At 46.6% G+C, this 71,545-nt stretch overlaps 4 long non-coding RNA genes across 4 annotated transcripts; 1 reads left to right on the top strand and 3 right to left on the bottom strand.

Moving 5' to 3' along the window:
• Positions 1-16,267: 16,267 nt before the first annotated feature.
• On the bottom strand, positions 16,268-18,715 carry LOC132245676 (uncharacterized). The gene is made up of 2 exons (XR_009457379.1): positions 18,657-18,715; positions 16,268-17,164 (listed from the first exon to the last, which is right to left on the bottom strand). It is a non-coding gene; the product is annotated as an uncharacterized LOC132245676 (long non-coding RNA).
• A 14,161-nt stretch (positions 18,716-32,876) lies between these two features.
• LOC132245649 (uncharacterized) lies at positions 32,877-35,487 on the bottom strand. Its single transcript, XR_009457352.1, has 2 exons — positions 35,281-35,487; positions 32,877-33,559 (listed from the first exon to the last, which is right to left on the bottom strand). It is a non-coding gene; the product is annotated as an uncharacterized LOC132245649 (long non-coding RNA).
• A 15,330-nt stretch (positions 35,488-50,817) lies between these two features.
• Positions 50,818-53,344, top strand: LOC132245624 (uncharacterized). Its single transcript, XR_009457336.1, has 2 exons — positions 50,818-50,876; positions 52,472-53,344. It is a non-coding gene; the product is annotated as an uncharacterized LOC132245624 (long non-coding RNA).
• Positions 53,345-60,682: 7,338 nt separating this feature from the next.
• Positions 60,683-63,210, bottom strand: LOC132245643 (uncharacterized). The gene is made up of 2 exons (XR_009457350.1): positions 63,152-63,210; positions 60,683-61,555 (listed from the first exon to the last, which is right to left on the bottom strand). It is a non-coding gene; the product is annotated as an uncharacterized LOC132245643 (long non-coding RNA).
• Positions 63,211-71,545: the final 8,335 nt, after the last annotated feature.

Raw genomic sequence — 71,545 nt, 5'->3', positions numbered from 1 at the left:
ACTTTATCCACGCCAAGCCCAGACACTGGTTTTCATCTTCAGATGTTATAACACAAAGTCTATGTAGAAATGCAAAGAAGCGAGAAAGAAAAAAAAAAACATTCCTGGTTTTCTGGAGGCTCTCGAAGGAGAGGGGCAGGGGAGAGGACAGTGTGGTTATATTCTCCCTAAATATTCTCCTGCTTCACATGCCCCGTGCCGCTGTAAGAGGCTTGTGACCTTCTGGATGGACCCAGGATCTGTCCCGCGTGGCATTTCTTGTGTTCTTACTGAGGTGAAGTGTGTTGAGATGACTGAGCTAATCTGAACACTGCCCAGACTTGGCGTGTGGTAGGAACCATGTTTGGCAAACAGCTTTCCCCCCTCTCACACATCAACACCCCAACAAAGTTTTCTTTTTATTTCAGAAAGGAGAAAAGTCTATCACTTTTTTCTCTTATCCTAGAACTTGATTGCTGTGTTAAGTGATACCACCGGCAGATCTGCCGTATGAAATTTAAAAGACTTTTTTCACAAAAAGGGAGAGGAACCTGGTTCTGGTTTTTCACAGTGCAAATTTAAAACCTCAAAAATGTAATATTCATGACCTAGTCAAGGCTTACAAAGGAGTGAGCTCCGTCTGCATTTTCAGAGACATGCATTTTCTATTGCTACATGCCGGGGTGTCTTCCAGTAGGCAAATAGGAACTTTGTTGTAATGTTACAATTTGCCCCTGTAACTGCTTTAATGACAGTTAATGAGGTGCTTTGATTTCCTAAATCCTGAGAACATTAGAATATGCACTGTGGCTGCTCTCATCTTTATTATCTGTAGAACTAAGAGGTGGCAATTTGAAGGGAAGGGCACACTATTGTCAGTGAGTGACAATGTAAGTTGATAGTCCTTACTGCTACGTGTGCAACAAGCAACTGACAGGGTAAGCCCCATAAGATTATCTTGCAAAATATCAATAATGCTTTGCCTGATTCAATTAGGTTTTGCATTTGGGACTCTGACTTGTGTCATGAACAAGAGAATAATTTTTTGAGAGCCATGCCTATGTTTGTCTTTCATATCACATGTTTTTTTGGGTCGAACTCCTACTGAGTCACCTTCTGAAGTAACCAGTGACCAAGTACATCATGTTGCCATCTTCTTTGTTTTCTTTCTTTGTGCAGAAAGAGGAGAATACTGCTGAGGAAAGAGCAAGTCCAGAAGTTTCTTAGCTGCTAGTGGACATGTCAAGTTCAGTAGACAGTACAAAATGGAAAGCTTTCTTATAAGATGTCCCATGTTGCTCAAATGAAAAATGTCCACCTCTCCTCTGCAGTTGACAGTTCCTAAAAATTAAATCCTCAATGGGAAAGTCCTATTCACGTTAAAGCATGCCATTAGTTCCTCCAGGAACACGAACACTTAATCTCTGCTGGCTTTGGGGGATAGAGTTGAAGTGTCTTGAGTAAAATTTGATTGCATTGGGCTTGTCAGAAGAAGGGATGGGGGAAGTGAAAACCCAGGTACAACCCAGCATCTAACTAAGGAACAACCCAGCATCTGAGTGACCCTTAACACTTTTTGTGTGTGTGTAGGGAGTTCTGGGACACTCCTTCCATTTCCTCCTTCCTTTTAGTGCTTTGGGTCCTTGGCACTATTAAACAGAAAACAAAATTATTTTTTGGAAATCTTCTCTAAGATTTAAATGTCCAAATAGTTAGAAGACAGCTGGTTAGCTCTACCTTTGTGGTAAATGGTGAAACTATTTGCTTCTGTTCTGAATCAAACTCAATGCTATGTTCAAAATGCGGAAAAATTTCCCCCAAAAAGGAAAATTTGAATGTCAGCAAGTTTGACCCTTCCCTCCCAGTGAGAGCTCAGTTAAGTCTTCTCCATAAGATCAGGAATGTAGTTGGTCCAGAAATGTTTTGGATTGAAAAAACTTGAAATGTGCATGTGGATTACCGGGAAGCTGACAACAGATACAAATCAGAAAAAAACAAGAAAAAGAACTATTTCCACTAAAGGTGTGGCATCCACAACAGAACGTTTTGCATCTGATAAACACAAAAGGGTGTTTCTGGTGCACCAGGTAGTTTCAGAAGCTGTATAAAAGGGCTGTCTAACCAGTGCCCTCTACTCGCTTCTCTTGTTTTACTCCCTGTAGAAAAACAGGTAAGTCTGATCCAACTCAATCTCTTTTTAACCATGGGGGTTCTGTGTTAAACAATAATTTGACCTGAGGACTGAATCTTGTGTAACCCGGGCGGTACTCCAAGAGTTAACCCCTCTCCAACTGAAGGGAGCAAAGCAGGTGCACAAGCACTGTGGGAGGTGTAGGGACTCTCCTCCCCCAATAGAGCAGAGATAGACCACCAATGGGGACTTAAGCATATACCTTTTAATGAGGGAACAATACTGGGAACATAACCAGTATAAACCAGGGGGGTATAGTGGACACTACAATGCCCCAAAGGGGCAGGATTCAACAAAGTTTAGACACTTATAATCATAGACATATTCATCCAGTTGACAAAAGACAGGGTTAACCAAACTGTAAAACACAAACAGCAGAAGAAACAATACTGGTTGGTATTACTGGAAATACAAAAGGCACAAAAACCAAAATGTCAAATTACAAGGAATATAGGGCCTAGGAACCTGGGGGGGAGAAAGGGGGAAAACACAATGGTCCATTTCCGCTGCATGAAGAATGTCTTCTTCTTAGTTCACTCACCACAAGGCACCAAACCTAGGACTTGAACTTAGGTCTCCCACATGGTATGCAGAAACTATGCTACATACCCAACAGTGTTGGTAAAGTTTTTAGGTACTAGGGGTCTTGACCTTTTGGAGCATCATGTCAACCGGCTGGCCTCCGATTGGAGGACCTGGAAGCAGAGCTGGGAACTGTCCCAGCTGCCTGCAGAGGCTTCGGGATTGAGAGTATGGTCGGGGATAGAAAGGTAAGAAAAGTTTATTGACATAACAAAAACACAACTACGCGTATAACAATACAAACAATTACAGACAAAAGCAATTCACATCAGCAACTTATCGGCAGCCGCCTCTGATGCCCAATACACAGCAAACTTCTCTTTCCACAAAGTTCAGCAAAGTCAGGCATCCCCAAACAGCGCTGTGCGAAGGGTACCGGGAAGGACCCTGGAATGCAGTCCTTGGGCTCCTCGAGGTCCACAGGCCCACTGATCCAGGCAACAGCTAACTAATCCTTTTCACAGAGCTGTATCTTCCTTCTGAATGGTTTCCAGATATTCCAGCCAATTTAAAGCTTCTGAATGGTTCTGATAACATACAAACACTCAGATTCCTCTTACTTCAACTGTCCTTAGACTGACCAATAGCAGTACAAGCCTTGCATTTCTTTGATAAGGTAATTTTAACTTTGCCACAGGGCCTTACTACTTCAAGGCTTTGCTAAATTGACTAGGCCTTACTTTATACAAGGCCACACTACGTCTTAAACTTTAATTAGGGTTTTAGCAACAACATATAGCTGAATAGCTAAACAAATGCAAAAATAACCCTTAATCTAATCTTCAGAGAGCCTTCAGTAAGCACCTTTATCACACAGGCATAATTTCAGCTGTCACAGGAACGTCTCGGGTCAATGCTCAGATCTTGCTGGGGCTGGGGAGCCTCTCCTGCTGGCCACAGCCTCTCGTAGGGGATCCTGGATCCTAGTGTGGAGCCTCTCCTGCTGGCCACATGCCGTGCTGCTGAGGACCCCAGTGCTGCCTGCAGGTCACACTCCTTCAGACTCTTCTGGGGCAACTGCTCCCACACTGCTGGCTTAGCTCTTGCTAGCTCCTTCCTTGCAGTCCCTCACTGGTCTCTTCTCTCAGTCAGCCACGCTGTCCCTTTTATCCCCCTCCAGGTGACCCAAAGGGCAACTAGGGACATGGAGGGTGATTCTCTGGGGCCTGATTGGTGAGGAAAGGGAATCCCAAGTCCTCCAATCATCTTTTACCCCTTCAAAACCCCTCAGCCAAATCATTACCAGTTTGGTGAGGAAAGGGAATCCCAAATTCTCCAATCATCTTTTGCCCTTTCAAAGCCCCTGGACTAGGTCACTACCAGCCAGCCCATCACACTTGCATATCTACTCTGTGATATTGTAGGACATTAAGGGGTACTAAAGAACTGTAGAAGCTTTCAAAGAAAAGGCAGGAATCTGACAGACACATGGGAGTCTGGGATGCTTGTTATTATTCTTCACTAAAGATTGGGGGTTTGAATCATTGAGATTGACAAACTTCACACCTACCTTTTAGCTTAGTTGTGTACAGAAGAAATTGCACAGTGCATCCTTTCCAACTTTTCTATCTGCTTTCAGAAGCAAGTGCTACTTGGCATTATTGGGGACAGGACAAAAGGTTAACAGCATTGCTCTTGTGATTGATTGGTGTTTTGTGTGTGCGATTGAAAATATCAGCTGCAGCTTTTCAGCTGCTTAGAGTTAGTGAAATTCCTTTGAAACCAGCTGCTAGTTTTGGTGTTTTGGTGCCATAAGAGCCTCTATTTCCATGTATTCGTTAGCAAACTTACTGGCTCATGGGGGTCAATGACTAAGAATTTTACTAACATGTCCTTACCCCAGCTTGCATGACATGTTTTCCAGAATTGATGGAAAGTGGCACTCTTCCCCAAAACAAGGGCTGGCTTCCCCACTTTCAGTAAGTGCTTCAAGGAGAAGGGGGCTGGAAAGGGCCTGGGCAGCAGAGCAGATTAAGGGGACTGGAGCAAGGGACAGAGAAGGAGAGCTGGGACCCAACATGTGACCAGAAGCAGAGGGATTTGGTCATCACATCCCTGATCCATCACTGTTTGTAAGTTGGCTTTTCTACGGCTGTCATTGCAGCCATGAATAAGGCTTGACTCTTACTGCACTGCACGTTCTCCATTGCTCATGGTCTTCCCCTTCTCTTTGTTTGTTTTGCTGCAGAGGGTGGGTGGCAGTCATTAGGGAGCCAACAGGTTTGGCATTTCAAGGGCATTTGGAACACTAATGGCCAACGTTAAGGCGTGGCGATGCTGTGCCATGTCCTGTGCAAGATGTAGGTGTGCCCAGTCAGCAGTGACAATCAAAATCCTGGGTTAGGTCCAGCTTCCCCTTTTCTCAAACAAAGAGATTCAAGTTCCTCCAAACCAAAACAGGCAACATGTTCAGCCATAGAAAAACCTGGGAGAGAGGAAGCAAACCGACATCCCACCGCTCTCCCCAAATTGGGTGATTCCCTGTAGAATTTTGCAGGCAAAGAAAGTGAGAAGATTTTGAAGCTGTTGTTTAGGGCAGGGGCTGAGGGCAAGTGTAGCAAAGATATGAGGTGGAGGAAGGAGAGGAGCAACACAGGCCAAGAAGGAAAGCGGAGGTCAGCATTTTCTTGCGCCATCCCCCACTCTCCAGGTCCCTACCAGATTTCCCTGAGAGTCACACCCAGGTTTTAACCCTTGATTCCATCAGAACTGCAGATGTGTCGTGTTTCCTCTGCTCTGTGATGTGTTTCAGATTCGCCTCCAGCGCAGCAAGACGTTTGACAGCCTGGACATAATTGAAGACCTTTCTTACCAGGGCCAGTCTGACTTTAATTGATCATTGAAGGCAATATCTTTGTAGTTGCTATGACCAATGCAGAAGGCTAGTTTGGTGTGGTTGGGGCTGTTATCCAGGCCCTGATGTCGCCATTAGGAACAGCTCTGTAAGGTGGTGGCCATGCTAAATCCAGTTCAAACATCCACCGCGCTGGGAGGAACAAAGTCATGAAAAGCAAGATACAGATTCACGGCTCATCTGAAGGACATGGCTTGAAGATTTGCTAAGCACTCTGCACCTCCATTGCGAGGGCTCTGCATTGCTTGAAGACTCCCTCCCCCATCCACGTGGTTTCTACACTTTGCTTTCTCACTCTAGGAACTTTGAATTGTCCGTGCTGCCCAGCATGATTGCCTCTTCATGCTCTGTTGTCATATAAAAGAAAGCCTCTGCCTCCCTAGAGCCCACTTGCAATCTACTGCAGATCACTTGACATAGCTGCAGTGGTGTCAAAGCGTTTTGGTGTCCAGAGGAAAGAGATGCTGTTTCACCTTTTGGTTCTAACTAGAAACTTGGCTACAAAGACTGCATCATGCAGAAGCTGCTGATTCTCCTCCTTACCTAGTGCTTTGCGTCATGTGACATTATTCAGAGACAAACATAGTGAATAGATAGATGGAAACAGCATGGTAGTAAAAGTCAGCAGCTGCAAAGAAAGAAGCACACCTTCTACAAATGGGCGTAGAATCCCAGTTATGGCCCTTTTGGCAAACTTTGGGAATATTTTCTCTCTCCTCTGCATCCCTTCCTTGTCTGTATACTTAATTTCTTCTTTTCATTAAGATTACTCTGCAGCATAATATTTGCCTCCTGTGTTTTTCCCCTCCATTCCTTCTTTGCAAATGTGCTGGTGAAATTCCCTCCTGTGCAGGGCCCAGAACCCAGCATGACTCAGTTCCTACTGAAGTGCTACACAGAGATGAAAATCAGCCCAGACACATGTCTGTGTTCTCTGGTCTTTCCTCCAAACCTAGATGAGGTGTTTGGTATTCTTCCTCATATAGAGACCATGCTCCTTCTCAGCCAGGGCTCTCTGACTGATAAGTCTGCACTTTCTACTATCCGGAAACATATTGCCGGTCCTCAAATTTGTCCAGGCCTTTCCTCCTCTACTATTTAAATGACAGAGGACCCTCCAACCTGGTTTGCTCAAAACATGTCCAAGTTAAGACAAATCAATCCTAATTAGAATTCATAGAATCATAGAATTATCAACAAGAAGGGGGGGAAGGGACCTCAGGAGGTCACAACTAGTCCTACCTCCTACTCAAAGCAGGACCACCCCAAGGTAGATTATCGTATCCAAAGCTTTTTCTAGCTGTGTTTTGGAAACCTTTAGGATGGAGCTTCCATCCCTGCTTTGGGGAGCCTGTTCCAGTGTGTTAGTACCCTCCTAGTGAGAAAGTTCTTCCTAAAATCTACCCTAAACTTTCCTTGTTGTAACCTGAGACCATTGCTCCTTGTTCTGTCATCTGCCACCACTGAGAATAGCCTAGCTCCATCCTCTCTCAAACTGCCCTTCATGTACGTGAAGATGGCTATTAAATCTCCTCTCAGTCTTCTCTTCTCTAAACGAAATAAGCCCAGTTCCCTCAGTCTTTCCGAACAAGTCATGTCCTCCAGACCCTGAACCATTTTTGTTGACCTCCTCTGGACTCTCTCCAACTTGTCCACACCCTTTTTGTAGTGGGGGGCCCAAAACTGAACCCAGGACTCCAGATGTGGCTTTGTGGTAGGCCAGTAGGGTGTGATCATGCACTGAGCCACCCACCTCACTGCGCCCGATGAAAACAGTGCTTCAGGTGTGTCCCCAGGGGTGCCTACACCTCCCCAACCCACATACTGGAGCACACCCACAAGCCTGGGGTAACCACTGTCACCACCCAGGATCTGGTCTTTGTTAGGGCTCCGTGCCACCAGGGATACACAGGCCACATAGACCTTGTATCTGGGTGCTGCTTATAGCCCGAAGTATTAACAGTAGCTTCCCTTAGTCAACTGAGCAATGGAGCCAAAAGGCTTACCTAATCCCTCTCAAGCAGGTACAGCAAGGCTTGCTATAATGGACAGCTTTATTGATTGGAGAGTGTAGGCATGGGGAGGGGTACAGGTCAGACAAGTATCAAAACAAAAAAACCTTGAGCAATCAGAAGTGGCTCAGTAGCCTTTTGATATGCTTCTAGACCACATCATCCTCAGTTACAAGCTAAAATCCAAGTAAGTTATTCACAACTACATCCAGAGTCTCACCAAGCTATTTCTCTGGAGGCTGCTTGGCTTGTTGGCTGTGTTGCAAAACTTGTCTTTCCCCTTTCTCTTTGAGAGACCCTCTTATACACCTACTGCAACCCCATCACTGTTACCACCAGAAGCAGCCCTGTGCTTCAAAATGGCATCAGCTGGACCAAGTTAGACGCGTACTCACACGACCTGCAATGGCAGGAACCTGAGACAACAGAGGATCAGGTTCCCCCTCCCACCGGGATTTTTATAGCCCAGCCAGTGAGGTAGGCAGGGCACACAGGGGTGGTGTTGGGCTGTCTGATACAGCAGTGAGGCAGACTAGGGGGTGATTTCTCCATAAACCTCACCAGTGTTCAATAGAGGGGAAGAATCACTTCCCATGTCCTAGTGGCAACACTCTTACCAATACAGCCCAGGATGCTGGTAGCTTTCATGGCAACAAGGGCACACTCCTTGTCATTTTATCCACTGTCACCCTCAGGTCCCTTTCATGCAGAACTGCTGCCCAGCCAGTCAGCCCCCAGCCTGTCCCGTGGGATTGTTCCATCCTATGTGCAGGTCTTTGCACTTGTCCTTGTTAAACTTCATGAGATTCCTTTTCGAGCGATCCTCCAATTTGTCTAGCTCACTCTGTATCCTACCCCTGCCCTCCAGGGTCTCTACTACTCCCCTCAGCTTGCTGTCAGTTGCAAGCTTGCTGAGGGTGCACTGCATCCCATCTTCCAGGTCATTGATGAAGACATTGAACAAAACTGGCCTCAGCCCCAACCCCTGGGACACCCCACTTCACACTGGAGGCCAACTAGATAGCGACCCATTGATTACTACTTGTAGAAGGGTAGAAGGGTATAGAAGGGTTTTAGTATCAACAGAAAAAAAGCTTTGTTATCTTTTGCTTCTAACTGAAGAACTTACTACAAACACTGCATCACTCTTTATTCTCCTCCTTACATGATGCTTACATTATTCTGGGAGAAAAGTAGTAAATAAATAGATGGAAACAGCTTGGTAGTAAAAGTCAGCTGCTCTAAAGAAAGAAGCACACCTTGTAGGAAATGGGTCACACATTGAATCCCGATTGTGGCCCTTTGGAAATCCTTGGGAATATTTGCTCTCTCCCCTGTATCCCTTCTGTGTCTGTATACTAAACTTCTCCTGTGCATTAAAATTACTCTGAAGCAGAATATTTGCCTTCTGCAGTCTTTTTCCCCCTCCATTCCTTATTTGAAAGCTGTTGGTGAAATTCCCTCCTGTGCAGAGCCCAGTGCGCCTCATAACTCAATCCCCTCTCAAGTGTTACACTTAGATGAATATCAGGCTTGGAAGTTGTCTGTTTGCCCTGGGCTTTCCTCCTACCCCAGATGGGGTGCTTGCTATTCTTTCTCTTATAGAGCATCATCGGCAGTGGTGATAGCATTTAGCTTCTTTTCGTCCACACAGAACCTGATGGTCCCATCCTGCTTGTGGACAAGTACTAGAGAGCTGGCCCAAGGACTTACCAAAGGCCTTAATAGCCCCAGCTCTAGCATATCCATGAACTCACGCTTTCTCTCTTTCAGAGCCTTTGCATTGCTAGCTTATGTCATAATATGAATATGCAAGCTAATCTTGCTGCACATGCATTCAGGTCTTTGGAATAAGTACACCCTAAACAGAAATCCTGTTGCATCTGCACCATAAAGTCACTAGCGGCTAACCTATACCTAGAATATCTGTCATGTTCTCCTCCACTCTTCCATTACACCTCCTGACGGATTGAAAGCTACTCACCTAGGATATTCCCTCAGCCATGGGCATGGACCTGAACAAAATAGGAACTCCATGCTACGGTGGGAGCTCCTGGTGCACCCCAGCACCGCTTTATCACCTCCTCATGTGAGGCGGTGCAAGTCCATTGCTGGGGCAAGATCTGGGGGCCATGGGCAGAGCTAAGACACCAGGGAAAGGAAGGATGGAAGACAGCAGTCAGGATGGAGGCTGGGAGAGCTCAACCCGAGACTGACATTCCTGGGAGCAGGGTAAGAGCCCGATCGGGTCCCGAAGACTCCAGGGCACCTGTGCTAAAAGAGAGAAAGAAGAAAACAAGGAGAACGAGAAGAAAAGAAAAAGGAGAGAGAAAAAGAGTAAGGTAAGAGAGGCGGATGCTCCCCGGTTGCTTGTTTGTTTATTTTTGAAAGTGCCGATTGATCACCGTCGGCCGCCAATTAAGCCAGGCGCGGCCATGATAGAAAGAAAAAGAAAATGTGTGAAGCGAGAGAGAGTAAGAGCCCCATCTAGACTGACCAAGGGTTGCGGTGCCCTGGAGCAGACCAGTGAATGTCAACTGGATGTAAGGGCACACACCCATACTCAGTGACTACACGACACACGTCTACCCGTACCAGACAGATTATGGACATGAGACACAGTACTCATTAACTCCAGTCACACATTAATGGGAGTCAAGGTGCTGTAATGTCTTGTAAAATACATGTTCTGTAACCCTAAAAGTGCTCATGCCTTCTGCTTGAGACAATGGTGTAAAATGCCCTGCAGATTTTAATTATGGGATAATTATGGTGAGTCTAAATGAAATTTCTCCCCAGTGCTAAAAGGCTAGGTTTAGCCTTATTAATGGGTAAGGTGCTGAAGTAGGAGAATTACATCCCTTACGGCATTATTCTTCCTCTACAGATCACTCTCCCTTCAGATTCAGGATAGAGTGGTCAACAATAAGTTTAAAGCAGCTGAATTAAAGGCAAACTTGAAGTCTCTACATGTGCATTAATGCACCATAATTACGGCACGTTAATTTTAGCATCTGCACATTATCACCAGCACAACCCCTTTTTGTCTAGATCAAGTGCAGTAGACTAATTCTACTGCGCATTAGCCCATTAGCACAGCTTTTCCTGGGATGTGCTAATGCACAGGAGAATTAATGTATTGTGCATTTAGCATCTCGTGTAGGTGCGCACACTGATGATGCATAAACTTCTTACTATCTGGGAACATAGGGCATAGGGACATCTGGTCACTAAAATCTGTTTCCCGCGATTGCGGGCAAATTTAATAGGAAAATAGGTCTAATGATAAAGGCTCACAGGTGTGAAATAATGGGCACACAAAGCTCCTGATTTATAAATTTGGCAGTTGCTAAATACTCCTGAGGAGCGGTGTCTACAAGAGACATTGATTGCATGGGAGCTCATTACAACTGCGCAGCAGCATCGTGGGGCAGGAAGCGTGATGCAGTAGGAACAAACTACTGTGCACTCAGTGTCACACAAAACCATTTGCTGATGCTACTGCTCAGTAACTCTGGTTTTTACACAGTCATTTAGTACTTATTAATACAAGTACTCATAGACTTCGCAGTAAGAAGTGTGCAGTCAGTGTCTCCTACAGATGCAGCCAGGCTGTATGAAGTCAGGCACTAAAACCTGGAAATGCCCAAAATCAGAGATCCCTGTTGGGAAACTGATGTGCAAGTTGGTGTTTTAGAAACAAGGGACAGGACTCATAAACAGAAACCAAACACAAGAGATATATATGGAGCATAATATTTCATAGGAGTAAGACGTGGAGCACAGAAAGAGAGTCTGAAGTCAGGAAAAGCAAAAGCAAAATACAATCTCAGAAATCAGGGAAAGCCTGCAGACCAGACACTGGACACTTAATTAAGCAAACGAGGACATCACTCCTCTCAGAACCCAGCCCAGGGAAACCATTTTTAAGGTGGCAGGCAACTCTATGTAAGGTGTCTGCTTGCAACCCAGCGCTACCTCACCTCAAAAACAAGTGAGTAGACATTTTAATGAGACTGGAAAACACAGGAGTGTATCAGTGATAGCAGACAACAACAATACTTACAAGAATGACATGACTATTTACACTGATAAGTAAGAAATCAGTGAGAGAGAGAGGGCAGAACAGAAATGAACAGAACGCAGACCCTCGGTTTGGAGTTGTGGACGATGCTGCACGTGACACTGGCACAGACACAGAGCGCCTCACTGAGACAGGCCTTCGGACTGTGCTTACAATGAGAAGGGCACAGGTTCCCCAACCCGCCTACCCAGGATATTTACCCCTCTCCAGGGAACTCCCTCTCCTTCCGTCCAGGCAATGGGTGACACGTTACCAGAAGAGTGCTGCCCACCAGCACCGGTCCTGGTCTACGGCTGCAGTCCCAGAGGGCTCACCAGGGAGTCTTGCTTCTTCTGGGATACACACCCACCTCCAATCACTCCCCGGACATGAGACACTCACCAAACACGCTTCATCTCATCCAGGGTCAGACTCACCAGTTACCTTTCTTAAAATTCAGCACCTGTGCCCTGCTGGGTATAGTGCCCACAAGGCCACATCTGGAATCTTGTGGGGAAAGACTCAGGGACCTGGGCTTATTTCATTTAGAGAAGAGGATGTGCGGGCCGGGAGCAGTCCGAGGCTTTCAGGGGCGCGCGGCGGTCTGTGGCCGGTAGCCCGCAATGGTTGGCCGGGTACTTCTGCACAACGGACTAGAATTAGGCACGGACTCATAGCAGTTGAACAAAGAAAACTTTACTTACACCGTAGATGGTCGTGGTGCAGGCAGAAAAACTTGTTTACGTTGCAGTTACAGACAAACACACGTGGAGTTTGCTAGGCTCCACCGAAGACACACACACGCAGTTTGCTAGGCTCCGCAAAACAAACACAAACAGAGCTCTGGATACTCTTGACAAGCGCGCAAAAATACTGTAGATACGTCTTAAGAATTTAACGAACGAGATGGGAAGAGGTTGGTGGTTGATCAGGCCGCCGAATTCCTCTAATACACACACAAAGTTTCTATTACTCTGCCGCGTGCTCAGAGTCCTCACGAGATGGTTGTGGAGTCCTCTACAACTTGGGCGGAAACTGCTCAAACCTCTTATATGGCTAGCAAGCCAATCGCTAGCCGCCACGTTGGAATAATTTAGAAACAGCCAATAGTGGGAAACACATTTACATACGGATGGTGGGAACTCCTTTGCACCGGGGTTTTCTCTCTGCAGCTGAGAATTGCACCGTGCAAAGAAAGCTCTATGTGGCGGGAAATAATTCTGCAGTGCCGAAGCACACACACAATCATTGGGTGATGACATCCTCCTTTGCTGAAGGCACAGCTGAATTATACCACATGCTCATCACTCGGGTCACCAGTAGCTCTTACAACGGGTTGTTGAACTAAACGGGTAAACACAAAATCAGACAACATAAGAAATTCGTCCTCCAGGGATCAAATTAAATAATAGCCGACACAAATACATACACACATAACCAGGTTCATAACAAAAAATTGAACTATTAGGGCTTCAGTGGGCGTCATGGCGAAGTCGCGTGTCAAGCCTTCACTTCTTCGATGATGTTGTCCTTCTTGGGGCTTCTCTCCGCCACGCACTCTGAATTCCGGATCTGTGAAAAGAATTCTCTTAAAACAGTTATTTCACTAATATTACAAAATTCACATGGCACCGCACGACAAGGCGGTCAATTAAACTCACTATTACTCCTAAAACATATAATACAGGTGTTTGAACACGACTCTACTCTGGACAACCCTCTCTTGTACACTCAACAAGATAAAAGTGTTGTTGATTCGTCATCCCGTTCTTCTAAATAATGAAAACCTAACTCATACGCCAGTTGCCATTGGCCTGCGTCTCCTAAAATCCAAAGTTGCCGCTTATTGAGTCCAGAACACTGTAGGAGGAATCCAAACATGAATCACTCCTCTGGTGTTCTCTATGGCAATGTTGGAAGGTCGGATTCGCGACGTCTTGCATCTTAAGCCTCGATTGAGTATTGATGTTCCCGATTGCTGGATATTCTTGGCTCCATCAGGATACACAGTCGTGACAACTGATGAAGAAGATTACTCAAACTCCATGGACATGAGTCCTAGCCATGAGACTACAGCCTCGTCGGATTCCGTCCCAGATTCTCCACAAAGCTGCTGTAGCTCCACCCAAACATGAGTGCGACAGGTGGCAGCACAAACTGCACCCTGTGCATCAGTCACTGGGTTGATCGTGGCCACAGGATGAGCTGTTACTGCGGGAGTCATTGCTGCTGTTATTGCTTCTGGCAGGAGGGGTGGATGCACTCCTCCGCTCGATGCTCCCTCCCGTCAGGAAGAAGGCTTGGTCACCGGAAGCGATGCTATGTCGGTGGGCGGGGTCACCGGCTGAACTCTCGCGTGTTCTTCCAAAGCTCCACCTTTCTTTTCCGGTTCTTCCACACAGTCTCCCTCTTGCTCGGCGCCCTCTTGGAGTGACGTTTCAAGATTTTCTTTCGCAGCCGCCTCTTTGACTGCTTGAACGGCCAGGAGCAGCTGGGCTTTCAAACTTGCATTTTTGTGCATTAGATCAGTTAGAGTATGAAATGTTGCAGTTAACATTCTCCCCTTGTTGTATTTCGGGGCTACCCTCTCAGCTGTGGCGCGTCTCTTCGTCTCCAGCTCTTTATGGAGCTCGGATGGAAGCTCGCGATTCCTCAATCTAGACACCACCATAAAGGGGGCGAACTGGTTGATCAGCACCGGTTCCTCACTCTCCCGAGCACATCGCGAGCAACGGGCACACTCCTGAGTGAGGGTCAGGTTTACTGCACCTGCCGGGTTGACCCTAGCAAGGGACACAGTCTTCAGGGGCTTAAATAAGACCAGCTCACTATTCATTATACACCCAAATGCCGCGGGGTGAAGATACACCTCCCTCTCTCTTAGGGCTCCGTCTTCGGAAGCTCCCTCTTCTCCCTTCAGCAAAAGGTGTCCGATGATAAACCTTTCACCCTTTCCGCCCACCTGGTGGTAAGCGATATGCACCTCCAGTTCCATGATGTTTTCTACTTGGCGTTTTCCACTTTGCCAAGGGCAGTTCTTAATTAATTCTAGTTCCATCGTGCTTTCCCCGGATCCCATCCTCGTCGCCATGTGCGGGCTGGGAGTGGTCCGAGGCTTTCGAGGGCACGCGGCAGGCTGTGGCCGGTAGCCCGAAATGGTTGGGTGGATACTTTTGCATGACGGACTAGAATTAGGCACGGACTCCTAGCGGTTGAACAAAGAAAACTTTACTTACACCGTAGATGGTCGCGGTGCAGGCAGACCATCTACGGTGAAAAACTTGCTTACGTTGCAGTTACAGACAAACACACGTGGAGTTTGCTAGGCTCCACCGAAGACATACACATGGAGTTTTCTAGGCTCCACAAAACAAACACGACAGAGCTCTGGATACTCTTGACAAGTGCGCAAAAAAACCGTAGATACGTCTTAAGAATTTAACGAATGAGATGGGAAGAGGTTGGTGGTTGATCAGGCCGCCGAATTCCTCTAAGACACACACAAAGTTTCTATTACTCTGCCACGTGCTCAGAGTCCCCACGAGATGGTTGTGGAGTCCTCTACAACTTGGACGGAAACTGCTCAAACCTCTTATATGGCTAGCAAGCCAATTGCTAGCCGCCACGTGGGAATAATTTAGAAACAGTCAATAGTGGGAAAAAAATTTACATACGGGTGGTGGGAACTCCTTTGCACCGGGGTTTTCTCTCTGCAGCTGAGAATTGCACTGTGCAAAGAAAGTTCCATGGGGCGGGAAATAATTCTGCAGTGATGAAGTGCACACACAATCATTGGGTCATGACAGAGGAGCCTGAGAGGAGACGTAATAGCAGTCTTCAACTACATGACGGGTAGTTCGAAAGAGGATGGAGCTAGGCTATTCTCAGTGGTGGCAGATGACAGAACAAGGAGCAATGGTCTCAGTTGGCAGCAAGGGAAGTTTAGGTTAGCTTTAAGGAAGAACTTTCTCATTAGGAGGGTAGTAACACCCTGGCGCAGGCTCCCCAGAGCGGGGATGGAAGCTCCATCTTTGGCGGTTTCCAAAACCCAGCTAGGCAAAGCTTTGGCAGGGATAATCTACTTTGGAGTGGTGCTGCTTTGAGTAGGGGGTAGGACTAGATCTGACTTCCTGAGGTCCCTTCCCACCCTCCTTGGCTATGATTCTATGAGTTCTAATTACAATTGATTTTTCTTATGTGGACATGTTTTGGGGAAATCTGGTTGGAGGTTGGAATGACTGGGAGCAAATCCTGAGGCTCCTCTCTCTTTTTAATATTTGAGGAAGAAAGGGCTGGAGAGATTTCAGTGCTGCTATTATATTTCTGGAAAGTAGAAAGTGCAGTATTATTGCTCATGGAGCTGTGACTGAAAAGGTTGGGTGCTCTATATGAGGAAGAATAACAAACTGGGGTCGGAGGAAAGAAGAGGGCCCACAGACATGTTCCAGGGCTGATTTTCATCTCTGTGTAGGACTTCAGTGGGAATTGAGTCATGTCATGCTGGGTGTGGGGCTCTGCACAGGAGGGAATTTCACCAGCACATCTACAGATAAGGACCGGAGGGGAAAAAACCCAGGAGACAAATATTATGCTGCAGAGGAAGTTTAATGCACAGAAGAAATTGAGTGTACAGACACAGAAGGGATACAGAGGAGACAGCAAATATTCCCAAGGTTTGCCAAAAGGGCCACAAACGGGTTTCTACACGTGGCCCATTTCTACAAGGTGAGCTTCTTTCTTTGCTGCTGATGATTTTACTACCAAACTGTTTCCATCTACCTATTCAATTCTTTTCTCCCTGAATAATGTCACATGAGGCAAAGCGCCATGTAAGGAGGAGAATCAGCCACTTCTCCATGATACAGTTTGTATAACCAAGTTTCTAGTTAGCAGCAAACAATAAAAGACCATCTCTGTCCTGTTGACTCCAAAGCCCTTTGACACCACTGTGGCTGTGTCCAGGGGTCTACAGTGGATTGCAAGTGGGCTCTAGGGAAGCAGAATCTTCCTTTTAAGTGACAGTACAGCATGTATGGACCTTAATTCTAAACAGTGCAGAGAATTAAAGGTTCCTAGAATGACAAATCAAAGTGTAGGAAACAGGTGTATGGGGGAGGGCGTCTTGTAGCAGTGCTGAGGCCTCACAAGGGAGGTGCTGAGCGCTTAGCACCGTTTAAAGCCATGTCCTTTGGGTGAGCAGTGAATCCGTATCTTGCTTTTAATGTCTTCGTTCATCGCAGTGCTGTGGATGTTTGAGCTGGATTTAGCATGGCCACCACCTTCCAGAGCTGTTCCTAACGGCGACACCAGGGGCCTGGATAACAGCATGGGCCCTGCCAAACTAGGCATCCATATCGGTCATAGCAGCAACACCAATATCGCCTTTGAGGGTACTGGGGCCAACGAAAATCAGACTGGCCTGGGTAAAACAGGTCTTCAACTGTGTCTAGGCTGTCAAACATCTTGCTGGGATGGTGGTGAACCTGAAACACAGCAGGGAGCAGAGGAAACACGACACATGTGCAGTTCTGATGGAAACAATGGTTAAACCTAGGTGCGACTCTCAGGGAAATCTGGTAGGGACCTGGAGATCGGGGGATGGAGCAGGGAAATGCTGACCTCAGCCCTCCTTTTTGGCCTGTGCTGCTGCTCTCCTTTCTCCACCTCATATCTTTGCTCCACTTGCCCTCAGCCTCTTTTCTAAATAACAGCTTCAAAAACTTCTCAGTTTCTTAGCCTGCAAAATGCTGCAGGGAATCACCCAATTTGGGGAGAGCGGTGGGATATTGGGTGTTGCTCCCTCTCTCCCAGGTTTTGCAAGGGCTGTACATGTTGCCTGGTTTGAATTGGAGGAGCTTGATTCTCTTCCTTTGAGCAAAAGGGAACGTGGACCCCTAACTCAGGATTTTGACTGGGCACACCTACACACAAGACATGGCACAGCATCACCTCAGCTTGTCCCTTCTCCACTCTAGACATTAGTGTCCCAGATGCCCTTGAAATGCCATCCACACCTATGGGCTCCCTAATGACTGCCACCCACCAACTGCAACAAAAGAAAAAAGTAGGGGAAGACCCTGAGCAATGCAGAACGGGCAGTGCAGCTAAACTCAAGCATTATTCATAGCTGAAATGACAGCCGTAGAAAGGCCAACTTACAAACAATGAGGTATCAGGGATGTGATGACCAAAGCCCTCTGCTTCTGGTCACAACTTGGGTCCCAGCTCTTCTTCTCTGTCCCTTGCTCCATGGAGTCCCTGTACACTGCTCTGCTGCCCACCCCCTCTCCAGCCCCCTTCTCCTCGAAGCACTTACTGAAACTGGGGAAGCCAGCCCTTGTTTTGGGGAAGAGTGCCACTTCCCATCAATTCTGGAAAAAGTTTCTTGCAGGCTGGGGGTAAGGACATGTGGGTAAAACTCTTAGCCCTTGACCCCTTGTGAGCCAGCATGTTTCCTAATGAATACATGAAAAAAGAGGCTTTTATGGCATGAAAACAGCAAAACTAGCAGCTGGTTTCAAAGGGATTTAACTAGCTCTAAGCAGCTGCGAAACTGCAGCTGGTATTTCTAATCTCACACACAAAACCCCAATGGATCAGAACAACCATTCTGGTAATCTTTGTCCTGTCCCCAGTAATGCCAAGTAGCACTTGTTCTGAAAGCGGGAAGAAAACTTGGAAAGGATCCACCATGAGATTTTTCTGTACACAACTAATTTAAAGGCTGGGCGTGAAGTTTGTCAGTCTCAATCATTCAATCCCCCAATCCATAGTGACAAATAAGAACGACCATCCCAGATTCCCATGTGTCTGTCAGATTCCTGCCTTTTCTTTGAAAGCTTCTGCAGTTCTGTAGTACCCCTTAGTGTCCTACAATATCCCAAAGTAGATATGCAAGATTCAGTCCTAATGTTAAATTATTGTTGAACTCAGAATCCCCATGGCTAAAAAGAGATTGAGTTGGATCAGACTTACCTGATTTTCTACAGGGAGTAAAACAAGAGAAGCGAGTAGAGAGCACTGGTTTGCAAGGCCTTATATACAGCTTCTGAAACTACCTGGTGCACCAGAAACACCCGTTTGTGTTTATCAGATGCAAAACGTTCTGTTGTGGATGCCACACCTTTAGTGGAAATAATTGTTTTCCTTGTTTTTTTCTAATTAGTATCTGTTGTCTGCTTCCTGGTGTTCCACATGCACCGTCCAAGTTTTTTCCATGCAAAACATTTCTTGCCCAACTACATTCATGGTCTTATTGAGATGACTTAAGACAAGTGATACTGGGAGCGGAGGGTCAAACCTGCTGACACTCAGAGTTTCCTTGTGGGGGGAAAATTTTCAGCACTTCGAACTTAGCACTGAGCTTGATTGAGAACAGAAGCAAATATGTTCACCATTTACCACAAAGGTAGCACTAACCGGCTTTTTTCTAAACATTTTGACATTGAAATCTTAAAAAAACACTTCCATAAATTATTTTTGCGTATAATAGTCCCACAAAGACCCAAAGAACTGCAAGGAAGGGGAAGGAGTGCCCCAGAGCTCCCGACACACACTCAGAAAGTGTTCAGAGTCACTCAGATGGTGGGTTGTATCTTAGACAAGGGTTTTCACATTCCCCGTCCCCTGTTTTGGCAAGCCTACCTCATTCAAATTTCGCTCAAGACAACTGAACTCTATCTCCAAATGCCGGCATAGATTAAGTGTTCATGTTCCTGGAGGAACTAATGGCATGTTTTAAGGTGAATAGGACTTTCCCATTGAGGATTTCATTTTTAGAAACTGTCAACTGCAGAGGAGAGGTGGACAGTTTTCATTTGAGCAACATGTGACATCCTATAACAAAGCTCTCTATTTTGTACTCTCTACTGAACTTGACATCCCCACTAGCAGCTGAGGAACTCCTGCACTTGCTCTTTCCTCTGCAGTAGTCTCCTCTTTCTGCACAAAGAAGGAAAAGTGTAAGGAGCTGGCAGCATGATGTATGTGATCATGGGTTACCTCAGAAGATGATTCGGAAGAATCTTGACCCAGAAAAACAAGAGATATGAAAGACAAACATAGACATGGCTCTGAAATAATTATACTATTATTCATGACACATGTAGAAGTCCAAAATGCCAAATCTAATTTATTCGGGGATAGCACTGTTCTTATTTCACAATACAATCTCACAGGGCTTACAGTGGCTGGTGGCACACATAGCAGTCAGGACTATCAACTTATATTAAGTCATTCACTGGCAATAATGTGTCCTTCCCTTCAATGTGCCACCACTTAGTTTCATAGTAAATAAGGATAATAACAGCCACAGTGCATATTCTAATGTTCTCACAATTTAGGAAATCAAAACTCTTCATTAACACTCATTAAAGCTGTTGCAGGGGAAAATTGTTACCTTACCACAAAATTCATATTTGCCTACTGGAAGACACCCCTGTATGTAGCAATAGAGTCTCTAAAAGGGCAGAAATGAAAATGCAGAAATGAAATGCAGAATGAAACTGTAAGAGCACATACCAACTGCTGCAACTTCCTTAGCCTGATGATGGGTTTTTGAACCTGAAAGCTTGCCTAATAATTATTTTCAAACTATTTGGGTTGGTCTAATAAAAGATATCAGATTCACCCAAGGAACCTTGTCTGCCTATGTCCTTAGACCAACACGGCTACAGCCTACACCCCTGGCCACACTCATTCATTTATAAGCTTTAATTAGGTCCTGTGTTGTTATAGCATTAAATTTTTGAGGTTTTTAATTTGAATGTAATTGCTATTTAAAAACCAGTGCAGGTTTCTTCCTCTTTTTGTGAAAAAAAATTCTTTTAAATTCCATTCAGCAGATCTGCTGGTGGTATCACTTAACACAGCAATCAAATTCTAGGACAAGAGAAAAAGGTGAAAGACTTTTCTCCTTTCTGAAATAAAAAGAAAACCTTGTTGTGGTGTTGTTTTGTCAGAGGGTGGGAAGCTCTTTGTAACACATGGCTCCCACCATGCACCAGGTCTGGGCAGGGTTCAGATTAGCTCCATCATCTCAACACACTTCACCTCATTCTTTCACTACTTACGGCTTCAGGGCTGTAACTCAAAGCTGTCATAAGACTCCGTGCTTTCCTTTCTCCCACAATCATCCCCAGCCATCGCCAGCAGGCAGATCACCAATAGGCTTCTGCCATGAATCCTGATTCTGCCATACCGGTGAAACCACTGGAGGCCAATAAAGAAAAGAATTTGCACTTGACATGAGGAGAATTCAGCTGGGGGAGGGGGGGGGGAGTAGGCAATGGTAAAGTCACTGAAGTCCATCCAGATTTTTCTTTTCTTTTTTTTTTTTTTTAAGTGGGATTCTGTACGCCTTGAGGCATTTGAAGTCCTTCTACCGGTGAATGGGCGTTAGCTAGCGCTGCTAGCCATTGAATCAGAAAATTTTGGGTTTGTATCCGAGCATAATAAATAATGGCTCCTTCCCCACTTTAAATTTCAGAACCCCCCACATGTAAGAGAATGGAGAAACTGGTGTTTCTCGTCCGATTGTTGTCACTGGAGAGTTTGAGAGTCCAAATGAAAACTATAAATGGGGCCTGTAAGACTAGATTTGATGTTATATGTGCTCCCCATAAGGAAACTGTTTCCATTATTCTACCAGATTAGAAACAACGACGTCACTGAAAGCACCTGAGGAAACAATCATGCATCCGAATATTGGAGATACATAGATCAGACACCTTGCAGAGCTGCTGCGTCCTCAGGACTGTCACATTAGGTGTGGACAGACCTGGGTGCTGAGCACTGCTGAAAGCCATGCCGGTAAACTCAGCCGTGAATTTGTATCTGACTTTTCATTTCCAACTCCGTCACTCCAGGGCTTTCAAGCAGCTCGGCAGTCTCCATTCTCCCCTGTAACCCTACAGGAGGAAACCTTCATCATCAGTGTTCAGGGGAAATGGCATGGGGCACTACTGCCTCCAGTAACAGATAGACACAAGGATGCAGACAGGGCCTGGGCTCCCCCGTGTTCAGAGAGCTGAGTTTACAATCCAGGATTGCAGATGAGTTCTGTTTAGGATTGATTTGTCTTAATTTGGACATGCTTTTGCCCAACCCAGGCTGGAGGTAGGAATGACTGGGAGGGAGGCATGAAAGCGCTCTCTGCTTTTAATAGTACATCAGGAAAGGGATGGAGAGATTGGATGGCTGATATTCTGTTCCTGCAATGTGGAAAGTGCATATTATCACTCCTGGAGCCACAGCTGAAAAGGACCAGGGGCTCTATATGAGACAGAAGTGCAAACATCCTACCTGGATTAGGAGGAAAGACCAGGGTGCACAGACATGCTCCAGGGCCGATTTTCATCTCTATGTAGCACTTCATTAGGAATTGAGTCATGCTGGGTGCGGGGCTCTGCACAGAAGGGAATTTTACCAGCACATCTACAAATAAGGAACGGAGGGGAAAAAAACCCAGGAGACAAATATTATGCTGCAGAGGAAGTTTAATGTACAGAAGAAATTGAGAATACAGACACAGAAGGGTTACAAAGGAGACAGGAAATTTTTTGAAGGTTTTCCAAAGGGCCGCAGCCGGGATTATACGCCTGTGGTCACCAAACATCTTCTACACGTCTGTGGCTGTGTCAAGTGGTCTGCAGTGGGTTACAAGTGGACTCTAGGGGAGCAGAGGCTTCCTTTTAAATGACAGCACAGCATGAAGAGGCCTTAATGCTTAACAGTGTGGGGAATACAAAGTTCCTGGAGTAACAAAGCAAAGGGTAGGAGACAGGAGAATGGGGGAGGGAGTCTTGTAGCAATGCCGAGCCTTCATACTGGAGGTGCTGAGTGCTTAGCACTGCTCCGAGCCATGTCCTCTGGGTCAGCTGAGAATCTGTATCTTGCTTTTTATGTCCGTGTTGCTCCAAGTGCCGTCAATATTTGAACTGGATTTAGCATGGCCAGCACCTTCCGTATCTGCCCCTACTGCGCCACCCAGGGCACCAGCACCATCCCTGCCAAATTAGCTGTCCAGTGCATGGATCATAGCAACAACACCAACATCGCCTTCTACAGGGGGGTCTCCAGCAACAAGATGAGTCCTGGTAGTGCAGGTCTTCCATCATGGCTAGGCTGTCAGACATCTTGCTGTGCTGGAGGCGAACCTGGAACAACAGGGAGCAGAGGGAACATGACACATCTGCAGGGGAAACGTGACACATCTGCAGTTCTGATAATTGAAGGGTCCAAAATTAAGTGAGCCTGGGGGATAGAGCAGGGAAATGCTGACCTCAGCCCTCCTTTCTGCCACTGTTGCTCCTCTCCCTTGCTCCACTTGCCCATAGCCTCTCCCCTAAACAACACTTTGGAAGACTTCTCACTTCCTTTGGCTGCAATATGCTGATTGGAAAGTAGGCTCCCTGCTCCTGTCAGGCAGCTGAGCAGGGGTGGGGGAGGGAGCCTTTCGTCCAGGCCTAGACAGCCCCTAGGCAACGTTGCAGGCACAATCCTGGTACGTGGCAGATCTGTCTTCACTTCAGGACCCAGAAACCAAGTTTTCCACTTTCTGTCTCCTACCGCTAGGATCTGCTGGCCAAAGATGGATTGCACCTCTGATGCTTGTTGCACTGCAGGAGGGATTCAGCCGTAGGCAGTTTTGGATTGTGGACTCCAGTTGTGGATTCTCCAATCCCGGGCAAAGTCAGAGCTGCTGGGAATAATCCCATTTGGGGAAAGAGGTGGGATTTTGGATGCTGCTCCCTACCTTCTGGGCTTTGCAGTGGCTGAACTTGTGGCCTGGCTTGGATTGGAGGAGCTTGAGTCTCTGCTTTTAAGCTAAGGGGGCCATGGACACCTAACTCAGGATTTTGATTGTCACTCCTGACTGCGCACACCTCAGCTGGGGCCCCTTTCACTCTGGCCATTACTGTCCCAAATGCCCTTGAAATGCCAACCTCACAGACTTTGACTCCCGAATTCCTGCCACCCACCAACTGCAACAAAAGCAGCATAAGCAAGAGAAAGACCCTGAGCAATGCTCAAAACCAATGAACAGAAGTAGAATATCAGTTTTTATATTACAGCTGAAAGAGAGATACCTGGAAGAGATGAAGCTGAATTGGACTTACCTGGCTCACCGAAGAGAGAAGTCAAGAAGTGATTAAAACCTATGCATTTGTGCAACCTTTTATACAGTTCTCAGACCGCCGGGAGCATTTCCGGCATCTTCTGTCCTTCAGGTCCTTGTTAGTGACAAAACATGTGTGTGTCGTGTGTGCCAACCCGAAAAATACTGTAATTGTTTTGTTCCGTGTTTGTAATTATTGTGTTTTTTAATATAGCTTAGGGCTGGCAAACTACACCCGCATAGGTCTCTTTTAAATTAAAAGTTTATGGGTCAACCTTCTTCCTGGTCTTGCTCTATGGACTTCATTGGAGTTGGAGGATTTGGGGGATGTCTGCAGGGTACGCACAGCAGTCGTTGGTGGGACCATTTGCTCTCATGTGCATGAATCCAGTTTCATTCATGCTTTTATGTGGTGGGGAGAGGGGCGTTTTTGTAAATCGAACAGGCAGATGAGACATTGTTTTGTATGCTCAGGTGCGCACCTGAAATTTTCTGATTCAGTGCCCACCAAAACCCATGGATGTCAGCCCATTGACCTGTGGAAAGACTAACATGCTTCACACGTCTTGTGAAACCCACCCACCATTTTCAAAAATTCTGGAGTGCCTTAAACTTTCACTTTGTGTTATTTAATTTTTAGTTAAGTGTTTTTTGTTTTTTTTGGGGGGGGGTTGGGTTTGTTTTTGTCTATGGGCTGAATTCCTCCCTTATGTCAATTAGAGATTTATTTCTACATTAATCTCCAGTGGTTTCAGCAATGCAGCAACAGCAGGGTTCACGGCAGAAGCCTATTGCTGCGCTGCTTGCTCATGATGGCAGGGCATGGTTGTAGGAGAACAGAAAGCATGGGGTCTTAGAAAGGTCTGAATCACAGCTTTCAAGCTGTATGAGATGAACGTCTTTGACTTTTTCCATGCCGAGCCAAGACAGTTGTTGGCAAACTCATATGTTCCAAATACAAAACCTGGGAAGATACAAGTGAGAAAGAAAAAAAAACCATTCCTGCTCATCTGGGAGCTGCAGAGGCACGGTCAGGGGAGAGAACAGAGTGGCTACGTTCTGCTTCAATATTCTTCTCCTTAACATGCCCTCTGTCACTGCAAGACACCTGCGCCCTTCTGCATGGACCCAGGATCTGTCCCGCGTGGCATTTCTTGTGCTCTTACTGCAGTGAAATGTGCTGACATGAGTGAGCTAATGTGAACCCTGCCCAGACTTGGCGTGTGGTGGGAGCCACGTTTTGCAAAGAGCTTCCCACCCTTTTACAGAACAGGTCTCCAACAAAGTCTCTCTCTCTCTCTTTCAAGAGTCTTAGAAGTTGATGGCTGTGTTGAGTGTTACCACCAGCAGATCTAGCCTGTGAAGATTAAAATAAAGTTGTTTACACAAAAGAGAGAAATTGGCCACTGCTTTTAAAATGCAATTTAGAAAGCCCCAAATTCCAAGGCTATAATAACACATGACGTAATTAAGATTTAAAAATCCAATCAAGTCAATTTGATTTGCATAATTAAAATATCTCTATTGCTACATACAGTGGTGTATCCAGTAGGAAAGTATGAATTTTGTAGAAATGGATAATTTTGTCCTGCAAGAGCTTTAATGACAGTGAATGAAGTGCTTCAATTCTCTAAATTCTGAGAATATTAGAATATCCACCGTGTCAGTTATTAGCCCTACGTTTAGTGAAATGAAGCTGTGACACGGTGAGGTGAAGTCATGCTATTGCCAGTAAATTAGTTAATAAATTTGATAATTCTGAATGCTACTAGTGAACCTGCAACTGCATGAGGCTTGTGAGATTGTGCCTCAAGATAACTTTACGCTATGTGCTATTAAAGAAGGTTTGGCATTCTGGACTTCTAAATATGTCATGAACAAGAGTATAATTATTTCAGAGCCACGTCCATGTTTGGCTTTCATGTCTCTTGTTTTTTTGGGTCAAGCTTCTCCTGGACCATCTTCTGAAGTAAAGGATGAGGAAGTACATCATGTGGCCATCTTCTTTCGCTTCACCTATTTTGTGCAGGAAGAGCAGAATTCTGATGAGGAAAAAGCAAGTGTGGAAATTTCTTATCTGCTAGTGGAGATGTCACATGGACACGTTCAGTAAATAATACAAAGTGGAAAGCTTTTTTATAAGATGCTACAGGTTGCTCAAATGAAAAAAAAAAAACCTCTACTTCTCCTCTGCGGTTGACAGTTCCTAAAAAATTAAGTCTTAATGGGAAGTCCTACTCACCTGAAAACATCCAATTAGTTCCTCTAGGAACATGAACACTTGATCTCTGCAGGTTTTTTGAGGATGGACTTGAAGTGTATGGAGAGGAATTTGAGTGCAGTGGCCTTGTCAGAAGAGGAGACGGGGACAATGAAAACCCTTCTCTAAGGTACAACCCAGCATCTGAGTGACCCTGAACACTTTCTGAGTGTGTGTCGGGAGCTCTGGGACACTCCTCCCCCTTCCTTGCAGTTCATTGAGTTTTTGTGGAAATGTTCTCCAAGATTTCAATGTCAACATGTGTAGAAAACAGCCTGTTAGCGCTAACTTTGTGGTAAATAGTGAAAATATTGGCTTCTGTTCTGAATCACTCTCAATGCCAAGTTCAAATTGCTGAAGAAATTCCCCAAAAAGGAAACCTTGAGTTTCAGCCAGTTTTCCCTACCCTCCTGGTATACATCTATTAAGTCATGCCCAAAAGACCAGGAATGTAGTTGACCCAGAAATGTTTAGGATGGTTAAACATACAATATGCATGTGGAGGCAGAGGACAAAATTAATAATCACAAGCAACGAGGAAAACAATTATTTCAAGTGAAGGCGTGGCATCCACAACAGTATGTTTTGCATCTGATAAGGGAAAAATGGGTGTCTTGCATGCACCATGACATGCAAACCAGTGCTCTTTACTCACTTCGGTTGCTTTACTCTCCGTGGTAAATCAGGTAAGTCCTATGCAACTCAATCTCTTTTAACTGGGGCGATATTATGTTCAATAATCTTTTACTATTAGGGCTGTTTCTTCTACATATACTCTAGGATGTTTACGGTATTAAGAAGCACTGAAGAACTGCCCAAGCTTTCCAAGGAAAGGCAGCAAGTTGACAGACACATGGGAATTTGGGGTGCTCACTCTGATATTTATAATAAGAATTGGGTGCTTGAATGATTGAGACTGACAAACTTCACACCCAGCTTTTAACTTCGTTGTGCACAGAAGAATTTCCACAGTGCACCCTTTCCAAGTGTCCTTCCTCCTTTCAGAAGCAAGTGGTACTTGGTGATACTGGGGCGTAAAGATTAACAGAATTGCTGTTCTGATCCATTGGGTTTTTGTGTGTGCGATTAGAAATTAGCAGATAAGGCGGCTGGCGTGGGACTGGTCAGCAAAGCAGCTTAAGGGGACTGGAGCAAGGGACAGAGAAGAAGAACTGGGACCCAACATGTGACCAGAAGCAGAGGGAGTAGGTCATCACATCCCTGATATTGGCCTTTCTATGACTGTCTTTAAAGCCATCACTAAGGTCTGGCTCTTACTGCACGGCACCTTCTGCCTTGCTCAGGGTCTTTCTTTCTTTTTGCTGCTTTTGTTGCAGTAGGCGGGTGGCCGGCATTAGGGAGCCCACAGCTGAGGTTGGCAATTCAAGGGCATTTGGGACACTAAAGGCAAGAATGAAAGAGGGACCAGCTGAGGCGATGCTGTGCCATGTCCTGTGCAAAGTGTAGGTGTGCACAGTCAGGAGTGACAAGCCAAATCCTGGGCTAGGTGTCCTGGCCCCACTTAGATCAAATGAAGGGACTCAAGCTGCTCCAATCCAAACCAGGCAGCATGATCCTTCAGTCTTTCCAAAGCCCACAGCATATGGAGCAATATCCAACATCCCGCCTCTCTCCCCAACTGGGGGAATTCCCTGTGGCCCAGTCTTTGCCCAGGATTGTGGGACCCATAACTGGAAACTGCCTACAGTATAGTCCTTCCTGCACTGCAAAAAATTTCAGAGGTGGAATCCACCTTTGCCCCCAGATCCCGGTGGCAGGAGACAGAAAGAGGAAGACTTGGGTTCTGGGTCCTGAAGTAAATGCACGTTCCCCACATCCCAGGACTGTGTCTGCGCCATCGGGTCAGAGGCTGCCTAGGCCTGGACTAAAGGCTCCCTCCCCTGTCCCTGCTGCAGCTGTCCAAAAGGGAAAGACATTGAGAAGGCTTCGAAGCTTTTGTTTAGGGGGAGGCTGAGGGCAAGGGCAGCAAAGGACAAGGGGGAGGAAAGGACAGCACTGACAATAACAGAGAGGTCCTCTGCATCTCCCGGTCCCTGGGTCCCTACCAGATGTCTGAGAGAGTCGCACACAAGTTTTGACCCTTGATCCCACAAGAACTGCAGACGTGTCATGTTTCCTCTGCTCCCTGCTGTGTTTCAGGTTCACCTCCAGCACAGCAAGATGTTTGACAGCCTGGACGCAATCGAAGACCTGTCTTACCAGGGCCAGTCTGACTGTTTTCCCTACCAGCGTAGAAGACCATGATATATGTGTTGTTGCTGTGACCAATGCGGAAGGCTGGTCTGGCAAGGTTGCTGCTGGTCCATCCCCCCTGGTGGTGGCATCAGGGTAGCTCTGGAGGCTGCTGGCCATGCTACAACCAGCTTCAATATCCACGGCACTTGGAACAACACAGGTATCAAAAGCCAGATATAGATTCACAGCTGACAGGAACGACATGGCTTGGAGCAGTGCTAAGCTCTCAGCACCTTCACAGTGAGGGCTTCACATTGCTAGAAAACTCCCTCTCCTATACACGTGTTTCCTATGCCTAGCTTTGTCACTCCAGGAACCTTGAATTCTCCACATTAAGCATTAAGCATGTTAAGCATTAAGGCCTCTTCATGCTGTGCAGTTATATAAATAGAAGCGTCCGCTTCCCTAGAATCCACTTCTCACCCATTGCAGACCACGTGACACAGCCACAGTGGTGTGAAAGGGAATTGGTATCAACACAAAGAGAAGCTGTTTTATTCTTTGCTTCTAACTAAAATCTTGGCCACAGAAACTTTATCATGTAGAAGCTGCTTATTCTCCTCCTTACCTGGTGCTTTTCCTCATGTGACATTATTCAGGGAGAAAAGTTGTAAATAAATCAATGGAAACAGCTTAGAAGTAAAAGTCAGCAGCTGCAAAGAAATTAGCACACCTTGTACAAAATGGGCCAGGCATAGAATCACGGTTGTGGCCCTTTGGAAATCTTTGGCAGTATTTGCTCTCTCCCCAGGATCCCTTCTGTATCTGTATAACTCAAGTTCTTCACTGTATTAAAATTACTGTGCAGCATAATATTTCCCTCCTGGGTTTTTTCCCTCCATTCCTTATTTGCAAACGTGCTGGTGAAATTCTCTCCTGCACAGAGGCCCACACCCAGCATGGCTCCATTTCCTCTGTAGTCCTACAGAGAGATGAAATTCAGCCCTGGAACATGTCTGTGTGTCCTGGTCTTTCCTCCTAGCACACATGAGGGCTTTGCTATTGTTTCTCGTTTTCAGCACCTGGACCTTTCCAGCTGGGCTCCGAGTGGCACCGTTAATACTGCGCTCTCTACATTCCAGAGAAATAATGGAAATCCTCAAATCTTTCCAGCTATTGCCACCCTAGGTTGATTGAAAGCCTTTTCCTAGTAAGACAAATGCATCTTAAGCAGAAGGATGAGCCCCGGCCGTTCTGGATCCCTGAGTCTTCATGTCATTGGAGGCAGCAGTGCCCGATGCCATTGCCCCATATCTCAGATTTGGAAGATTTCCTGTGCTGCCTCTGCACTTATTCTAGTACACATTAGCACAGAATGGTCAAAGCCGCACTGATGCATTAATGCGCCACTTAAAAGATGTGTGCTGGCAATACTGTTCAGTACTGCTATTACTGCCCATTAAATTAGTACCTGACAGGTACTAAATTTAATGCGCACAAAACAAAGCACATTAATGCACATGTAAATATCCCTTTTACATAATGCATAGCGAGGCAATCACTGAAACCTTGGGCTCTTTATCCCAGCAGGGTGGTTCAGTGTGAATGGGTTTAGGATCTTTATGCAGACAATGCGGAGACACTGGTGCCTGTGAAGAGGGGTTCAGTGTATGTGTGCAGAGAATGGGGAGATGGTAGGCACCGCCCTGGGAACCAATTAGACAGCCCATGAGTACTTAGAAATCACCCAGAGAAATGCTAAAGCGGTGTCATTTCTTCACTCCCACCCATCTCAAGTGCTTTCACACGTGACTTGCAGTTCACTAAGGCACCTCCGTACTGCCTCACTTTACTTCTGAGGATATGTCCCATGCAGGGAGGGTGCTAGTGCCCACCTTATGAACAGCGGTAGGCATTCCCCCAGGCAATGGGTGACCTTGGTCCCACTCTTCAGGCACAGAAGCTGGAGCGGGGGGTCCCTAGGTTCTGGTTCCTGATCCCAGAAAAACAGGAAACTCCATGTGGAACAGAAGAACAATTCAAGTCCTCTTGTAGGACTCCTCTGTCCAGGGCTTTCAGGACTAAATGCTTGTTCTTGGATTCATACTGTTGGTATTCCCCATAAAATATGTCTTGGTGAAAGCTTCAAAGCCATACTTCTAGTTCAGCTCCTGTATACATCATCTCCAGGGCACATCCTAAATTTCCACAAGTGAAAGAAAATTCATCATCAAAACACTTTGTTAGGGAAGCGTTAATTTGATCTCCTTCCTTTAGATTGCCCTACTGTTTTTTCTAGGATGTCCAGAGGATAACTTGACTTTTTGAGTGTGTGGACACTTTTTGTCTCTCAAAAAAACTCTTTCTGACCCTGAAACCTTCAAGCCACTACCACTGGTCCGTAACGCTTCATTTCCAGATGTTTTGCCTGCTTCAGCAGAAATATAGTAATTACAGGTTAGCCCTGGGAAAAATCTGTTAGCCAATCTTTTTTTTATATGTAATGTAGAGGAACTGTTAGCACATGGATCCGTCTTGCTAGCTTATGTCATAAACTGAATCTGCAAACCAATCTTGCTGCACATGCCTTTGGGTCTTTGGAATAAGTACACCCTAAACTGAAATCCTGTTGCATCTTCACCATAAAGTCACTCACGGCCGGCCTATAGCTAGAATAACTGTCGTGTTCTCCTCCACTTTCCTATTACAGGCCTACCCATACCAGACATATTTTGGAAATGAGACACAGTACTCATTAACTCCAGTCACATGATAGTGGGAGTCAAGGTGTTGTAATGTCTTGTAAAATATATGGTCTGTAATCCTGAAAGTGTTCATGCCTTGTGCTTGAGGCAATGTTGTAAGAAGCCCTGTGGATTATAATTATAGGATAATCTGAATCTAAAAATAATTTCCCCTCGCTGCCACAGATGTAGGCCTAGCCTTATTACTGGGTGGTGCCCTGAAGCAGGAGGATTACATCCCTTATGAACTTTCACAGAAAACCCAACTTAGACAACCGAGCTGCACATCCGCCATTCTCTCTTCACCACCAAGGGCATTCCTCTTCCTCTACACACCACTCCCCTTGACATTCAGGATAGAGGGGTCAAAGATACATTTGAAGCAGCAGCATAAAAGACAAACTGCGCACCTCTACATGTACATTAATGTGCCATAGCTACAACACATTTAGTTTAGTACCTCCAGTAACAGGTACTAACTCAAAGCGTAGTAACAGGCTCTACTCCACAGTAGTAGTGGCACATGCCTTCTTAGTCACCCGAATGTGCACTATGGTGGTTCTGCTGTGCAATAGCCCATTAGCACGGCTTTTGCTGGGATGTGCTAATGTGCAGGCAAATTAATCTACTATCCATTTAGTGTCTCATGTGGACACAACTAATGATGAATAAACTTCTTAATGATCTGGTAACAGAGACACCTCCCTAGTCAATGAACTCACTTTCCCAATTTGACAGGCAAATATGATATGAAAATAGGTCTAATTATACAGGCTGACAGGTCTGAAATAATGAGCACTCGAAGCTCCCGATTTATAAGCTTGGCAGCTGCTAAATACTCCTTGTCTTCATGACATACTGACTGCGCAGTAGTGCATTACTACTGCACAGTGGCGTTGTGTTGCAGGAACCATGACGCGATGCCACAGTGCACTAGTAATGAACAACTGCACAGTTAAAGTCACATGAAAGCTATCTGCCAATACTACTGCTAAGTAGGGCTGTGTGAAACGGGGCCTATACGATTCAGATTCAAATTGGACCCAAATCAGGGACACTCAAAATCAGAGATTCCTGTTGGGCAGATGGCATGCAAGTTGGTGTTGTAGAAACAAGGGACAGGACTGATAAAAAGAAACCAGACACAGAAGACAGTCATGCAGCAAAATTGTTCATAAGAATAAGAAGTGGAGAACACAGAGAGTCTAGGCATGCAGAGCAGAAAAATAAAGGGTAGACTTGGCTTATATATACTCATGTTTAGGAACTGTTTCCATTAGTCTACCAAAGTAGAAAATAGGTGTCACTGTACCAGGGAAACAGACCTTCCGAATATGAGTTCTGGGGAAATGGGATTGGGCACTATTGCCTCCATTTGCATGTACACACTGGGGTGTAGACAGGCCCTGGGCTTCCTCTTCTTCATAGAGACTTGTTTCAAATCCGGGATTGCAGATCAGTTCTGTTTAGGATTGATTTGTCTTAATATTGACAAGCTTTCATCCAAACCAGGTTAGGTGGGTACAGTGACTGGAAGGGAGACATGCTTTCTGTTTTTAATAGTATAGCAGGGAAGGGCTGGAGGGATTTGAGGGCTGGGATTATGTTTCTGAAATGTAGCACAGGTGAGGTATTATCAGTCATGCGGCCTGGTGGAAAAGGACCAGGTGCTCTATCTGAGCAAGAATAGCAAACACCCAATCTGGGGTAGGAGGACAGACCAGGGCACACAGACATGCTCCAGGCCTGATGTTATCTCTGTGTAGGACTCTTCAGTGGGAATTGAGTCATGCTGGGTGTGGGGGTCTGCACAGGAAGAATTTCACCAGTGGGTTTGCAAATAAGAAATGGAGGGGAAAAAACTCAGGAGGCAAATATTATGCTACAAAGGGATTTTAATGCACAGAAGAACTTGCGTGTAAAGGCACAGAAGGGATACAGAAGAGAGAGCCAATATTCCCAAGACTGTCCAAGGGGCCACAACCGGGATTCTAGGCCTGTTGACACCAAACCTCTTGTACGCCTTTGTGGCTGTGTCAAGTGGTCTGCAATGGATTACAAATGGACTATAAGGAGGATGAGGCTTCCTTTTAAATGGCAGCACAGAAAGAAGAGGTCGTACTGCTTAACAGTGCGGAGAATTTGAGGTTCCTAGAGTGGCAAAGTGAGGTGTAGGAAACACATGTGTGGGGGAGGGAGTCATCTAGCAATGTGAAGCCCATCACAACGGAGGTGCTGAGTGCTTAGCACTGCTCAAAGCCATGTCCTTCAGGTGAGCCGTGAATCTGTATCTTGCTTTTCATTTCTTCTTTCCCCCCAGGACAGTGGATGTTTGAGCTGGATTCAGCATTGCCACCACCTTCCAGAGCTGTTCCTAACGGCGACACCAGGGGCCTGGATAACAGCATGGGCCCTGCCAAACTAGGCATCCGTATCGGTCATAGCAGCAACACCAATATCGCCTTCCTGGGTAGGGGGGTCTACAGTCAAGCTGGCCCGGGTAATGCAGGTCTTCAATCATGTCCAGGCTGTCAAACATCTTGCTGTGCTGGAGGCGAACCTGAAACACAGCAGGGAGCAGGGGAAACATGACACATCTGCAGTTCTTAAAGACTCAAGGGTCAAAACCTGGCTGCAACTCGGAAGGAAATCTGGCAGGGACCCACAGACTGGGGGATGGAGCAGGGAAATGCAGACCTCAGTCCTCCTTTCTGCCTGTGTTGCTGCTCTCCTTTCCTCCACCTTTTCTCCATGCTCCACTTGCCCTCACCTTCTCCCCCAAACAACAACTTTGAAGTCTTCCTATGCCTGCAAAATGCTAGCTGGAAAGCAGGCTCCAGGGCTGCGTGGGGCAGCTGCAGCAGGAGTGAGGGAGGGAGCCTTTAGTCCAGGCCTAGGCAGCCCCTGGCCCGATGGTGCAGGCACAGTCCTGGGACGTGGGGAACGTGCATTCACTTCAGGACCCAGAACCCAAGTCTTCCTCTTTCCGTCTCCTACTGCTGAGATCTGGGGGGTGAAGGTGGATTACACCCCTTATGCTTGTTGCACTGCAGGAGAATTTGTGTTTAGGCAGTTTGCAGTTATGGCTCCGACAATCCTGGGCAAAGTCTGGGCTGCAGGGAATCACCCCAGTTGGGAAGAAAGGATGTTGGATATTATTCCATATCCTGTGGGATTTGCAAAGGCTGCACATGCTGCCTGGTTTGGATTGAAGGAGCATGAGTCTCTGCAACTGAGCTAAGGATGCCCTGGATATCAGACTCGGGATTTGGCTTGTCACTCCTGACTTTGCACTTCTACACTTTGCACAAAACATGGCACAGCATCACCTCAGCTGCGTCCCTCTTGCACTCAGGCCATTAGTGTCCCAGATGCCCTTGAAATACCGACTTCAGCTGTGGGCTCCCTAATACTTGCCACCCGCCAACTGCAATGAAAGCAACATTAATAAGGGAAACACCCTGAGCAATACAGGAGGTCTAAGTGCATTAAGAGTCAAACCTTATTGCTGGTTGCAATGACAGTCATAGAAAGGCCAACTGGGTACCAGTTTTTCTCTGTCCCTTGCTGCAGCCTCCTTAAGCCTCTCTGCAACCAGCCCCTCTCCAGCCCCCTTACCCTCAAAGCCCTTACTGACATGGGGGAACCCAGCCTTCATTTCAGGGAAAATTGCCACTTCACATCAAGTTTGGAAAATGTTTCATGCAGGCTGGGGTAGGGGCATGTGAGGAAAATGTTTAGACATTGACCCCTTGTGGGTCAGCAAGGAATACATAAGAAAATGGGTCTTCTGGGAGGAAAATGGCAGAGCTAGCAGTTGGTTTCAAAGCAATTTCAGTGACTCTGAGCATCTGAGAATTTGTACTTGATATTTCTAATCACACACACAAAACCCAGCAGGTCAAGTGATTCTCTTCATCATTTATCCCTTCTCCAATAATACCGAGTAGCTCTTGCTTCCGAAAGCAGGCAGATAATATGGAAAGGATGCCCTGTGGAATGTCTTCTGTACACAACTAAGTTAAAAGCTGGTTGTGATGTTTTTCAGTCAAAATGATTAAATCACAAAAACTTTTAGTGAGAAAAATAACAACAAGCATCCCAAATTCCCATGTTTCTTTCAAATTCCTGCCTTTTCTTTGAAAGCTTCTACAGTTCTTTAGTACCCGTTAGTACCCTAAAATATCCTAGAGTATATGTACAAGATTCAGTCCTAATGTTAAAAGATTGTTTAACCCAGTATCCCCATAGTTAAAAGAGATTGAGGTGAATTGGACTTACCTGATTTCCTACAGAGTAGAACGAAAAAGGCAAGTAGAGAGCACTGGTTTGCAAGTCCTTTTATATAGCTTCTTACACTGCTTGCTGCATCTGAAACACCCTTGTTTTTGCTCATCAGATGCAAAACGTTCTGTTGTGGATGTCACGCCTTTAATTGAAACAATTGTTTTCCTTGTTTTTTTCATGATCAGTATCTGTTGTCTGCTTCCTGGTATACCATGTGCACATTCCAAGTTTTCCATTCAAAAAATGTCTTGGCCAACTACATTCCTGGTCTTATGGAGATGACTTCAGAGAGGTGACACTGGGAGGGGAGGGTCAAAATTGCTGACAATCAGAGTTTGCGATGTTTTAAGGTGAGTGGACTTTCCCATTAAGATTTGATTTTTTAGGAACTGTCAACTGCAGAGTAGAAGTATATATATATATTTTTTCATTTGAGCAACCTGTAACCTCTTATAACAAAGCTTTCCACTTTGTACTATCTACTGAACTTATCCATGTGCCATCTCCACTAGCAGATAAGAAATGTCCACACTGGCTTTTTCCTCAGCAGATTTCTCCTCTTCCTGCACAAATAGGTGAAGTGAAAGGAGATGGCAACATGATGCCTGCGGTCACGGGGTACTTCAGAAGATGGTCCAGAAGAAGCTGGGCCCAGAAAACCAAGAAGCATGAAAGCCAAACATGGGCATTGCTCTGAAATAATTATAATCTTGTTCATGATACATTTAGAAGCCCAAAATACCAGATGTTAATGAAGCGGGCAGACCACCAAAGTGATCTTGAACACAATCTCACAGGCCTCACTCAGTCGGTTGCAAGTTGCACATGGAGCAGTCAGGACTATGGGGTGTCTAAAATCATTTACTGCCAATAAAGTGACCTCCACCTCAGTGTGCCACTACTTAGTTGAACAGAGAAGAGGGCACCGGTTATTCGCTTGTTCTCAGAACTTGGGAACTAAAAGCACTTCATTAACGCTCATTAAATCTCTTACAGGGTCAAATCACTACATCCCTACAATGTTCATACTTTCCTACAGGAAGAAACCCCTGTATGTAGCAATACAGATACTTTAAAAATGTAGATCAAGCGCACTCATTTCTAGGCCTTAATTAGGTCATGAATGATAGTCTTGAAATCGGGGACCTTCAATTTGCATTGAAAAAGGAGGGGCAGGATTCGCTCTCTTTTTTGTTAACAATTTTCTTTAAAAGTTCACAGGACAGCTCTGCTGGTGCTATCGCCTAACACAGCAATCAAGTACACTTTAAAAAGCAAGAGAGAGAGAGAGAGATTCTTCTTCTCTCTGAAATTAGACAACTTTGTTGGGGTGTTGTTCTGTAAAAGGTGGGAAGCTCTTTGCAAAACATGGCTCCCACCACACAGCAAGTCTGGTCAGTGTTCAGATTAGCTCAGTCATCTCAGCACACTTCACCTCATTAGGAATACAAGAAATGCCACACGGGACAGATCATTGGTCCATCCAGAAGGTCTCAGGAGTGTTACAGCAGCAGAGGCCATGTTAAAGGGAAGAATATTGAAGCAGAACAAAACCACCCTCTTCTCTCCCCTGCCCCTCTCCCTCTGCAGCGTCCACACAACCAGGATTGGTTTTCTCTCTCTCTTGCATATCTTCCTAGGCTTGGTCTTTTGAACATAGGAGCAACACCTGACTTGGCTCTGCAAGGATAAACATGAGGACATTCATCCCATACATCTTCAAGGCTGTAAACCAGAGTTCTCCTAAGACCCCGCACTTTCTTTTCTCCTACAGCCATCCCCAGCCATCGCCTAGAAAACAAGACTAGTCACAGACAGTGGATATTCTCGTATTCTCAGAATTTAGCATATCAAAGCACCTCATTAAGACTCATTAAAGCTGTTACAGGGCCAAATCATTACATTACTGCAAAGTTCATACTTTCCTACTGGAAGACACTCCTGTATGTAGCAATACAGACACTTTAAAAATGCAAATCAAACTCACTGCTTTTTAGACCTTAATTAGGTCATGAATTATAGCCTTGGAAATTAGGGCTTTTTAATTTGCACGTAAAAGAAGCGGTGGTTTCCCGCTCTTTTTTGTAAACAATTTTCTTTCAAAGTTCATGGGCCATATCTGTGGGTGGTATCACCATGCACAGAAATAAACTTGTAGGGCTCTTGAAACAGAGACAGAGAGAAAGACACTTCCCCCTAGCACTCTTAATTGGTTAGGGAAAAACCGAGCACTAAGCAAAACAGCATTAAGTAAAACCAGTTGTCCCATGGGAATGAATGTAAGTAGAGATCATTTGTTCCTGAAGCTCCCTGCTAGTACTATGAAATCACTGAAATCCCCCACTAGTATTATAAAATCAATTAATTCAAACATCTAATAGTATGTAAATACTTTATTTAAGATTTTGAGCTTTGAAATAATGTATAAAATTACAAAATAAAGTAATGAACTCTATGCACAGATGCACTTTCACTTTTTGCTCCCTTCAGCACTCCGGATCAGGGCTGTCAGGGTTCGTGCCAGTTCGGGGGATTTTAAAATGCGTTGGCTGAGGATTTTTTTGATGTGGGGCTGTAGGGGTTGAAGCCGGACTTGTGCACTTCCTGAAGAAGGAATACATTGATAGCTGCACTTTGGGTTTCTTTTCATCATCGTAAAGCATCCTGTAACAACTGACTTCATTGTTAACTCCTCTTGCAACTGCAGAACTGTGCGGCATGTCAGGGTAATTGTCATCAAAGTAGGAAAGAAAAGCTTCGAGATGTTTGAAAGCTTCAGCCATGCCTTTGCTGGTTAAGGTCCTTGTTGGTCAAATATCTTCCTCCTCATCACGGCATCTCTGCTGTCTGATTTGAATGAGGTCAAATTGCTCATTCAATTTGCTGTTCGATTGCTCAATTCCTTCCTGTTGGAATCGATCAACTCCTGAATGTCCTCAGGTTCAAGTTCATCAAATCCAAATTTCCTTCCAATCCCAATTAATCCAGCCACTGACCCTGTGAAGGAATCCAGCAGGTATTTGCACATGTATTACACATACAGCAACACTAATAGGAAAGAAGCAGAGATTTTATAGATTTCATAGACGTTAGGGCTGGAAGGGACCTCGGATTATCATCAAGTCCAGCCCCCTGCCCAAAGGGCAGGAAGTCAGCTGGGGTCATAGGATCCCAGCAAGATAAGCATCCAGTTTGCTCTTGAAGGTGTTCAATGAAGGCGCTTGAACGACCTCCAGTTGCAGGCTGTTCCAGACCTTGGGGGCTTGGACAGTAAAGAAATTCTTCCTTATGTCCAGCCTGAAACGGTCTTGTAGTAGTTTATAACCATTCGACCTAGTCGTCATCCCTAGGGGTGATCTGGTGAACAAACGTTCCCCCAGATACTGGTGGTCACCCCTGATAAACTTGCAGGTGGCCATCAGATCACCCCTGAGCCTGCACTTCTCCAGGCTAAAGATCCCCAGGGCTCTCAGCCTGTCATCGTAGGGTCTGCTTCCCTGACCTCTGATCATGCGCGTGGCTCTTCTCTGGACTCTCTCAAGCTTCTCCACATCCTTTTTGAATTGTGGAGCCCAAAACTGGACGCAGTACTCCAGCTGCGGCCTCACTAAGGCCAAGTACAAGGGGAGAATGACGTCCCGGGATTTGCTTGAGAAGCATCTATGGATGCAAGCCAGTGTTTTGGTCGCTTTCCTAGCCGCAGCATCGCATTGCAGGCTCATGTTCATCTTGTGGTCAATGATGACCCCCAAGTCTCTTTCTTGCATAGTGTTAGCCAGCATAGCACTGCCGAGCCTATAAAGATGCTGCGGGTTTTTCTTCCCAAGGTGGAGAACCTTGCATTTATCGGCGTTGAACACCATCAGATTCTCATCTGTCCACTTGCTGAGCCTGTCCAGGTCAGACTGGATCACCCTCCTGTCTTCTGGTGTGGATACTTTTCCCCAAAGTTTGGTGTCATCGGCGAACTTGGCCAGTCCACTTCTGACTCCATTGTCCACATCATTAATGAAGATGTTGAACAGTATGGGTCCAAGGACAGAGCCTTGAGGGACCCCACTGGTCACAGGACACCACGATGAGTGACTTCCATCAATTACTACCCTCTGGGTCTGACCCCGGAGCCAGTTTTCCAGCCAGTGGATCATGGAGGACCCAAGGTGACAATTGGCCAGTTTCTCTAAGAGGTGATTATGGGAAACCAGGTCAAAGGCTTTTTTGAAGTCAAGATATATGACATCAATCGCTTCTCCCTTGTCCAGGTGATAGGTCACCTGGTCATAGAAGGAAATGAGATTGGTCAAGCAAGACCTACCCGCAACAAACCCGTGCTGGCTATCCCTTAAGATGTTGGCATCAGCCAGTCCATTAAGGATGGCCTCTTTGATAAACTTTTCTAAGATCTTCCCTGGGATAGAAGTCAGGCTAATGGGCCTATAGTTAGCCAGATGCACTTTCCTCCCTTTCTTGAAGATAGGCACCACATTGGCCTTCTTCCAGTCTTCGGGCACTACACCAGAGCGCCAAGAGTTTTCAAAGATCTGCGCTAGAGGCTGGGCTATTATGCTCGCCAGCTCCTTGAGTACCCTGGGGTGAAGATTGTCAGGGCCAGCTGACTTGAAGGTATCCAGCTTCTCAAGATGTTCCTTCACGAAGTCAGCATCAGTGGAGGGCAGGGGATCACCCTCACCCGGACTTCCCTGTCCCGTAGCGGGCATGGGCGTCCCATGGGACTGATGAAAGACCGACGCAAAGTACCTATTTAATAGGTTGGCTTTTTCCTGGCCGTCAGTTGTCAGTTGTCCCATCTGGTTCAGCAGGGGTCCAACGTTGCCCCTGCTTTTCCTACGGCTCCCCACATATCTGAAAAAGGACTTTTTATTGTCCTTGATGCTCAAAGCTAGTTGGAGTTCAGTTGCAGCCTTGGCTTTCCTGGTCTGCTCCCTACAGGACCGGACCAGTGCAGAATAATCCTCCTTGGAGGTGACTCCCACCCTCCATCCTTTGTAGGCCTTTCTTTTTAGCCTCAGGAGGTCTGCTAGGTCCCTGGAGAGCCAGGGGGGCTGTTCTGCCTTCTTGCTGCCTTTCCTCCGAGATGGAATAGACTTAGTTTGTGCATTGAGGATCGCTCCCTTGAGGAGCAACCACTCTTCTTGAACTCCCCTTTCTCCATGGTCATGGTCCCTTAGGGCCTCACTGACAAGTCTCCTGAGCTTGTCAAAGTCGGCTTTCCTGAAGTCAAGGACTTCCGTGTTGCTGACTGACGTGCCAGCTTTTCGGCAGATGGTGAAGGTGATCAGCTCATGGTTGCTGTCACCCAGCTTCCCATCGATCACTAGGTCGCTGACTAGGTCATCCCCAGTAGCCAGCACCAGGTTGAGCAGTGCTTTGCCTCTCGTTGGCCCATAGAACTCTTGAGTCAGGTAGAGGTCATCCACGCACGAGAGGAAGCTCTGCGACCGCTCAGATTTTGCTGAGCTTTCCTCCCACGAGATGTCCAGATAATTGAAGTCACCCATGACAACCATGGTCCTGGAGCATGCGGCCTCAGCCAGTTCCCGGGCAAACTCCTGGTCAAGCTCAGGACTTTCGGTGGGAGGTCTGTAGTAGACTCCCACCATTGTGTCCCCTGTGCTGTGTTCCCCATGGATTTTAACCCAGAGGGTCTCCAGCCGTCCACCCTGGTCACCAATATCAGCTTGCAGGGATGCGTAGCTTTCCTTGACATAGAGAGCTACACCCCCACCCCTTTTCTCTACACGATCCCTCCTGTACAGGGTATAGCCATCTATACCCGTGGTCCAGTCATGGGTGGAGTCCCACCAGGTCTCCGTTATCCCTATGACATCATAATTATTTGCATTGAGCAGGAGGATGAGTTCCTCCTGCTTATTCCCAAGCTTCCGGCATTTGTGTACAGGCAAGCAAGTGCCCCCTGGGGGGCTCCTTCCTTGCCCACAGATTTTGCCAGGGCTGGGACAGGGGTGCCTTGACCTGCTGGCTTTGCAAGGATTGCTCAGCGGGCCAGCAGTGGCAGTAGTGCCCCTGTCCCCCAGCAGGATTACTTTAAAGCCCGGTGGAGCAGGTCAGCCAGTCTGGCTGAGAAGAGCCTCCTCCCTAGGGGAGAGAGGTGGAGGGCATCTCTTCCCAGCAGCTTGCTACCTCTCTCACCAAAGAGTGGGCTGTGGTCATGAAAGCCAAAGCCTTCCCAACGACACCAGCGCTGCAGTCTTTGGTTGACCATGTGGATCCTCCTCTCCCTCCTCAGCCCATAGCCTGAGACTGGGAGGATCGACGAGATCACCACCTGTGCCCCAAGACCCTTTAGCCCCTCTCCCAAATCCCTGTAGTGCCTCATGACCCGTCTGGGAGCACTCCGAGTCGTGTCATTGGTGCCCACATGAATTAGGAGCATGGGATAGTGGTCTGTGGGTTTGAGGAGCTCTGGGATCCTCTCCGCACTGTCCCGGATGCGGGCCTCCAGGAAGCAGCAGACTTCCCGGGCTAAGGGGTCGGAGTGGCAGATTGCCCCCCCAGTCTCCCTCAGGAGAGAGTCTCCCACAACAAACACCCTACATTTTGTCTTGGGAACAGCAGGGGGGAGCTGCAGTTGGGTCCATGTTGCCTGCGGGAGCCGGCAACTCAGCAGGCTCTGCTGGGGCAGCAAGAGGTGCATACCTGTTGCTCAGTTGTGGCGGGGGAGGGGCCTTGGTGCGGCGGGCCTTAGGGCCCTTGACCACCTTGGTCCATGCCCCTGGCTGGACACAGCAGGAGGTCCCAGAGTCCTCCTTTGGCCTGGAGGGAGACTGCGATCTACCCTCTGCCTCCCGGGGGAGAAGGGCCTGGCAGTAGGAGTCTATCTCCTGCTCGCAGTCCCTGATGGCACGCAGTCTCTGGACTGTGGCCTGGAGCTCCTCCAGCTGGCGTGCCAGAGACCCCAAAAGGGAGCAGACCCCGCAAGGGGAGGTCGCCATGCTCCCAGGCCCCAGAGCCTGAAAAAGGGACAGGCAGCCCCCGCAGCCGAGAGCCAGGGGCTTCGTCTGTGTGGAGCCCGGAACCAGGGGCTCCGTCTGGGTGGCCGTCTCTGAGGTGCCGGGCGGGGGGGCCGCGGAGCCCGAGGGGACCCTCGGGGTGCGGCGCATGCCCATCCATGTCATGCCTCTGGTAGGCTGGCCATGGCTGGGGCTGTCTACCCTCTGGGGTGTGCAGGCAGGGTCTGGGGCCCTCCCGTGCGCCCTCCCACACGAACTCCACGCTAACTCACGTGCCGGCAGAGAAGCGCGCCTGTTTGCGCAGCTTGTTCGCGCAGCTCCAGTCACGTGGCTCCCTGGGGGGCTGGGCGAAGTAGGACGCGGGAGCAGCGAGAGACGCGCGGGTGAAAGCCTGCTGCGCCCCCGCTCCTCCAAAGCCCCCCAGAGACCCTCCAGCAGCCGCGGAGCCCCCCGCTGACCCCCAGCACAGCCGGAGGTAAGCAGGGCCCATGGAGAGAGGGGGCTAACCCCTTATTGTGTGTGTGGGAGGAGGCAGAAAGAAGGTCTATGGTCAGCATTTCCTTGCTCCATCCCCCAGTCCCTGGTTCCCTACCAGATTTCCATGAGAGTTGCACCAGGTTTAGACCTATGATCCAATCAGAACTGCAGATGCATCATGTTTCCACTGCTCCCTGATGTGTTTCAGGTTTGCCTCCAGCACAACAAGATGTTTGATAAGCATTAAGGCTTCTTCATGACATGCTGTCATTTAAAAGGAAACCTCTGCTTCCTTAGAGTCCACTTGCAAGCCATTGCAAACCACTTGACACAGCCCCAGTTGTGTAGAAGGGTTTTACGTTGGCCATTAGTGTTTCAAATGTCCTTGAAATGCCAAACCTGTTGGCTTCCTAATGACTGCCACCCACCCTCTGCAGCAAAAGAAACAAAGAGAAGGGGAAGACCATGAGCAATGCAGAACGTGCAGTGCAGTAAGAGTCCAGCCTTATTCATGGCTGCAATGACAGCCATAGAAAGGCCAACTTACAAAAAGTGATGGATCATGGATGTGATGACCAAATCCCTTTGCTTCTGGTCACATGTTGGGTCCCAGCTCTCCTTCTCTGTCCCTTGCTCCAGTCCCCTATACCTGCTCTGCTGCCCAGGCCCTTTCCAGCCCCCTTCTTCTCGAAGCACTTACTGAAAGTGGGGAAGCCAGCCCTTGTTTTGGGGAAGAGTGCCACTTCCCATCTATTCTGGAAAACGTTTCATGCAAGCCGGGTAGGGGCATGTTAGTAAAATTCTTTGTCATTGACTGCCTGTGAGCCAGTACGTTTGCTACTGAATACATGGAAATAGAGGCACAATTTATGGCATGAAAACACCAAAACTAGCAGCTGGTTTCAAAGGAATTTCACTAACTCTAAGCAGCTGAAAAGCTGCAGCTGATATTTCCAATCACACACACAAAACATCAATCAAACAGAAAAGCAATGCTGTTAATCTTTTGTCCTGTCCCCAATAATGCCAAGTAGCACTTGCGTCTGAAAGCAGGAAGAAAACTCGGAAAGGATGCACTGTGCAATTTCTTCTGTACACAACTAAGCTAAAAGCTGGGTGCGAAATTTGCCAATCTCAATGATTCAAACCCCCAATCCTTAGTGAAAAATAATAATAAGCATCCCAGACTCCCATGTGTCTGCCAGATTCCTGCCTTTTCTTTGAAAGCTTCTTCAGTTCTTTAGTACCCCTTAATGTCCTACAATATCACAGAGTAGATATGCAAGTGTGATGGGCTGGCTGGTAATGACCTAGTCCAGGGGTTTTGAAAGGGCAAAAGATGATTGGAGAACTTGGGATTCCCTTTCCTCACCAATCTGGTAATGATTTGGCCGAGGGGTTTTGAAGGGGTAAAAGATGATTGGAGGACTTGGGATTCCCTTTCCTCACCAATCAGGCCCCAGAGAATCACCCTCCATGTCCCCTGATTGGCCCTGTAGGTCACCTGGAGGGGGATAATAGGGGCAGCGTGGCTGACTCAGAGAAGAGGCCAGTGACTAACCACAAGGAAGGAGCTGGCAAGAGCTAAGCCAGTGGGGTGGGAGCAGTTGCCCCAGAAGACCCTGAAGCAGTGGGACCTATAGGCAGCCCTGGGGTCCTCAGCAGCATGGCATGTGGCTAGCAGGGGAGGCTCCCCACTGGGCTCCACGATCCCCTACGAGAGGCTGTGGCCAGCAGGAGAGGCTCCCCAGCTCCAGCAAAATCTGAGCAGCGACCTGAGAGGTTCCTGTCACAGCTGAAATTATGCCTGTGTGATAAAGGTGCTTTCAGAAGGCTCTATGAAGATTAGACTATGATTTTTTTTTTTTTTGCATTTGTTCAGATACTAAGCTATATGTTGTTGCTAAAAGCCTAATTAAAGTTTAAGATGTAATGTGGCCTTGTATAAAGTAAGGCCTAGTAAATTTAGCAAAGCCTTGAAGTAGTAACGCCCTGTGGCATAGTTAAAATTACCTTATCAAAGAAATTCAAGGCTTGTGCTGCTATTGGTCAGTCTAAGGACAGTTGAAGTAAAAGGAATCTGAGTGGTTGTACGTTATCAGGGTCGGGACCCAGGGCAGCCGGCCAGCAGCTCTCCCTGACTCCCACCCGGGCAGATAAGGGTCCGGGGCCTTAGAAGGCCGTCAGGCGGGTACTTGTGACGCTTGGAGTGGAATTAATTAGGCGGACGCTTATCGGTTGCAAAGCAAGATTATTTACTCACGGCGTCAAGGTGGTGAATAGCGGAGGTCAGAGATACTTGGTTAGTTACAGCTTAAGGTTCGTAGGTCATAGGTCGGTCTGCATAAGAGTGCTTTGGTCGGGCAGATAAACGGAGAAAAAAGTCAGGCCGGCAGGTCGTTGATTTACATCTGATAAGGTCGAGACGGGGGAGACAGACAAGCGATCAATTTGTCAGTTATTCTCATGCATACGTTCAAAGGTTTATTCAGGTGTGTGTGCGGAGGTCTCCCGTTCTTCATGGAAGTGAAGACGGGTTTTATTTGTGTAATTGCCAATTGCTTTTCGCCACGTCATAAATTTAATTAGAATCGCCAGTTAACTAGCGGTCTTTCCTAGGGTGTTATCTCACAGGGTTACTCCCTGTTTTCTCTGACCAGTTATAATGATTTATGTACAGCACAGAAGGCTAAGTTCTATTTCATGTTAGTGTCGCAGTTATAAATTTCTTTTTGACATGTGCAGCAAAAAAGCGGTTACTATCATTATTGTTAACCCTTAGTTAACCTAGTGTAGAAAAAAACTGTTTGGAATGGTTTTACTTGTTTGTGACATGGGCACTACTTAATTCAGTTGTGACAATCAGAACCATTCAGAAGCTTTAAATTGGCTGGAATATCTGAAAACCATTCAGAAGGAAGATGCAGCTCTGTGAAAAGGATTAGTTAGCTGTTGCCTGGATCAGTGGGCCTGTGGACCTCAAGGAGCCCAAGGACTGCGTTTCAGGGTCTTTCCCAGTACCCTTCAGACAGCGCTGTTCGAGGACGCCTGACTTCACTGAACTTTGTGGAAAGAGAAACTTGCTGTGTATCAGGCATCAGAGGGGACTGCCGATAAGTTACCAACACAAATTGCTTTTGTCTGTCATTGTTTGGCTTATTACTACACATAGTTGTGTTTCTGTTAAGTCAATAAACCTTTCTTACCTTTCTACCCCCGACCATACTGTCAATCCCAAAGCCTCCACAGGCGGCTGTGACAGTTCCCAGTTCTGCTTCCAGCTCCTCCAGTCAGAGGCCAAGCAGGTTGACATAAGGCCAGAGTTCCAGGAAAATCAAGACCCCTAGTACGTTGAAGCGGTACCAGCACTGTTGGCTATGTAGCTGAGTTTCTGCCTACCATGTGGGAGATCTGAGTTTAAGTCCCAGCATTGGTCCCTTGGGTTGAGTGAGCTGACAGGGAGACATTCTTCTTGCAGCGGAAAGGGGCCATTGTGTTTTCCCCCTTTCTCCCCCTCCAGGTACCTAGGCCCTATATTCCTTGTAATTTGACATTTTGGTTTTTGTGCCTTTTGTATTTCCAGTAATACCAACCAGTATTGTTTGTTCTGCTGTTTGTGTTTTACAGTTTGGTTAAACCTGTCTTTTGTCAACTGGATGAATATGTCTATGATTGTCAGTGTCTAACCTTTGTTGAATCCTGCCCCTTTGGGGCATTGTAGTGTCCCGTATACCCCGCTGGTTTATACTGATTATGTTTCCAGTATTGTTCCCTCATTAAAACGTATATGGTTAAGTCCCCATTGGTGGTCTGGCTCTGCTCTATTGGGGGAGGAGAGTACCTACACCTCCCACAGCGCTTGTGCACCTACTTTGATCCGTTCAATTGGAGAGGGGGTACCTCTTGGAGTACCACCCGGGTTACATAAGATTCAGTCCTAAGGTTAAATCATTGTTTAACACAGAATCTCCATGGTTAAAAAGAGATTGAGTTGGATCAGACTTACCTGTTTTTCCACAGAGAGTAAAGGAAGAGAAGCGAGTAGAAGGCACTGGTTAGAAAGGCCTTCTATACAGTTTCTGAAACTACCTGGTGCACCAGAAACACCCTTTTGTGTTTATCAAATGCAAAACGTTCTGTTGTGGATGCCACACCTTTAGTTGAAAAAATTGTTTTCCTTGTTGCTTTCTGATTCGTATCTGTTGTCGGCTTCCCAGTAATCCACATGCACATTCCAAGTTTTTTCAGTCCAAAGCATTTCTGGACCAGCTACATTCCTGGTCTTATGGAGATGACTTAACTGAGCTCCCACTGGGAGGGGAGGGTCAAACTTGCTGACACTCTAAGTTTCCTTTTTTGGGGAATTTTTTCCACAGTTTGAACTTAGCATTGAGTTTGATTCAGAACAGAAGCACATAGTTTCACCAGTTACCACAAAGGTGAGCTAACTAGCTGTTTTCTAACTATTTGGACATTTAAATCTTAGAGAAGATTTCCAAAAAATAATTTTGTTTTGTGTCTAATAGTGCCAAGGACCCAAAGCACTAAAAGAAAGGAGGAAGGGGAAGGAGTGTCCAAGAGCTCCCTACACACACACAAAAAGTGTTCAGGGACACTCAGATGCTGGGTTGTACCTTAGAGAAGGGTTTTCACTTTCCCCGTCCCCTCTTCTGACAAGCGCAATGCAGTCAAATTTTACTCAAGACACTTCAACTCTATCCCCCAAAGCCAGCATAGATTAAGTGTTCATGTTCCTGGAGGAACTAATGGCATGCTTTAAGGTGAATAGGACTTTCCCGTTGAGGATTTAACTTTTAGGAACTGTCAACTGCAGAGGAGAGGTGGACATTTTTCATTTGAGCAATATGGGACATCTTATAAAAAGCTTTCCATTTTGTACAGTCTACTGAACTTGACATGTCCACTAGCAGCTAAGAAACTTCTGGACTTGCTCTTTCCTCAGCAGTATTCTCCTCTTTCTGCACAAAGAAAGAAAACTGAAAGAAGATGGCAACGTGATGTACTTGGTCACTGGTTACTTCAGAAGGTGACTCAGAAGAAGCTCGACCCAAAAAAACATGAGATATGAAAGACAAACATAGACATGGCTCTCAAAAAATTATTCTCTTGTTCATGATACATGTCAAAGTCCAAAATGCCAAACCTAATTTAAGGAGATAAAGCATTATTGATATTTTGCAATACAATCTTACGGGGCTTTCCCAGTCAGTGGCTGGTTGCACACGTAGCAGCCAGGACTATCAGCTTATATTAAGTAATTTACTGGCAATAGTGTGCCCTTCCCTTCAAATTGCCACCACTTAGTTCTACAGAAAATAAAGATGAGAGCAGCAACAGTGCATATTCTAATGTTCCCAGGATTTAGGAAATCAAAGCACTTCATTAACTGTCATTAAAGCTGTTACAGGGGCAAATTGTTACATTACAACAAAGTTCCCATTTGCCTACTGGAAGACATCCCGGCATGTAACAACAGAGTCTCTGAAAATGCAGACTGCTTTCTAAACCTTAACTAGGTCATGAGTTGTTGTTATAGCATTACATTTTTGAGGTTTTTAATTTGCATTTAAAAACCAGCAGCAGGTTTCTCTCTCTCTTGGTGAAAAAAAGTCTATTATATTTCATTCGGCAGATCTGCTGGTGGTATCACTTAACACGGCAATCAAGTTCTAGGACAAGAGAAAAAGGTGAAAGACTTTTCTCCTTTCTGAAATAAAAAGAAAACTTTGTTGGGGTGTTGTTTTGTCAGAGGGTGGGAAGCTCTTTGCCAAACATGGCTCCTACCATGCACCAGGTCTGGGCAGTGTTCAGATTAGCTCAGTCATCTCAACACACTTCACCCCATTCTTCCACTACTTACGGCTTCAAGGCTGTAACTCAAAGCTGTCATAAGTCCCGATTATTTCTTTTCTCCTGAAACCGTCCCCAGCCATCACCAGCAGGCACCTCAGCATTAGGATTCTGCCATGAATCCTGATTCTGCCACACCGGTGAAACCACCGAAGCTCAGTAAAGAACTGAATTTAATGAATTAACATGAGGGGGAATTCAGCCCAGAGAGGGAGAAAAAGCGCAAAGCTAAGTGACTAAAGTCCCTATTGGTTTTTCTTTTTCTTTTAAGTGGGGTTCGCTACCCCTTGAGGCATCTGAAATCCTTCCACCAGGCACAGGGTGTCATCTAGCTTAGCTGGCCATTAAATCAGAAAGTTTTGGGTGCTCTTCTGAGCATAATAAATAAAGGCTCCTTTCCCACTTTGAGTTTCAGACCCCCCCGCATGTAAGACAATGGAGCCCCCCGCCGCTGTAAGAGGCTTGTGACCTTCGGATGGACCTCTGATCTGTCCCGTGTGGCATTTCTTATGTTCTTAATGAGGTGAAGTGTGTTGAGATGATGGAGCTAATCTGAATCCTGACCAGACTTGGTGTGTGGAAGGAGCAACTTATGCAAGGAGCTTCACACCCTTTTGCAGAACAACACTCCAACAAAGTTTTCATTTAATTTGGAGAAGGAGAAGACTCTTTCAATCTCTCTCTTTCAAATGCCCTGGAAGTTTACTCCTGAGCTAAGTGCTGCCACCCGCAGATGAGACATGACTTAATTAAGGCGTAAAAAATGCCATAAAAAATGAGTGATCTTGATTTATATTTTCAAAATGTCTTCATTGGTACATACAGGGATGTCTTCCAGTAGGAAGGTTTCGACTTTGTAGTAATGTAATGATTTGCCTCTGCAATGAGTGTCAGTGAAGTGCTAGAATATCCACCCTGTCTGTTATTATCCTTATTTTCTGTGAAACTAAGCAGTGGGACTTTGAGAGGAAGGTCAACTTATTGCCAGTATATTACTTCAGACACCTGATGGTCCTGGCTCCAACGTGTGCAGCCTGCAACCGACTGAGTGAGCCCCGTGTGATTGTATTGCAAAATAACTTTAGTGCTTTGGACAATTAAATAAGGTTTGGCATGGTGGACTTCCAAATGTGTCAGAACAAGAGTATAGTTATTTTAGAGCCATGGCCATGTCTGGCTTTCATATCTCTTGGTTTTTGGGTCAATCATCTTCTGAAATCAACAGAAACCAAATACATCATGTTGCCATCTCTTTGCTCTTCTCCTCCTTTGTGCAGGAAGAGGAGAATTCTGCTGAGGAAAAACCAGGTCTCAAAGTTTCCGAGCTGCTAATGGAGATGTCAAACTGACAAGTTCAGTAGATAGCACAAAGTGGAAAGTTTTGTTACAGGAAACTGCAGGTTGCTCAAATGAAAAAAGCTCTACGACCCTTGTGCAGTAGTAAAATCTTAATGGGAAACTTCTGCTTGCCTTAAAACATCTCATGATTCCCTCTAGGGATGTGAACACTGGATCAATGCAGATGTTTTGAGGATGGAGTTGAAGTGTGTTGAGTGGAATATGAGTGCTGTGGGATTCTCAGAAAGGGGACGGGGCAGGTAAAACCCTTCTCTGAGGTACAACCCAGCATCTGGTTGGGTTGTACCTGACTGAACACTTTCTGGGGGGGGGGGGGGGGGGGGTGGTGAGCTATGGGACACTCCTTTCTCTTCCTCCTTGAAGTGGTTTGGTCTTTTGTAGCACTATTAGAAGCAAAACAAATTTATGGAAATGGTCTCTAGGATTAAATGTTTTGAAAACACCCGGTTAGCTCTACCTTTGTGGTAAACTGTGAAAATAGTATTTCTGTTCTGAACCAAGCTCAATGATAAGTTCAAGGTCCTAATAATTTCCTCCGAAAAAGGAAACTCTGAGTGTCACCAAGTTTTATCATCCCCTCCCAGTGTCGCCTCTCTTAAATCATCTCAATAAGACCTGAAAAGTAGATGGTGTGGCAATTTTTTAGGATGGAAATGCATTGGCATGGGCATGTGGAATACCGGGAGGCAGAGGACAAACTAATAATCACCAGCAACAAGGTAAACAATTATTTAATTTCAAGGTGTGACATCCACAACAGAAGATGTTGCAGCTGATAACCAAAACAAGGGTGTTTTCCGTGCACCAGGAAGTTTAGGAAGCTGTATAAAAGGGTTTGCAAACCAGTGCTCTTTACTCGCTTCTCCTGATTTACTCTCCCTGGTAAGCCAGGTAAGTCCATTTGAACTCAATTTCTTTTTAACTATGGGGATACTGTGTTAAACAATCGTTAACGTTAGGAATGAATTTTGCCTATATACTTTGCAATATTTTAGGTTATTAAAGGGAACTAAAGAACTGCAGAATGGGAACAAAGGGAACTACTGGGAATTAAAGGGAACTAAAGAATGAATATTTGGGTGTTTGAATCATTGAGACAAATTTCATACTTGATTTTTAACTCAGTTGTGCACAGAAGAAATTCCACAGCGCATCCTTTCCACGCTTTCTTCCTGTTCTCGGAAGCAAGTGCCACTTGGCATTATTGAGGACAGGAGAAAAGATTAAGAGAATTGCTGTCCTGATCCACTGGGTTTTTGTGTGTGTGATTAGAAGTATCGGGTGCCATAAGACCTCCTTTTTCATGTATTCATTAGCAAACTTGCTGAATCACAGCGGGTGAATCGCTAAGAATTTTCCTTACATGTCCCTACCCTGGTCTGCATGAAAAGTTTTTCACAATTGATGAGAAGTGGCACTCTTCCCCAAAACAAAGCCTGGGTTTCCCAGTTTCAGTAAGTGCTTTGAGGAGAAGGAGGCCATAGAGGGGAAGACAGCAGAGCAGATAAGGGGACTGGAGCAAGGGACAGAGAAGAAGAATTGGCATCCAACATGTGACCAGAAGCAGAGGGATTTGGCCATCGCATCACTGATCCACCTGTGTTTCTAAAATGGTCTTACAACGGCTGTCACTGCAGTCATCGGTCAGGATTAACTTACTACACCGCACCTTCTGCGATGCTCAGGATCTGTCCCTTGTTTTTGTTGCTTTTGTTGCAGTTGGTGCGTGGCAGGAATTAGGGAGCCCACAGGTGACGTTGGCCTTTGAAGGGCATGGGGGACACTAATCACCAGAGTGAAAGAGGGACCAGCTGAGGTGACGCTGTGCCACATCTGGTGCAAAGTGTCAGTGTGCCCAATCAGAAGTGACAATCAATTCCTGAGTTAGGTGTCCATGGCCAGCTTAGCTCAAATGAAGAGACTCAAGCTCCTCCTGTGCAAACCAGGCAGCATGTTCTGCCAATGCAAAGCCAAGAAGAGTGGGACCAACATCTGACATCTCACCCCTCTACCCAACTGGGGTGATTCCCAGAAGTGCTGACTTTGTCTGGGATTTGGGGATCCATAATTGGACACTTTCTAAGGATGAATCCTTCCTGCAGTGCAACTAGTGTCAAAGGTGCAATCCACCTTTGCCCCCAGATCCCAGTGTCAATTGACAAAGAGGAAGATTTGGGTTCTGGGTCCTGAAGTGAATGCACATTCCCCACGTCCCAGGACTGTGCCTGCACCATTGGGCCAGGGGCCCAATGTGAGAAGGTTTCGAAGCTGTTGTATAGGGGAGAGGCTGAGGGCAAGTGGAGCAAAAAGGAAAGCACAGCAGTGACACAGGCAGAAAGTGGGGATGTGGCCAGCATTTCCCTGCTCCCTCTCCCAGTCTCTGGGGCCCTACCAGATTTCCCTTTGAGTCACACCCACATTGTCACCCTTGATCCCATCAGAACAGCACATGTGTCATGTTTCCCCTGCTCCCTGCTGTGTTTCAGATTCGCCTCCAGCACAGCAAGATGTTTGACAGCCTGGACATGATCGAAGACCTGCATTACCCGGGCCAGTCTGACTGTCTTCCCTACCAGCGTAGAAGGCCACCATACACGTGTTGTTGCTATGACTGCTGGGGAAGGCTGGTTTGGAAAGGTTGCTGCTGGTCCGTACCCCCCTGGTGGTGCCGTCAGGGTGGCTCTGGAAAGGGCTGGCCATGCTAAATGCAGCTAGAATATCCACAAAAAGCAAGATACAGATTCACGACTGACCCGAAAGAGATGGCTTGGAGCAGTGCTAAACACTCAGCACCTCTGTTGCGATTGGTTTCACATTGCTAGAAGACTCCCCGCACGTACAAGTGTTTCCTACACTTTGCTTTCTCACTCTAGGAACTTTGAATTGTCTGTGCTGTCAAGCATTGAGACCTCTTCATGCTGTGCTGTCATTTAAAAGCAAGCCTCTGCTTCCTTAGAGTCCATATGCAATCCATTGCAGACCACATGACACAGCCACAGTTATTAGAAGGGTTTTTGTGTCAACGGGAAGGAGAAGCATGTCTATCCTTTGCTTCTAACTTGAAACTTGGCTGCAGAATCTGCATCAAGGGGAAGCTACTTATTCCCCTCTTTACCTGGTGCTTTTCCTCATGTGACATTATTCCAGGAGAAAAGCAGTAAATAAATAGATTGAAGCAGCTAGGTAGTCAAAGTCAGAAGCTGCAAAGAAAGCAGCACACCTTGTACAAAATGGGCCATGTGTAGTATTCTGGTGGTGGCCCTTTGGCCAATCTTGGCAATATTGGTTCTCTCCTCTGGATCCATTCTGTGTCTGTGTACTTCATTTTTTCTATGCATTAAAATTCCTCTGCAGCATAATATTTGCCTCCTGGTTTTTTTCCCCTCCATTCCTAAAGATCAGACCTGGAACATGTCTGTGTGCCCTGTTCTTTCCCCCTACCCCATATCGCGTATTTGCTATTCTCTCTTATATAGAATACCTGGTCCTTTTCAGATGGGGCTCCATGACTTATAATTTTGTGCTTTCTACATTGCAGAAAAATAATGCCAGCACTCCAATCTCTCTAACTATTACCACCTTGGTTTGGTCAATATTAAGACCAATCCATGCTACGCAACGCTGATCTGAAATCCTGCAATCTCTGGCAAGAAGGAGCTCAGGGCCTGTCTGCAAGGCTGTGTCTTTATGTCACTGCAGGCAGTAGTGCCCTATTCCATTTCCCCAGAACTCAGAATTAGGTTTTCTCTTGTCTATCTACACAAGATACTAAAAGTCCCCACCTCGCCCCCTTCCCCCACCAGCAGCACCCGGTGAGTTGGGGCTTTTTTTTTTTTTTTTTAAGTGCTGGGAGCTGGGGCTGGGGAGGCAGCCTTTGCTGGGCTGGGAGAGTGGGTGGGGGATGGGCCTGTGTGATTCAGAGATTCAGCAGCAGTCAAATCTCCAAATGAGGTTGGCCAAATGGATTCAGGACAGTGATTCGAATCACTATCCCACCAATCAGTCAAATCTGAAGCGAATACTGGCAACTTCACACAGGCCTAGATGCCCAGACTATGAAGCCAAGGACCCAAGTCCACAGCTCCCTGCCCCCAACAGAAGGCAGTGGCTGCTGTAGCAGAAAAGGCACAAGCCGGCTCCCGCTGTTACCAGCCTGCAGAGCTGGTAAAAAGGGGAAATCTGCAGGGTTCTCTGCTAAAAGGGAAAATCCACTTTTTCTCTGAGAAAGCAGGGAAATCCATAGTTTTCTCTGTTTTTTCCATGGGATCTCTGCTTAACCAGACTGTCCTGCCAGGGCCTGGCTACACCCCGCTCAGCATTGACAAAGGGAAGGGAGGGCTGCTCTAGTGTCCCTCTGTCTTCTAGCCTGAGCCACTGTAGCTATGTGCCTGCATTTTCTCAATCCAGAGGCAATGTCCGTGCTGTTACAAACTGATTCAATCTTGCCAGGTTAGACTAACGTGCAAAGATTGAATCAATTCAGGCTCAGGTTTTTTGAATGCCTGTCCCTAGCCCAGGGAATGAAGCTTTATGGAGCAGTGGTAGTGGTTTGCAGGTTTCAGGGTTAAAAAAGATTGCTGTTGAAGGACAAATTGTTCAAACACAAAAAATCAAGTTATCCTCAGGACATCTTAGAAAAAGCACTAGGGGAATCTAAAGGAAAGAGATCAAATTTACCCTTCCCTAACAAAGTGCTTATGCGATGAATTTTCTTTTTCTTGTGGAAAATTGGGATGTGCCCTGGAAAAGATGTACAGAGGGGCAGAACTTGAAGTATGGCACTGAAGATTTCACCAATATATATTTTATGGGGAATACAGCCAGCAGTCTGAATCCTAGAACAAGCATATAGTCCCAAAAGCACTGGAAGGAGGAACCCTTTAAAAAGGTTTTAATTGTTTTTCTATTCCACATGGTTATCAGGGCTGTGTGAAACACCATCATTTTGTTTTGACATCCATTTTGCCATTTCAAAGAGACAGTGTTTCATTTTGAAGAACACTCCCACTTCATTTCATCAAAACCATTTTGCTTTCTCAATGAGCTTTGAAGTTTTGCCCATAGGCTATTTTGGGGAACCATGAAAATACAACTTTGCCATTCCTTGCCAGATTTGGATGAAAACTGCATGGATAGTTGCTCATTCTCAGGGCATGAAATCTGCCAAGTTTCAAGGACTCAGGTACAGAGGTTTCTGGGAAACTGCACCTCAAACTGGTCAAACCACAAGTCCTGACTCTTACTGGCAGCACCAGCCAGTAAGCTCATCCTGAGCGCAGATTTGGTGGCTCTCACCATTGGGAGGGCTGTGCTGGGCTCCTCCCTGGGGTGTAGGACCCTTGATCTGTACACTCTATGAGTAGAGGCTGCTGCTGCCAGCTGAGACCGGTGAAGATTGCTGCTGCTCCCTGAACCTCCTCTCATCTAGTGCAGATCCAGTGTCGTACAACACGGAGAGCAGTTCAGCACACCGCGGCAGCCCTCCCAGGAGTGCGAGTCCCCAGATCTGCACCCTGGATGAGAGGAGGCTCAGGATGCCTCTCTGACTAGGGACCAATGCCCCCAGCTTGTGTTCCTACTTGGCTAGAGGTCCCCACTTGGCCCGCAACTGCCTGCAGCCCCCCCTCCACGCCTGCTTGGCCTGCGGCTGACTCCAGCACCCCCCACATGCTCCCCATCCAGTTCCAGCCCCATCAAATGCTCAAAAGAGATTTGAAATGAAACACTCAGTGACATTTCACACAGTCCTAATGGTTGTTCCTGTTTCTCTGTGGGTAGAAACTAGAAGCCAAGGAACCCACGCTCCAGCTTCTCTGGCTGGAGAGTCTGGGACCCAGGTCACCCATTGCCTGGGTGAATGCCTGATGCTGTTCAAGAGGTGGGCAAAAGCAACCCCATCACACGGGGCATATTCGCAGAAGTAAGAGGCATTATAAAGCACATGTGAATGGAGGTGTCCAGCTGAAATGCAAGTCAGGTGTTCCCACCCTCGAGATGGGTGGCAGTGCAGAAACGACCTGTGCTTCAGCATTCCTATTGGTGGGCTGCTCGTAGGCTGCCTTGATGGTTCCCAGACGTCGCCTTCCATTTCCCCATTCTCTGAATCCCTCTCCACTGGTACTTGTGTCTCCTCATTATCTACATAAAGATCTTAAAGGCAGTCACACTGAACCATCCTCCTGGGATAGGGAGCCTAAGGCTTTGGTCATCACATCACTACACAACATGAAAGGGCAATGCCTACATGTGCATTAATATGCTTTAATTAGTTGCATTACGCTTAGTACCTGTATTAACAGGTACTAACTTAATGTGTGGTAATCAGCAATACTGCACAGTAATGCTGGTGCACATCTTTTAAGTGGCCCCAATATGCAGGAGTTTAATCCTACTGTGCATTAGTGCATTAGGATGACTTTCACCATTATGCACTAATGTGCAGTACAATTAGTCTTCTACGCTTTTAGCATCTCATGTAGTCGCACCAGAAAACCGTCCACATCTGAGTTCTGGAGAAATGGAGAAGGGCACCACTGCCACCAAAGACATGAAGACACAGGCCTGCGACAGGCCCCGGGATCCTCCTTTTTGACTGACATTGCAGGATTGGAGGTCAGCTCTGCTTAGCATGGATTTGCCTTAATATTGACATGCATTTAACCAAACCAGGGTGGCAATAGCTGGAGAGATTTGAGTGCTGGTATTAACTTTCTGGAATGTAGAAAGCACATTATTATCAGTCATGGAGTAAAGCAGAAAAGGACCAGGTGCTCCATATGAGAAAGAATAGCTAGCACCCATGTCGGGCAGGAGGAAAGAAAAGGGCACACAGACATGATCCAGGGCTGATTTTCATTTCTGTGTAGGGACTTCATTGGGAATTTAGTCACGCTGGGTTCTGGGCTCTGCACAGGAGGGAATTTCATCAGCAGGTTTGCAAATAAGGAACGGAGGGGAAAAGAACCCAGGAGGTAAATATTATTCTGCAGAGTAATTTTCATGCAGAGAAGAACTCGAGTATACAGGCAGGGGGCAATGTGCAGCCCCGACCCTCTGCTCCCCAGCAGGGAACGAGCTGGTGCTGAGCACTGGGAAGAGTGGCCCCTCACCCGCCCCGTGGGTGGCACTCCCTGTTGCAGCCATTTGCAGCCTGCGCAGGGCTGTCCTGAGCAGGCAGAGGCAGGGAGGGCCAGCCACAGGGTAGGGGAGGGGCCTCTTTTCCCCTGGCCCACTTTTCCCCAGGCTCTTTCCCTGACCGCCGTCCTTCCCGCCCTCCCCCCTTCCCTTACCTGAGTATCCCAAGCCAGTGCAGCCAAGGAGCCACATGGTCCCAGGCCAGAAGCCCCTGATGGGCTTCCAGCTGGAGGGGGCAGGGCCGGGCAGGCGCTGCTATTGTGGGAGCCCGCCGGGCTTCCCCTGGGTCCTACTGGCCCTGGTTCCAGTCATTTTTTACAGGAACCAAAGACACGTGAATATTTATTTTCTAAAATTTTTCGGGGCCCTGTGGGCTGGATAGAATGTCCTCATGGGCCAGATGCAGCCTGTGGGCCATATTTTGCCCACCCCTGGGTTATGGTGTGGCATGTCTTGTGGAAACTGGGTGTGCACAGTCAGGAGTGACAATCGAAATCCTGAGTTAAGTGTCTAAGGCTCCCAGATCCCAGTGGTAGGAAGCAGAAAGAAGAAGACTTGAGTTCTGGGGCCTGAAGTGAATGCACATTCCCCAAATCCCAGGACTGTGCCTGCACTATCGGGCCAGGGGCTGCCTAGGCCTCGACTAAAGACTGCCTCCCCCATTATGCTACAGCTGCCTCACATGGCCCTGGAGCCTGCTTTCCCCCCTCCCCACTGCAATGCCCCCACTGGCGACACTGCCCCTGCCACCTGCAGGTGGTCACTGTGCCTCCCCCACGCTCGGGAGGACTGCATCACCTATTCTGTGTGCCTTGTTCTTTCCTCCTACTCCAGGTGGGGTGTTTACTATTCTTTCTCATATTGAACACCTGGTCCTTTTCATGCCATGGCTCCATGACTGACAATACTGTGCTTTCCACATTGCAGAAACAGAATGCCAGCCCTCAAATTTCTCCAGTCCTTTTCTCCTCTACCCTTAAAAACAGAGAGGAGTCTCAGGTCTCCTTCCCAGGCATTTCAACCTCCAACCTGGTTTGCTCAAAACATGTCCAATTTATGGAAAAACCATCTGAAACAGAACACATAGAATCAAGGAATCATAGACAAGGGTGGTTGGAAGGGACCTCAGGGGGCTGGCAAGTGTCAGGACTTCTGGTTTGAAGAGTTTGAGGTGCAGTTTCCCAGAAACCTCTGCAGCTATCTCACTGAAACTTGGCAGACATCATGCCTTAAGAATGAGCTACCATCCCTGCAATTTGTTATGGAAGGGTAAATTTCATCTCTTTCCTTTAGATTCCCCTAGTGCTTTTTCTAAGATGTCCTGAGGATAACTTGATTTTTTGAGTGCTTGAACAATTCGCCCTTAAACAGCAATCTTTTTTAACCCTGAAGCCTGCAAGCCACTACCACTGCTCCATAAAGCTTCATTCCCTGGGCTAAGGACAGACATTCCAAAAACCTGAGCCTGAATTGATGCAATTTTTGCGCGTTAGTCTATCCTGGCTAGGTTGAATCAGTTTGTAACAGCACGGACATTGCCTCTGGATTGAGAAAATGCAGGCACATAGCTGCAGTGGTTCAGGCTAGAAAACACAGGGACACTAGAGCAGCCCTCCCTACTCTTTGACAGTGCTGAGCGGGGTGTAGCCAGGCCCTGGCAGGACAGTCTGGTTAATCAGAGACCCCATGGAAAAAACAGAGAACACTATGGATTTCCCTGCTTTCTCAGAACAAAAATGGATGCTTCCTTTTAGCAGAGAAACCTGCATATTTCCCTCTTTTGCAAAAAGCTCTGCAGGCTGGCAAGAGCAGGAAAGCCGGCTTGTGCTACTTCTGCTGCAGCAGCCACTGCCTTCTGTTGGGGGCAGGGAGCTGTGGACCTGGGTCCTTGGCCTCATAGTCTGGGCAACTAGGCCTGTGTGAAGTTGCCAGTATTCACTTCAGATTTGACTGATTGGGGGGATAGTGATTCGAATCACTGTCCTGAATCAATTTGGCCAACCTCATTTGGAGATTTGGCTGCTGCTGAATCTCTGAATCACACAGGCCCATCCCCCACCCCCTGTCCCAGCCCAGCAATGCCTGCCGGACCCGCCCCAGCTCCCAGCACTTTCAAAAAAAAAAAAAAAAGCCCCAACTCACCAGGTCCTGCTGGCAGAGTGTGGGGAGAGGGCGGAAGTGATCCTCACTACCCTTCGCTGTCCCACACTGCATGAGGGGCTGTGCACAAGCCCTCTGACCCCCACCTCCCCCAACCCTTCCCATGGCTGCCCTGCTTGCTACAGCTCCACCCTTTAACAAAGCCCCACCAAACACCCCAGTTCCTGTCCGGTGGGGGGCAATCCCTGCTGCCCCATGCCATTGCTGCCCCACGCCACGTGGGGGGCTGTTCCATGAGCTCCCCAAAGATCCAAGGTTATTGCAGGAGCCGGTGAGTCCAGGGCTGGAACTGGGGTGGGTGAAGCAGGCATGGGGGTGGGCTGGGGAGGAGGAGGTGGTCACGGAGCTTGTGGGAGAACCCCCCCAATGCAGCGTGGCAGAGTAGTGGGCAGCAGGGATTGCTCCCCCGCCCAGCAGCACCTGGTGAGTTGGGACTTTTTTTTAAAGCACTGGGAGCTGGGACGGGGGCAGGGACAGAGGGGGGGCCTGGGGAAGAGGGTGGGGGATGGGAGGATGGAGGAGCACGCAGGGGATGGGGCCTGGCAGGGGTCCCTCCCTGCTCCTCCAGCCCCCCTTCCCCCACCCACTACGTACTGGCATGGAGTCTGGCTCCACCTCCCTTCTGCAGTGAGCGGGGCCTGCCTGGATCACTGACATTCTCGAAAACTTTTCCAAAGAGTTGGAGAGCCTTGAATCAATTTGAACCATTTTAGTGGTCCCCTGCATTGATTCAGAGTTAGATTTGGAGATTCAGCCACTGAATATCAGGCCGGATCTCCTCCGTATCAAATTATCACCTGAAGTTTTCCACAGCGCTACTGGTTGCTGGTGGCTCCCATCAGTGGGGCTGGGGGGCAGGGGCTTTGGTGGGCAGGTAAAGGACACAAGCAGGGCAGGGGAGCTGTTGTGGAGTGAATGAGAGGCAGCACTAGGGTGGGGATTATAGTAAGGGGGCACCAGCAGGGTGGGAGGGGGGAGTTTTGGGGACTTTTTGTATCTCGTGTAGATACACAAGAGAAAACCTAATTCTGAGTTCTGGGGAAATGGAATAGGGCACTACTGCCTCCAGTGACATAAAGACACAGCCTTGCAGACAGGCCCTGAGCTCCTTCTTGCCAGAGATTGCAGGATTTCAGATCAGCGCTGCGTAGCATGGATTTGTCTTAATATTGACCAAACCAAGGTGGTAATAGTTAGAGAGATTGGAGTGCTGGCATTATTTTTCTGCAATGTAGAAAGCGCAAAAGTATCAGTCATGGAGCCCCAGCTGAAAAGGACCAGGTATTCTATATAAGAGAGAATAGCAAATACGCGATCTGGGGTAGGGGGAAAGAACAGGGCACACAGACATGTTCCAGGTCTGATCTTTAGGAATGGAGGGGAAAAAAACCAGGAGGCCAATATTATGCTGCAGAGGAATTTTAATGCATAGAAAAAATGAAGTACACAGACACAGAATGGATCCAGAGGAGAGAACCAATATTGCCAAGATTGGCCAAAGGGCCACCACCAGAATACTACACATGGCCCAATTTGTACAAGGTGTGCTGCTTTCTTTGCAGCTTCTGACTTTGACTACCTAGCTGCTTCAATCTATTTATTTACTGCTTTTCTCCTGGAATAATGTCACATGAGGAAAAGCACCAGGTAAAGAGGGGAATAAGTAGCTTCCCCTTGATGCAGATTCTGCAGCCAAGTTTCAAGTTAGAAGCAAAGGATAGACATGCTTCTCCTTCCCGTTGACACAAAAACCCTTCTAATAACTGTGGCTGTGTCATGTGGTCTGCAATGGATTGCATATGGACTCTAAGGAAGCAGAGGCTTGCTTTTAAATGACAGCACAGCATGAAGAGGTCTCAATGCTTGACAGCACAGACAATTCAAAGTTCCTAGAGTGAGAAAGCAAAGTGTAGGAAACACTTGTACGTGCGGGGAGTCTTCTAGCAATGTGAAACCAATCGCAACAGAGGTGCTGAGTGTTTAGCACTGCTCCAAGCCATCTCTTTCGGGTCAGTCGTGAATCTGTATCTTGCTTTTTGTGGATATTCTAGCTGCATTTAGCATGGCCAGCCCTTTCCAGAGCCACCCTGACGGCACCACCAGGGGGGTACGGACCAGCAGCAACCTTTCCAAACCAGCCTTCCCCAGCAGTCATAGCAACAACACGTGTATGGTGGCCTTCTACGCTGGTAAGGAAGACAGTCAGACTGGCCCGGGTAATGCAGGTCTTCGATCATGTCCAGGCTGTCAAACATCTTGCTGTGCTGGAGGCGAATCTGAAACACAGCAGGGAGCAGGGGAAACATGACACATGTGCTGTTCTGATGGGATCAAGGGTGACAATGTGGGTGTGACTCAAAGGGAAATCTGGTAGGGCCCCAGAGACTGGGAGAGGGAGCAGGGAAATGCTGGCCACATCCCCACTTTCTGCCTGTGTCACTGCTGTGCTTTCCTTTTTGCTCCACTTGCCCTCAGCCTCTCCCCTATACAACAGCTTCGAAACCTTCTCACATTGGGCCCCTGGCCCAATGGTGCCGGCACAGTCCTGGGACGTGGGGAATGTGCATTCACTTCAGGACCCAGAACCCAAATCTTCCTCTTTGTCAATTGACACTGGGATCTGGGGGCAAAGGTGGATTGCACCTTTGACACTAGTTGCACTGCAGGAAGGATTCATCCTTAGAAAGTGTCCAATTATGGATCCCCAAATCCCAGACAAAGTCAGCACTTCTGGGAATCACCCCAGTTGGGTAGAGGGGTGAGATGTCAGATGTTGGTCCCACTCTTCTTGGCTTTGCATTGGCAGAACATGCTGCCTGGTTTGCACAGGAGGAGCTTGAGTCTCTTCATTTGAGCTAAGCTGGCCATGGACACCTAACTCAGGAATTGATTGTCACTTCTGATTGGGCACACTGACACTTTGCACCAGATGTGGCACAGCGTCACCTCAGCTGGTCCCTCTTTCACTCTGGTGATTAGTGTCCCCCATGCCCTTCAAAGGCCAACGTCACCTGTGGGCTCCCTAATTCCTGCCACGCACCAACTGCAACAAAAGCAACAAAAACAAGGGACAGATCCTGAGCATCGCAGAAGGTGCGGTGTAGTAAGTTAATCCTGACCGATGACTGCAGTGACAGCCGTTGTAAGACCATTTTAGAAACACAGGTGGATCAGTGATGCGATGGCCAAATCCCTCTGCTTCTGGTCACATGTTGGATGCCAATTCTTCTTCTCTGTCCCTTGCTCCAGTCCCCTTATCTGCTCTGCTGTCTAGCCCCTCTATGGCCTCCTTCTCCTCAAAGCACTTACTGAAACTGGGAAACCCAGGCTTTGTTTTGGGGAAGAGTGCCACTTCTCATCAATTGTGAAAAACTTTTCATGCAGACCAGGGTAGGGACATGTAAGGAAAATTCTTAGCGATTCACCCGCTGTGATTCAGCAAGTTTGCTAATGAATACATGAAAAAGGAGGTCTTATGGCACCCGATACTTCTAATCACACACACAAAAACCCAGTGGATCAGGACAGCAATTCTCTTAATCTTTTCTCCTGTCCTCAATAATGCCAAGTGGCACTTGCTTCCGAGAACAGGAAGAAAGCGTGGAAAGGATGCGCTGTGGAATTTCTTCTGTGCACAACTGAGTTAAAAATCAAGTATGAAATTTGTCTCAATGATTCAAACACCCAAATATTCATTCTTTAGTTCCCTTTAATTCCCAGTAGTTCCCTTTGTTCCCATTCTGCAGTTCTTTAGTTCCCTTTAATAACCTAAAATATTGCAAAGTATATAGGCAAAATTCATTCCTAACGTTAACGATTGTTTAACACAGTATCCCCATAGTTAAAAAGAAATTGAGTTCAAATGGACTTACCTGGCTTACCAGGGAGAGTAAATCAGGAGAAGCGAGTAAAGAGCACTGGTTTGCAAACCCTTTTATACAGCTTCCTAAACTTCCTGGTGCACGGAAAACACCCTTGTTTTGGTTATCAGCTGCAACATCTTCTGTTGTGGATGTCTCACCTTGAAATTAAATAATTGTTTACCTTGTTGCTGGTGATTATTAGTTTGTCCTCTGCCTCCCGGTATTCCACATGCCCATGCCAATGCATTTCCATCCTAAAAAATTGCCACACCATCTACTTTTCAGGTCTTATTGAGATGATTTAAGAGAGGCGACACTGGGAGGGGATGATAAAACTTGGTGACACTCAGAGTTTCCTTTTTCGGAGGAAATTATTAGGACCTTGAACTTATCATTGAGCTTGGTTCAGAACAGAAATACTATTTTCACAGTTTACCACAAAGGTAGAGCTAACCGGGTGTTTTCAAAACATTTAATCCTAGAGACCATTTCCATAAATTTGTTTTGCTTCTAATAGTGCTACAAAAGACCCAAACCACTTCAAGGAGGAAGAGGAAGGAGTGTCCCATAGCTCACCACCCCCCCCCCCCAGAAAGTGTTCAGTCAGGTACAACCCAACCAGATGCTGGGTTGTACCTCAGAGAAGGGTTTTACCTGCCCCGTCCCCTTTCTGAGAATCCCACAGCACTCATATTCCACTCAACACACTTCAACTCCATCCTCAAAACATCTGCATTGATCCAGTGTTCACATCCCTAGAGGGAATCATGAGATGTTTTAAGGCAAGCAGAAGTTTCCCATTAAGATTTTACTACTGCACAAGGGTCGTAGAGCTTTTTTCATTTGAGCAACCTGCAGTTTCCTGTAACAAAACTTTCCACTTTGTGCTATCTACTGAACTTGTCAGTTTGACATCTCCATTAGCAGCTCGGAAACTTTGAGACCTGGTTTTTCCTCAGCAGAATTCTCCTCTTCCTGCACAAAGGAGGAGAAGAGCAAAGAGATGGCAACATGATGTATTTGGTTTCTGTTGATTTCAGAAGATGATTGACCCAAAAACCAAGAGATATGAAAGCCAGACATGGCCATGGCTCTAAAATAACTATACTCTTGTTCTGACACATTTGGAAGTCCACCATGCCAAACCTTATTTAATTGTCCAAAGCACTAAAGTTATTTTGCAATACAATCACACAGGGCTCACTCAGTCGGTTGCAGGCTGCACACGTTGGAGCCAGGACCATCAGGTGTCTGAAGTAATATACTGGCAATAAGTTGACCTTCCTCTCAAAGTCCCACTGCTTAGTTTCACAGAAAATAAGGATAATAACAGACAGGGTGGATATTCTAGCACTTCACTGACACTCATTGCAGAGGCAAATCATTACATTACTACAAAGTCGAAACCTTCCTACTGGAAGACATCCCTGTATGTACCAATGAAGACATTTTGAAAATATAAATCAAGATCACTCATTTTTTATGGCATTTTTTACGCCTTAATTAAGTCATGTCTCATCTGCGGGTGGCAGCACTTAGCTCAGGAGTAAACTTCCAGGGCATTTGAAAGAGAGAGATTGAAAGAGTCTTCTCCTTCTCCAAATTAAATGAAAACTTTGTTGGAGTGTTGTTCTGCAAAAGGGTGTGAAGCTCCTTGCATAAGTTGCTCCTTCCACACACCAAGTCTGGTCAGGATTCAGATTAGCTCCATCATCTCAACACACTTCACCTCATTAAGAACATAAGAAATGCCACACGGGACAGATCAGAGGTCCATCCGAAGGTCACAAGCCTCTTACAGCGGCGGGGGGCTCCATTGTCTTACATGCGGGGGGGTCTGAAACTCAAAGTGGGAAAGGAGCCTTTATTTATTATGCTCAGAAGAGCACCCAAAACTTTCTGATTTAATGGCCAGCTAAGCTAGATGACACCCTGTGCCTGGTGGAAGGATTTCAGATGCCTCAAGGGGTAGCGAACCCCACTTAAAAGAAAAAGAAAAACCAATAGGGACTTTAGTCACTTAGCTTTGCGCTTTTTCTCCCTCTCTGGGCTGAATTCCCCCTCATGTTAATTCATTAAATTCAGTTCTTTACTGAGCTTCGGTGGTTTCACCGGTGTGGCAGAATCAGGATTCATGGCAGAATCCTAATGCTGAGGTGCCTGCTGGTGATGGCTGGGGACGGTTTCAGGAGAAAAGAAATAATCGGGACTTATGACAGCTTTGAGTTACAGCCTTGAAGCCGTAAGTAGTGGAAGAATGGGGTGAAGTGTGTTGAGATGACTGAGCTAATCTGAACACTGCCCAGACCTGGTGCATGGTAGGAGCCATGTTTGGCAAAGAGCTTCCCACCCTCTGACAAAACAACACCCCAACAAAGTTTTCTTTTTATTTCAGAAAGGAGAAAAGTCTTTCACCTTTTTCTCTTGTCCTAGAACTTGATTGCCGTGTTAAGTGATACCACCAGCAGATCTGCCGAATGAAATATAATAGACTTTTTTTCACCAAGAGAGAGAGAAACCTGCTGCTGGTTTTTAAATGCAAATTAAAAACCTCAAAAATGTAATGCTATAACAACAACTCATGACCTAGTTAAGGTTTAGAAAGCAGTCTGCATTTTCAGAGACTCTGTTGTTACATGCCGGGATGTCTTCCAGTAGGCAAATGGGAACTTTGTTGTAATGTAACAATTTGCCCCTGTAACAGCTTTAATGACAGTTAATGAAGTGCTTTGATTTCCTAAATCCTGGGAACATTAGAATATGCACTGTTGCTGCTCTCATCTTTATTTTCTGTAGAACTAAGTGGTGGCAATTTGAAGGGAAGGGCACACTATTGCCAGTAAATTACTTAATATAAGCTGATAGTCCTGGCTGCTACGTGTGCAACCAGCCACTGACTGGGAAAGCCCCGTAAGATTGTATTGCAAAATATCAATAATGCTTTATCTCCTTAAATTAGGTTTGGCATTTTGGACTTTGACATGTATCATGAACAAGAGAATAATTTTTTGAGAGCCATGCCTATGTTTGTCTTTCATATCTCATGTTTTTTTGGGTCGAGCTTCTTCTGAGTCACCTTCTGAAGTAACCAGTGACCAAGTACATCATGTTGCCATCTTCTTTCAGTTTTCTTTCTTTGTGCAGAAAGAGGAGAATACTGCTGAGGAAAGAGCAAGTCCAGAAGTTTCTTAGCTGCTAGTGGACATGTCAAGTTCAGTAGACTGTACAAAATGGAAAGCTTTTTATAAGATGTCCCATGTTGCTCAAATGAAAAATGTCCACCTCTCCTCTGCAGTTGACAGTTCCTAAAAGTTAAATCCTCAACGGGAAAGTCCTATTCACCTTAAAGCATGCCATTAGTTCCTCCAGGAACATGAACACTTAATCTCTGCTGGCTTTGGGGGATAGAGTTGAAGTGTCTTGAGTAAAATTTGACTGCATTGCGCTTGTCAGAAGAGGGGACGGGGAAAGTGAAAACCCTTCTCTACGGTACAACCCAGCATCTGAGTGACCCTGAACACTTTTTGTGTGTGTGTAGGGAGCTCTTGGACACTCCTTCCCCTTCCTCCTTTCTTTTAGTGCTTTGGGTCCTTGGCACTATTAGACACAAAACAAAATTATTTTTTGGAAATCTTCTCTAAGATTTAAATGTCCAAATAGTTAGAAAACAGCTAGTTAGCTCACCTTTGTGGTAACTGGTGAAACTATGTGCTTCTGTTCTGAATCAAACTCAATGCTAAGTTCAAACTGTGGAAAAAATTCCCCAAAAAAGGAAACTTAGAGTGTCAGCAAGTTTGACCCTCCCCTCCCAGTGGGAGCTCAGTTAAGTCATCTCCATAAGACCAGGAATGTAGCTGGTCCAGAAATGCTTTGGACTGAAAAAACTTGGAATGTGCATGTGGATTACTGGGAAGCCGACAACAGATACGAATCAGAAAGCAACAAGGAAAACAATTTTTTCAACTAAAGGTGTGGCATCCACAACAGAACGTTTTGCATTTGATAAACACAAAAGGGTGTTTCTGGTGCACCAGGTAGTTTCAGAAACTGTATAGAAGGCCTTTCTAACCAGTGCCTTCTACTCGCTTCTCTTCCTTTACTCTCTGTGGAAAAACAGGTAAGTCTGATCCAACTCAATCTCTTTTTAACCATGGAGATTCTGTGTTAAACAATGATTTAACCTTAGGACTGAATCTTATGTAACCCGGGTGGTACTCCAAGAGGTACCCCCTCTCCAATTGAACGGATCAAAGTAGGTGCACAAGCGCTGTGGGAGGTGTAGGTACTCTCCTCCCCCAATAGAGCAGAGCCAGACCACCAATGGGGACTTAACCATATACGTTTTAATGAGGGAACAATACTGGAAACATAATCAGTATAAACCAGCGGGGTATACGGGACACTACAATGCCCCAAAGGGGCAGGATTCAACAAAGGTTAGACACTTACAATCATAGACATATTCATCCAGTTGACAAAAGACAGGTTTAACCAAACTGTAAAACACAAACAGCAGAACAAACAATACTGGTTGGTATTACTGGAAATACAAAAGGCACAAAAACCAAAATGTCAAATTACAAGGAATATAGGGCCTAGGTACCTGGAGGGGGAGAAAGGGGGAAAACACAATGGCCCCTTTCCGCTGCAAGAAGAATGTCTCCCTGTCAGCTCACTCAACCCAAGGGACCAATGCTGGGACTTAAACTCAGATCTCCCACATGGTAGGCAGAAACTCAGCTACATAGCCAACAGTGCTGGTACCGCTTCAACGTACTAGGGGTCTTGATTTTCCTGGAGCTCTGGCCTTATGTCAACCTGCTTGGCCTCTGACTGGAGGAGCTGGAAGCAGAACTGGGAACTGTCACAGCCGCCTGTGGAGGCTTTGGGATTGACAGTATGGTCGGGGGTAGAAAGGTAAGAAAGGTTTATTGACTTAACAAAAACACAACTATGTGTAGTAATAAGCCAAACAATGACAGACAAAAGCAATTTGTGTTGGTAACTTATCGGCAGTCCCCTCTGATGCCTGATACACAGCAAGTTTCTCTTTCCACAAAGTTCAGTGAAGTCAGGCGTCCTCGAACAGCGCTGTCTGAAGGGTACTGGGAAAGACCCTGAAACGCAGTCCTTGGGCTCCTTGAGGTCCACAGGCCCACTTATCCAGGGAACAGCTAACTAATCCTTTTCACAGAGCTGCATCTTCCTTCTGAGTGGTTTTCAGATATTCCAGCCAATTTAAAGCTTCTGAATGGTTCTGATTGTCACAACCGAATTAAGTAGTGCCCATGTCACAAACAAGTAAAACCATTCCAAACAGTTTTTTTCTACACTAGGTTAACTAAGGGTTAACAATAATGATAGTAACCGCTTTTTTGCTGCACATGTCAAAAAGAAATTTATAACTGCGACACTAACATGAAATAGAACTTAGCCTTCTGTGCTGTACATAAATCATTATAACTGGTCAGAGAAAACAGGGAGTAACCCTGTGAGATAACACCCTAGGAAAGACCGCTAGTTAACTGGCGATTCTAATTAAATTTATGACGTGGCGAAAAGCAATTGGCAATTACACAAATAAAACCCGTCTTCACTTCCATGAAGAACGGGAGACCTCCGCACACACACCTGAATAAACCTTTGAACGTATGCATGAGAATAACTGACAAATTGATCGCTTGTCTGTCTCCCCCGTCTCGACCTTATCAGATGTAAATCAACGACCTGCCGGCCCGACTTTTTTCTCCGTTTATCTGCCCGACCAAAGCACTCTTATGCAGACCGACCTATGACCTACGAACCTTAAGCTGTAACTAACCAAGTATCTCTGACCTCCGCTATTCACCACCTTGACGCCGTGAGTAAATAATCTTGCTTTGCAACCGATAAGCGTCCGCCTAATTAATTCCACTCCAAGCGTCACAAGTACCCGCCTGACGGCCTTCTAAGGCCCCGGACCCTTATCTGCCCGGGTGGGAGTCAGGGAGAGCTGCTGGCCGGCTGCCCTGGGTCCCGACCCTGATAACGTACAACCACTCAGATTCCTTTTACTTCAACTGTCCTTAGACTGACCAATAGCAGCACAAGCCTTGAATTTCTTTGATAAGGTAATTTTAACTATGCCACAGGGCGTTACTACTTCAAGGCTTTGCTAAATTTACTAGGCCTTACTTTATACAAGGCCACACTACATCTTAAACTTTAATTAGGCTTTTAGCAACAACATATAGCTTAGTATCTGAACAAATGCAAAAAAAAAAAAAATCATAGTCTAATCTTCATAGAGCCTTCTGAAAGCACCTTTATCACACAGGCATAATTTCAGCTGTGACAGGAACCTCTCAGGTCGCTGCTCAGATTTTGCTGGAGCTGGGGAGCCTCTCCTGCTGGCCACAGCCTCTCGTAGGGGATCGTGGAGCCCAGTGGGGAGCCTCCCCTGCTAGCCACATGCCATGCTGCTGAGGACCCCAGGGCTGCCTATAGGTCCCACTGCTTCAGGGTCTTCTGGGGCAACTGCTCCCACCCCACTGGCTTAGCTCTTGCCAGCTCCTTCCTTGTGGTTAGTCACTGGCCTCTTCTCTGAGTCAGCCACGCTGCCCCTATTATCCCCCTCCAGGTGACCTACAGGGCCAATCAGGGGACATGGAGGGTGATTCTCTGGGGCCTGATTGGTGAGGAAAGGGAATCCCAAGTCCTCCAATCATCTTTTACCCCTTCAAAACCCCTCGGCCAAATCATTACCAGATTGGTGAGGAAAGGGAATCCCAAGTTCTCCAATCATCTTTTGCCCTTTCAAAACCCCTGGACTAGGTCATTACCAGCCAGCCCATCACACTTGCATATCTACTCTGTGATATTGTAGGACATTAAGGGGTACTAAAGAACTGAAGAAGCTTTCAAAGAAAAGGCAGGAATCTGGCAGACACATGGGAGTCTGGGATGCTTATTATTATTCTTCACTAAGGATTGGGGGTTTGAATCATTGAGATTGGCAAATTTCGCACCCAGCTTTTAGCTTAGTTGTGTACAGAAGAAATTGCACAGTGCATCCTTTCCGAGTTTTCTTCCTGCTTTCAGATGCAAGTGCTACTTGGCATTATTGGGGACAGGACAAAAGATTAACAGCATTGCTTTTCTGTTTGATTGATGTTTTGTGTGTGTGATTGGAAATATCAGCTGCAGCTTTTCAGCTGCTTAGAGTTAGTGAAATTCCTTTGAAACCAGCTGCTAGTTTTGGTGTTTTCATGCCATAAATTGTGCCTCTATTTCCATGTATTCAGTAGCAAACGTACTGGCTCACAGGCAGTCAATGACAAAGAATTTTACTAACATGCCCCTACCCGGCTTGCATGAAACGTTTTCCAGAATAGATGGGAAGTGGCACTCTTCCCCAAAACAAGGGCTGGCTTCCCCACTTTCAGTAAGTGCTTCGAGAAGAAGGGGGCTGGAAAGGGCCTGGGCAGCAGAGCAGGTATAGGGGACTGGAGCAAGGGACAGAGAAGGAGAGCTGGGACCCAACATGTGACCAGAAGCAAAGGGATTTGGTCATCACATCCATGATCCATCACTTTTTGTAAGTTGGCCTTTCTATGGCTGTCATTGCAGCCATGAATAAGGCTGGACTCTTACTGCACTGCACGTTCTGCATTGCTCATGGTCTTCCCCTTCTCTTTGTTTCTTTTGCTGCAGAGGGTGGGTGGCAGTCATTAGGAAGCCAACAGGTTTGGCATTTCAAGGACATTTGAAACACTAATGGCCAACGTAAAACCCTTCTACACAACTGGGGCTGTGTCAAGTGGTTTGCAATGGCTTGCAAGTGGACTCTAAGGAAGCAGAGGTTTCCTTTTAAATGACAGCATGTCATGAAGAAGCCTTAATGCTTATCAAACATCTTGTTGTGCTGGAGGCAAACCTGAAACACATCAGGGAGCAGTGGAAACATGATGCATCTGCAGTTCTGATTGGATCATAGGTCTAAACCTGGTTGCAACTCTCATGGAAATCTGGTAGGGAACCAGGGACTGGGGGATGGAGCAAGGAAATGCTGACCATAGACCTTCTTTCTGCCTCCTCCCACACACACAATAAGGGGTTAGCCCCCTCTCTCCATGGGCCCTGCTTACCTCCGGCTGTGCTGGGGGTCAGCGGGGGGCTCCGCGGCTGCTGGAGGGTCTCTGGGGGGCTTTGGAGGAGCGGGGGCGCAGCAGGCTTTCACCCGCGCGTCTCTCGCTGCTCCCGCGTCCTACTTCGCCCAGCCCCCCAGGGAGCCACGTGACTGGAGCTGCGCGAACAAGCTGCGCAAACAGGCGCGCTTCTCTGCCGGCACGTGAGTTAGCGTGGAGTTCGTGTGGGAGGGCGCGCGGGAGGGCCCCAGACCCTGCCTGCACACCCCAGAGGGTA

The sequence above is a fragment of the Alligator mississippiensis genome, chromosome 15 (assembly GCF_030867095.1).
Source record: "Alligator mississippiensis isolate rAllMis1 chromosome 15, rAllMis1, whole genome shotgun sequence".
Taxonomy (NCBI): Eukaryota; Metazoa; Chordata; order Crocodylia; family Alligatoridae; genus Alligator; species Alligator mississippiensis.
This window is presented reverse-complemented; position numbering and strand designations above follow the sequence as displayed.